This window comes from Urocitellus parryii, chromosome 8 (genome assembly GCF_045843805.1).
Source record: "Urocitellus parryii isolate mUroPar1 chromosome 8, mUroPar1.hap1, whole genome shotgun sequence".
NCBI classification, from domain to species: Eukaryota; Metazoa; Chordata; class Mammalia; order Rodentia; family Sciuridae; genus Urocitellus; species Urocitellus parryii.
In genome coordinates, this window is record NC_135538.1 from 107,819,487 (window position 1) to 107,890,038 (window position 70,552).

The window sequence follows — 70,552 nt, forward strand, 5'->3', positions numbered from 1 at the left end:
AGGTGCCATTAGCTGCAAGTGGAAAACCTGGCCGAAGTCCTCCTCCTCCTGGAAGACACTAGCATCTTTATTACCTCACAGGAGCTAAATTTCCTTCTCTTGCTTCTGAACTCATTTCAAAGCCCAGGAGGCCTGTCACTTTGGCATATTCTTGGAGAGTGAATCCCATTATTAGGACCCCACTTTGTTTTGGAGTGAATCCCATTATTAGGACCCCACTTTGTGATCTTATCTAACTCTAATCACTTCCCAAAGGTCCCATCTCCAACTATCACATTGAGAATTAGGGTTTTTTAATACAACATACACTAGTATGGCAGTAAGTAAAAAAGTGGATGTGTAACCGATGTGAACCTGCATTATGTATATAGGGTAAAAATGGGAGTTCATAATCCGCTTGAATCAAATGTATGAAATATGATATGTCAAGAACTTTGTAATGTTTTGAACAACTAATAAAAAAATAATAAAAGATAAAAAAATAAGATAATTAGGGTTTTAACATATGAACTTGGAAGCGAGGCACACAACTCAGTCCTTAGCATAGAGCATAGGTTTCTATTTTCACATCTTATCTGTCATTGTTATATGGCTACTATGGTGTGTGTGTGTGTATGTGTGTGTGTGTGAGAGAGAGAGAGAGAGAGAGAGAGAGAGAACCAGTAAGCATGAGAGCGCCTTAACTTGTTTCATCATTAAATCTATATAAAGAAAATGGGAATTGTGTTGGAGAATTACCTGTGAGTTCTCTCCCATCATATAGGGCAGAGATATATTTCCTTTCCCATCATATTGGGCAGGGATATTTCCTCTTTGCTTAAAGTCAAGTGAGGAGAGGTCTTTACTGGAAATTTTCAAGACATTTGGCTCATGTATCCTAGTGTTTGTCTTAACTCCCACCTGGGAAAAGTCCAAAAGCAAGATGCTGGCTTCTTAGCTGTACTGGGATGGCAAGTAAGGGGGACAGTATGGAAGCCAACTGCACTCCTAGAGAGTGAACCCAGGGGTGCTGTACCACTGAGATACAACCCTAACCCTTTTTATTTATAAAAAAAATTTTGGGGGGGTTGATAGACATTTATTTTATTCATTTATTTTTATGTGGTGCTGAGGATCAAATCCAGTGCCTCACACATGCTAGGCAAGCACTCTACCACTGAGCCACACTCCCAGCCCTTTATTTTTATTTTTAAAATTTTGGGACAGGGTCTTGCTAAATTGCCCAGACTGGCCTTGAACTTGCTGACTTCCTGCCTCAGCCTCCCAAGTTGCTACTAAAGTTTTAAATGTTACCCTGGGGTAAACATTTTCACTATTGCAATAAGACTACCACTGTTGCTGAAAAATATCTGACAAATAAGGAGACCTACAAGAAATTTCATGTAGTATACAAAGAATGATACATTAGACAGGTATGACAGGGTAGCAGGAGAGTTTTCTGATTATGTTCCATAGAGGCCAGCTTCTCTGATTGAGCAAGAAAAGTGATGAGTATAACAAATCCTGAATCTAGTATCAACTCCAAGTATCTATACACAGAGATTCATATTTTCTTCATATTACTTATATCACATCAAAACGTAGGTAACAAAAAAAAAGTAGGTTACAAAAATCCACAGAAAGGCTAATAAAGACAGGGCATATACTCCAGGCAGTCTTTTTATTTTTTTTTTCAGTAAAATAAATTATTTTACTTTATATAAATTTATATAGAGTGAAGAGCTGAGGATAAGAAAAACCAACCAGTAAAAATTTTTACTTTGCTGGGCGCAGTAACACAGGTTTGTAATCCCAGTAGCTTGGGAGGCTGAGGCAGGAGGATAGCAAGTTCAAAGTCAGCCTCAGCAACGTGGAGGCACTAAGTAGCTCAGTGAGACCCTGTCTCTAAATACAATACAAAATAGGGCTGGGGATGTGGTTCAGTGGTTGAGTGCTACTCAGTTTGATCTCCAATACCAAAAAATACATACATTATATATATTTTATATTTCTATAATATTATATATTTTACTTCATTTTTGCTTAGCTATGAATGTAAGCATATGCCATTATACAAACACGTGGAATTGGATGTATTTTAAATTTAATATAAAAACAAACTAGCAGGGGCTGGGGATGCAGCTCAGTAGTAACTAAGAGCTCGCTTAGCACGAGCAAGGCCCTGAGTTTGATCTCCAGTGCTGCAAAAAAAACAAACAAAAATACCTAGCAAATCTTAAGTTTGACTAAACTTTTCTTCGTAATCAGAAACCTGATTTTTATATCAATTTCAGGGTTTGTATGTCCAATCGATAGATAAGAAGCATTAAAATATTAAAAATACTAAGCCATTTGTATTTGATGGGAAAGAACTCATCAAACATTTTGACCATTGTACTGCTGGTTTATTTTTTTTCGACTTTTGTATTTGGGATACAGAGCCCTGGAACTGGCAACTAGAAAAATTCTGGTTAAGACTGAGAGTGGTGTGAGCAGGTGTTGTCTGAACCTCACAGGCTTCCTCCTGTCAGTCAGGACATGGACTGCCGGTGGTAAGTGACCTCTGCCAGACCACCGTGTGTGGTCAGTACTTCTCGAAAATACACTCTGGGCTGTGGATGTGGCTCAAGCGGTAACGCATTCGCATGGCAAGCGCGGGGCACTAGTTTCGATCCTCAGCACCACCTAAAAATAAAATAAATAAAGATGTTGTGTCCACCGAAAACTGAAAAATAAAATAATTTTCTCTCTTAAGAGAAAAAGAAAATACACTCTGATGTCTGTTTTGTGTTTGATTCTCTGGCCACCCACTCCGCTCTTTCCTATCCTCAATTCAAACCTCTAGAAGTTGGGCAGACAGGAAAGTAAACTGATGGTAGGGACGCCGCCTCTGTAGGGGCGCGGGCTCTGGTGGGTTCTCCTGTTGAGGCGCGTAACCTCCTACAGAATTAAAGTTTCGGGGGTGTTTATATTCTCACTATTTATAGTAACTTATTGTCTCCAGATACATTAACAGGGCTGGAGAGCAGGGAAAGCACGAATAAAGGATAGCACCTAGGAGTCCCGACGCATCGGGGATCCCCGGGAGATCTAGTCCAGCTCCCGCTAATCCCACTCTTTCGCCCCGCCCCTCGCGCGCCTTGGCCCTCTGCGTCACGTGACCCAGGGGGTGGGGGAGGGAAGTGGGTGGCTCGGCGGCCGCCATCTTTCGGGCTGGGAGGCGGAGCGTGCGGATCTCTGGGCGCGCGCTGCAGCTCCCCTCCCCTCGCCCAGCTTCCGCGCTCCTCCCCACATCTCAGAGCTTCAGTGGACACTCCCTGAGTAGAGAAGCGGGGAGCCCGGCAGGGCTCGGGGGTGTGTCGGGCGTGTGCTCGCGCCCTCCAACCGCCAGCTGCGGCCGCGGGAGCGCGCTCGGCCGGGTCCCAGGGGCGGCGCGGCGCGGCGCCGAGGGGAGGGGGCTTCTCCGGCGACGGGGGCCGCGCGCGGAGGCCGTGGTGGCGGCGGCGGCTGCAGCTGTGGCGACGCGCTCGGGGCCCGCGTCCAGGGCGCCCCCGGGTCGGAGCTGCCGCCGTGGCCGCTGCTGCCAGAGCCATGTACCGCAGCAGTGCCCGTTCCTCTGTCTCCTCTCACCGACCTAAAGACGGCGGCGGAGGCGGCCCTCGTATCGGCCGCAGCTCCGGCTCTTCCTCAGGCCCGGTTCGCCGCACATCGCCGCCGCCGCCTTCCTGCTCCTCCTCGTTGCGGACCCCGGCTCGCCGGCCCCGCTCGCCTACTGGGCACCGTGGCCGCCGGGCCTCACCGTCTCCGCCACGGGGTCGCCGCGGCTCCCCGTCCCCTCCCCGCGGCCGCCGGGCCTCTCCTTCCCCTCCGCGGGGTCGTCGCGTCTCCCCGTCCCCGCCGCGGGCCCGTCGCGGCTCCCCGTCGCCACCGCGGGGCCGACGACTCTTCCCGCCCGGCCCTGCCAGCTTCCGAGGCAGCAGCCGCGGGGAGTCCCGCGCCGACTTCGCCCGGGACGGCCGCGGAGACCATCCAGGCGACAGCGGCAGCCGGGTAATCCCACCCCTTACCCGGGATTTCCCCATACCCTGATCCACTTGCCCAGAGTTCCCGCTTCCAGAAAAGCCCTCAGCCCGGGCGCTGCAAGGCCTCTAGACCGGGAGTCCTCGGCGACGCCAGAGCCCGAGGTCCCTGTCAGCCCCGGGAGCTTCGTTTATATAATAACGGACTAGGGACCCGCACGGGCGTCTGGTCGGGAGGGAGTGCTCCGTTTCTTGGCGACAGGCTGTTTCTCTCACTCAGCGGCGAAGAGGTGGAAAAGTTTGCCAGGGCGAGGGGATTTTTATCCAGCACTGTGTCTGGTACTTTTTGGAGAGTTGACACTTCTTCGGGGCTCCTTGGGGTTTTACTCCCTTTCACTCGAGCTGGCCCCTGGATCTTAGCAAAGCAGTTGGCATGTCCATCTTTGTGGCAAGTCTAGCGGGATAACCTGTTAGGGGATCTAGATTGGAACTGCTTTCCGAAAGGAGCCTAACCACAGTCCTGATAGCTACTACCACTCGGTGAGTTGTAGGATGGGAACTGTGCTTAGTTCTTCACAGGTTCTTTTTAACGCTCACAACCCTTTGAGGTGAAGCAAATATTGTTCCTTATTGTACAGCTGAGGAACCAACCCAGAGGCTTAAGTAAATTGATCTAGGTGACACAGATGAGCCTGTGAAACTGTGGTGGAGCTGTGATTCAACTCACATGTAGTTTGCACAGCCCATGATTGTAACCGTTGTGTTTTACTGCTAGAGGAACAGAACATGAGATTAAGAAATTTAATTTAGGAGACTGGGGGTATAGGTCAATGGTAGAGGGCTTGCCTAATCTATGAGGTCCTGGGTTCTATCCCCAGCACCCAAAGGGGGGGAAAAACGTTTTTAGTTTAGACATGATATTGACCTCTGTCAGAACCACCACTCTAGTAGAGTTTCTGCTCAGGGTCTGGTATTGGAATTTGTTTCAGTTTTCATCAATCTATTTTATAACCCGGTGACAAAGTTTCTGTTTTCTTGAGTACCTTTCTAACATGTATCCAGGTACTCTGGCTACTGTCATCATAGGTGAATTGACTTGTCATTTTGTTAAGATTTTCAAAACCCAGCTGTGTCAGTCTGAATGTCAGTCACTACAGAGGAAGCAAGGACAGAAAACTTGATTCCACAGCCTCCCCCTTTTTCCTATGATAGTTTATTTGCTTCAGTCTTTTCTGCCACAAAATGGTATCACCTTTTGTTCAAGTCAGAAATTGTCATTGTCTCCCTTCTCCCTATATCTAATCTGTCATATTAACCATATCTGCCTAACCTATCATTTGTATCTCCAAATTACACCTTCAAAACTATTCTTTGCCATACCAACAATTCCCTGGATTGTTGGGTTTGGCTCCTTTACATTTCACTCTTACTATCCTCCAATTTATTCTGGATACAGAAATGAAAATGATTTTTTAAAACCTTCTTTTCATACATCTGATAAGTATTTATTAAGCATCTACCATGTATTAGGCAGGACAGTGAACAAACCAACAAAAACTTCTGCTCTCAGTTTAAATTTTAGCAAGATGAATTGGAAATTAAGAGAAGTTAGAAATGGAGTAGCACATTTAGTGTGATTAAGTACAAGGAAAAATAAAGCAGAGAAGGGAATTAAAATTTTTGATAGGGAAAGCCTCCCAAGAAGGTGATTTGAGTGAAGACTGGTGAGGGTGTAAGCAATACATTGGAAGGCAAAATGTTAGATCATAGTATTTTCTTGCTTAAAACCCATCTGTAGCTCATCCCAGTAAGAATAAAAATCAGAATTTACTAATCATAGTTTCTGTTTATCTGTCACTTTTCTGTGGCCATACAGGCCTCTTCCTATTACCCCCAAAATTGTCACGTAATTCTTTCCCTTCACCTAAAACATCTTTTTTTGCAAAACTGACGTCTCCTCAGGCATGGTCCAGATTAAATGATACTATCTCAGAAAATCCATCTCTTACCTATCTATAGTAACTTCTCCTTTTCCTGTCTTTCATGGTATCGTGTTTTAATAATGTTATAGCACTTACCGCTATCAGAAGAACTTAAAAAACAAAACAAAAACACCTGTTTTTGGCTTGCATCCTTCACTAAAATGTGTAGGTTCTGAGAGCACCTCTCTGTTTTAATGTCCATTAAGAATCAGAGGTCAGGGCTGAGGTTGTGGCTCAGCGGTAGAGTGCTTGCCTAGCATGTGCAAGGCCCTGGGTTTGATCCTTAGCACCATATAAAAATAAATAAAACAAAGGTATTGTGTCCACCTACAACTAAAAAAAAGAATCAGAGGTCATTGTTTGGGAGGATTGGAGGTGTGGGCTTTTCTAAGAAAATGAAAATTTAAAAGATGCTTTTTAAAGTAGTTTTTATCAATATTTCTCATCTTGTTGAACCACAGCTTTGTGAGTAGGGAGAACATTTTTAGGCATAGTGACATCTTGACCGTATTACTACCATATAATTTTTTTTACTTTTGTAGAGACGCTCTCCTAGTCTGCGTTCTGACTCTTCTTTAGAACAGAGCTTAAGGATCACTGTTGGCAATGACCACTTCTGTGTTAGCACACCAGAACGTCGTCGGCTTAGTGATCGGCTGGGGTCACCAGTGGATAATCTGGAGGACATGGACAGGTAGGCTTCACTAAGGCAGGTGCACTATACTAGTACTGGAAGGCCGAAAGTTTGCTGTTTTCCACATAATGTATTTGAAAGGATGGTGCCAGCACTTATTCCCTATGTCTATGTGTCCAGAACAAAGTACCACATTGGAAAAGGCTTTGTGAATGGAGAAAGCATACTGAGGATATGGAGACTGTTTCTGAATGAACTGTATGGTGGACATGATTTTTAAAAACTCATCTTGGTATGGATAAAAAGAGTATGCTGAAGGGTCATAATCAGAATCCCTGAAATGAAAAATAGTTGAAATAGCATGGATTGTAAACTATTGTAAAGGTGTGAAGAATGTCCCTTATACAAAGGAAAATTCTGAACACAAAAGGAAAAAAATTTTTAACAGTGTTTAAAAAAACAAACTTCAAAAGTTTATCCAAACCAAAATATAGATTCAAAAAGGGTTTAGATAAATTCATGTCTAATATATGTGTGAATGTTTACTGTATAAAGTGATAATAGAGGTTTTTAAAAATGTTCATTTACTACTTTACAACTCTTGAGTGCTAAGGAAGAGCAAATGCATTTCACAGTTATCTATATAGCAAGTAAATAATTACATTAGGCGTTATTCACCTCAAAAGCCAAACTAGTTTGGATGGGAGTTCAGGAAAGCCCTTTTTCTCAGAGCTGAGACCATGTCTGTTATGGTCTTTGTCCAGCACATTGGGAGTTTTCATAAATGATTGGCAGTAGCAGTGAATCAAGGAAGTATTCTTTCTGAAACTGTTCAGTAGTGAACAGAGCATAGACAGTGAAGACTGCTAGGCAGGAAGTCTGAGGACAGTGCTGCTATTGCTAATATTTACTTCAAAGTTCCAGTGGCTATATTTGCAATGAAGCAAGGGAGGAGAGTCTTATGTCATATAATACTGAAGCTTCTGAAGATAGGTCTTCAAGGTATGTGACTACATCTCTTAATTGAGGCAATAGCTCTCGACCTTCCAGCTGCTTCTATTTTGGGAGATGATTGAATAGTTAGTGTGGGTAGTTGGTGCTTGGTGTGATTCTCTTTTTCCTTGCTAAGGTTTTGAGGTATCTTCACCTCCCCTTTTCATAACTTTGTTATCTATGTGTGCTTCAGATAACCAATTGTCTTTTAAAAGTTATAAAATTTTCCTTTTACAGAGTTTAGAACTGTGATCTTTTTTTATAGAATTATGTGTTTTAGAGAGACTAGTCTACTTTAAAGAAATTGGATTAAGGTTCTGAATGGAGGTTATAGGACCTTTCTTTACACCTTACCACCTATACAGTTCCTTTTCTCTTGCTCAGTATGATTTGTATGGATAATTACTATCCTTTTAAAACCGGCCCATAGTACCATTGACATGCTCAATCTCCTGACAGTGAGACTATAGTCTTTAGCTAATAAAATAGACCATTTCCATTCTTTGTACATACATGTTTAGTTTTTTTTTTTTCTTTTTTTTGGTACCGGGGTTAAACTCAAAAACACTCGACCACTAAGCCACATATGTAGCCCTATTTTGTATTTTCCTTAGAGAGAGGGTCTCACTAAGTTGCTTAGTGCCTTGCCATTGCTGAGACTGGGGCTTTGAACTTGCAATTCTGTCTCTAGCCTTCTGAGCACTGGGATTACAGATGTGTGCCACCACGCCCCGGCCATGTTTAGATTTTTATTTGCTTTATTCTCTTTCTTCCTTGTTTGAATCTGTTTTAAGTTTTGTATAGTTTGGGTGACAATCAAGTTACCCAAGTCAAGGGTTGTTATATCCTTTCCTTAGTGGGCTGGGGTTGTGGTTCAGTGGTAGAGTGCTTGCCTAGCGCATGTGAGGCACTGGGTTCAATCTTCAGCACCATATAAAAATAGATAAAATAAAGACATAAAAAAATCCTTACCTTAACATCCTTATAACTGAGTATAAGTTGTTCTGAAAATGGAGCATGAATAGATTGAATGAAAAATTCTAAGCCTTTTGGCTTCTAAAGACTAGCAAATAGGGCTGGGGTTGTGGCTCAGAGATAGAGTGCTCACCTAGCATACATAAGGCTCAGCACACATAAAAATAAAATAAAGATACTGTGTCCACCTAAAGCTAAAAAATAAATATTAAAAAAATTAGCAATTACACGATTTATTTCTCGTGTTTAAAGTTGTTTTGGGGGCTGGGGATGTGGCTCAAGTGGTAGCGCGCTTGCCTGATATGCGTGCGGCCCGGGTTCGATCCTCAGCACCACATACCAACAAAGATGTTGTGTCCGCCGAGAACTAAAAAATAAATATTAAAAATTCTCTCTCTCTCTCTCTCTCTCTCTCTCTCTCTCTCCTCTCTCACTCTTTCTTTAAAAAAAAAAATAAAGTTGTTTTGGGATTAAATATTCCATTCTTGGAGTTCTCATATCCTGACAACTTGTCCTGATAAAGGTTGATGAGGTAGGAATTTTTTTCCCTTTAATTTACTTAGGGAAAAGACAGAAGTAGACATCTTTCTTGAGGACTCTGCAAAGCAAAAGAATAGAGAGTTTAGGCTTTAAAGGACTTGTGTGTGTGTGGTACTGGGGATTGAACCCAGAGCCTCATGTATGCTGTGTAAGCACTGTACTACTGAGCTGAGCTATACTCTCAGCCCTGAGCAACCTTTTTTTAAATTCAGATATATTTTTTAAATCACTTTTATTCAGATATAATTAATATGTCATATAAATTGACTCATTTAAAGTGTATAAGTTTATAGGTTTTTAGTATAATCACAAAGTTACACATCTATCAGGACAATTTTATGACATTTTTGTTATGCCAGAAAGAAACTTGGCACCCTTAGCCATTATTCCCCTCACCCTACTCTCAGCCCTTGGCAGTCACTAATCTATTTTCTATCTATAGATTTGCCCATTCCAGACATTACATATAAATAGAAGAATATAATACATAGTTTTTTGTGTATTTCTTTCACTTAGAATAATGTTTTTAAGATTCATGTTTATATTTTTCTTTTTTATTGCTGATAATATTTCCTTATATGCGTATACCACTCTTATTTATTCAACAATGGTGAATGGATGGGTAACATTGGGTTGTTTTCACTTTTTTGACAATTATGAATAATGCTACTATGCACTTTAAAGTACAAGCTTCTTTTTGGTGCTGGGGATTGAATCCAGGGCCTCATGTATGTATGCTAGGTAGTTGCTGTACCACTGAGCTATGCCTCCAGCCCTACATGTTTTAACCTGTTTAATGGAAATTTAAAAACAAAAAAGTGGAGCAGTTACTGTCAACACCCATGTACTACATGCATCCAACAATCAGCTTTTTAATAGATAGACCTTATTTTATTTTATTTATTTATTTTAAATGCATGTATTAGTGGGCTAATTAACAGTGCACAGGACAGTTTTCTTTATATATATATATATTTTTTTTTTTTAAGAGAGAGAGATATTTTTAATATTTATTTTTTAGTTTTCGGCGGACACAACATCTTTGTCTGTATGTGGTGTTGAGGATCGAACCCGGGCCGCACGCATGCCAGGCAAGTGCGCTACCGCTTGAGCCACATCCCCAGCCCCGAGACCTTATTTTAGAAAACAGATTTAGCTAAGGCTTTCAGAGTGTTCTTTACTGGATTATTTCAGCCTACAGAACGTGTGATCCTTTTTAGGACTTACTTTTTTGCAACCAGTTTCCTTTTTGATGCCTTGGGATCCCCGAGGAAGGAGAACATGAGCTTCTAGTAAGCATCCTGATTTCTGACTATATTGACATGATAGCTTTTTTTTTTTTTTAACTATTCATATGAGTTCTTTCATTGTATGTTTCCTTTTACTGGAGATTCCAAGTCTGGACTGAGGCTTTCTGAGAGCCATCTTATTCTTCTAGCTTCTTGATAATTAGTGTTCCATTAGATGATGAACTAGTATTCCATTTGGTGGTTATATGTAATAGTTCTAGTGGAGAGCTGAACATGAGAGCTTGGATGAATTTGCCACTAACCATGTAGCTTGAGTTTTTTCCCCCACACCAATATGTATGGTAGATAGTGTTTTAGTGATGTGGTAATTCCTCTCCAAACATAGGTGTTCATGGTTGATAGATACAGGGTAAAATTATTTACTCTAGTTATGTTTGATTTCAGAGATCATCCTTGATCCATTCACATACCTTTGTGTTCCAGGGTAAGTTGATACCTCAAAATCCCCCAGATTCCTTGGGAAGGAAGTGGGAAACAGAAATCTGTATTCCCAAAGGTGGAATTCTTTGTAGAGAGGTGATGAAGTTTAACCTTGGTAACCTTTCATAAATTTATTTATAGATATTGTCCTATTCTAGAACTTTGAACAGAGGCAGGGCTGGTGAAGAAGAAAATGCAACTTTTTGATGTTCTGCTAAGGTGGTTTCAGGGATGAGAAAACAACTGTTTTTTAAAAAATAGTTTTTAGTCATTGATGGACCTTTATTTAATTTATTTATTTGAATATGGTGCTGAGAATTGAACCCAGGGCCTCACACGTACCAGGCAAGCACTCTACCTCTGAGCCACCACCCCAGTCCCAAGAAAACAACTATTAAAAAAAAAGGAAAGTCATTTTTAGAAACAACAACAAAAAAAAGAGGCTATTATAAACTGTGGAAGATACCAATATTTGCCATCTCTAGATGATAATTTATGACGGAATATGAGTGTCGTGGAAGTACTTTTATTTTTTTATTCAGATTACTTAAAATTTACATGCTTAAAGTGCTAGAGGATCTTTTTTCTTTTTTTTTTTAGTTGTAGATGGACACAATATCTTTATTTTATTTTTATGTGGTGCTAAGGATTGAACCCAAGGCCTCGCATGTGCTAGGCGAGCGATCTACCGCTAAGCTACAACCCCAGCCCGAGGATCTTTATTTCCATGATTTAAATAAAAAACTTTCTTTTTTAGATCATAGAAAGTCTGTGACCATAATACCCAAAAAAGATTAGGTCTGTTGTGTGTGGTGTAGAGCTCTTAAGCTGAAAGGACAACTGTTTCTTCCTGGATTTAACCTTCATTCTACCAAGAGCTAAGTCCTTTGTATTTCTAAAATAGAAACATACAGTGAGCCAAATCATCATTCACTTTTTTCTGGGCCCAGGATTAGCACAGTGCTTGTGGATATCCAGGTAAGACAGGGAAATGGGTGACAAAACAGTTTTGTGATCTTTAATTTTCTCCACAATGACAAGTCTTTTTTCCAAATGAAATATATATAGGGCGGCCGGGGTGTGACTCCGTGGTAGAGCACTTGCCTAGCATGAGTAAGGCAGTGGGTTCAATCCCTGGCACCACATTAAAAAATAATAATAAAAAGATATAAAAATATCTATCTATATATAAAATATAGAGGGCTGGGATTGTGGCTCAGCTGTAGAGTGCTTGCTTAGCATGTGCAAAGCCCTGGGTTTAATCTCAGCACTACATAAAAATAAATAAATAAAATAAGGTATTGTGTCCAATTACAGCTAAAAAAAATATCTCGTGGGGGCCAGGGTTGTGGCTCAGCGGTAGAGTGCTTGCCTAGCATGTGTGAGGCACTGGGTTTGATCCCTGGCACCACATAAAAATAAATAAAAGTTAAAAAAAATCAGATAAACCTAATATGTAGACATAAAATTGGGGCTAATAGAATTTAACTAGGGTAGAAAGTCTACAGCTCTTCTGGTTCTGCCTTCCTAGGACCTTTTAAGACAGCTCCTAAGTACTCTTTAGATCTCTGTGGAACACAGCTTTTAAAAAACATTGTTCTGGACTGGTGTTTCTCAAACTTTAAAGTAAATACAAATTACCTTGAGATCTCACTAAAATGCAGATTCTAGTTCAGTAGGCATGGGGCTGAGCTTAAGAATCTTTATTTCTACTAAGTTCTCAGGTAATGCTGCTGCTGCTGATCTAGACCACACCTTCAATAGCAAAGAGCTAGAATTTAACTAGTATGGATTGTGTAATCAGGGACTCTTTGTAGTCTGTTGGTGTTTTCACATCTCCCTGACCATTGTACGATACTCTGAATCCATAGTCTAATCAAAGAGGTTAGCCTAAGAGTTCTATCTAGATGTATTGGTAATATTAGCCCTTGGTTAGTAGCTGAAGCTACCTATGCCCCCAGAGGAAAGGGAGAAGAAATGTTTTATTATCACATATAGATATGTTCTTGGACTCTATGATCATTGTCTTTTTCCCTAAGCATTCTATAGTCAAATATCAATTGTCAAATATCAATTTCTTAGACTTCACTGGTCTTATTCTTTCCAAGTCCATTATATCCAATGATGCTTGTCTCTTTTCTCAGGGATGACTTGACTGATGATTCTGTCTTCACTCGAAGCTCCCAATGTTCTCGGGGTCTCGAGCGATATATTTCCCGGGAAGAGGGGCCTCTTAGTCCCTTCTTGGGACAACTTGATGAGGACTACCGAACAAGAGAAACTTTCCTTCACCGATCTGAGTATAGTCCCCATGTCAGTTGTCATGATGAACTGTTGCGGGGAACAGAACGAAATAGAGACAAACTCAAAGGCTCCTACTCTATGCGAGCTGAGGAAAGGAACCGAGTGGCCAAAAGGCCCCGTTATGATGACACAGAGAAGATACACAGCATGGGAGGGGATCACCCAAGTTTTACATCAGGGACACGCAACTATCGACAGCGTAGAAGAAGCCCAAGTCCTAGGTTTCTAGACCCTGAGTTTCGAGAGCTGGACCTTGCCAGGAGAAAGCGAGAGGAAGAGGAGGAACGAAGCAGAAGCTTGAGTCAGGAGCTGGTGGGAGTTGATGGTGATGGCACTAGCTGTTCCATTCCTGGACTCTCAGGTGTCCTAACAGCATCAGAGCCAGGATATTCTTTGCATCGGCCTGAGGAAGTGTCTCTGATGCCTAAGAAGTCCATTCTGAAGAAGCGGATTGAGGTGGACATGGAGCCTTCTGTGCAGGTCTCTGTTGCATTTCTTCTAGGGACTCTTGCTGGATCCTTTAATATCTTAAAGCCTGGGTACTTTCCTGGGGGCTGTGTCCCTAATGGTACCTTTGTAATATATGCTGGACCAACATTGTTAAATGTCTGTTAGCTGTATCTTCCAGGATTCTTTAAATGAAATTGTAGGCCTCATAATCCATCTGTAAAGGGCTTCTGTTCTCTCAAGATTTTTAAACAGACTTTTTGGGGAGTATCTACTGTAAGTTTTTCCTTAAATTGGAAAACCCTGTAAGAATCTTTGAATATGGGTTTCTTGGAAATGAAACTTGAAGGGCAATGCGAAGAGATGATCTGAATTTCCTCATCTCTCTTATAATATGTACATATAATATATATTTTTGCAATGTATATTTAGTTTATATATATATATATATAGTTATATATATATATATATATATATATATATATATATATATATTTAGTTGAAAGATGGACACAATACTTTTATTTTACTTATTTTTATGTGGTGCTGAGGATTGAACCCAGTGCCTTATGGGTGCTAAGTAAGCACTCTACCACTAAGCCACGACCCCCAGTCCCCTCGTCTCTGTTTAGAGGGAAGGCAAATGTATGAGTTGTAGGTTACAGAAATCAAGTGATTCTGATTTTGGACCCACCTCTACCACCAGTTTTTTGTGTGATTTTTAGACAAGTTACTTCATCATTCTGAGATTTGATATTTTTTGTTAAAGTATGAAAAGATGGCCAGGCAAGACCACAAGTTTAGCTAAAGGCTTCTGAAAAAGTGCAAAAGAGCTCTAAAGAAGCAAGGGGAGGCTGACCAGTTTCCAGAGTTTTCAGTCTCCGCTTCAAAGCAGTGCTACTTATATATAATTTTTCTTTGGGGATCCATGGAAATGAAAACAACTTAGGGGATCTCTAGAATCTTTTTGAATTCAAATTCCTTGGTAAAGACCAAAACAAATGAGCAAAGGTGAAGATGCCATCCAATATGCCTCATTTCCTGTTTCTTCTAATTACAGCAGAGACATCTGAAGATACAGGGACCCAAATCTTGAACTAGGCTAAGAATACTCATTTTATTGGTTTGGTTTGGTACTGGGGATTGAACCTAGGTACTTAACCACTGAGCCACATCCCCAGCCCTTAATTTTTATTTTGAGATGAGGTCTCACTAAGTTGCTTAGAACCTTGCTAAGTTGCTGAGGTTGGCTTTGAATTTGTAATCCTCCATAGTCTCTGGGATTATAGACATGTGCCAACACGCCTGGCTTATACTCTCCCTTTTATCTATACTCATATCTCCCTTTTAATTCAGAAAGAACAAAGTTTTTAAGTACTTATGTCAATTACTGGTGTTCTGAGATTCTGCATAGGGGCTAAATAAAACTGTGTTTGTCTTTGCAGCTTGAGAGTTTTTCCAGTAGTACCAGCTCCAACCAGGATCACACTCTTTACTCTGGACACTCATCTCTTCCACTAAGTGGTGCTATTGCTGCTTTTGCCTCAGAGATTGAAAACAAGGGAACTACAGTGGAGACTGCCCTGAAGGAACCTCCAGGCAATCTCTACCAATGGGGTACCCTCCCTGGGCTGCCTAAAGACAGCAGTCCTCTAAGAGAAAAGTTCGGAAGTTTTCTGTGTCGCAAGGAGAAATTGGATTTGAAATCTGAGGGACCTGAGCGACACACAGATTTGTTACTCCCCCATGAGAGAGCTAGCCAGGATGGCAGTGGTTTCTCCCGCATTCTGAGCATGTTGGCTGATTCTACCAGTACACAGGAAAAAAGGCGACGAAGCTTTCCTGACATTGAGGATGAGGAGAAATTTCTCTATGGGGATGAGGAAGAGGATTTAAAGGTGGAATCCCCACCAAAGACCCTTGGGAGTTCTGAGAGTGAAGTTGTGAGGCAGGAGGCAAGCTCCCTATCCTCTTCACCTCCAGCTATAAAACTAGAATCACTGGAAGATACCAATCCAGAATATGCCAAGATTCATGACTTGCTGAAGACCATAGGGCTGGATATTGGAGTAGCAGAGATTAGTAAATTGGCTGCACGCACCCAGGAACGGCTTCATGGCAAAAAGCCATCATCACGCTCCTCAGCTGACCGCCGTTCCTCTGTTGACCGACATTTTTCAACTGACCGCTCCTCAGTGGATCATCGTTTCTCAGCTGATCGGCGCTCCTCAGATCCCCACAGACTAGAGAGCAGGGAGGCACACCATAGCAATACTCACTCCCCAGAAGTGTCCCATCCACACCCAGCCTCCCCTGTGGATCCTTACCTACTCACAAAAAATAGCCCTCCGTTCCTAAAATCTGACCATCCAGTGGGTCGTATTTCAGGACCAGAAGTGGTTGGCAGTGGGTTTCAGTCATCTGTTGCAGTCAGGTGCATGCTACCATCAGCCCCATCTACCCCAATTAGACTTTCACACTCTGCTTCTTTATCTCAGTTTCATATGCCAAGGACTTCCCAGTTTGCTGCTGCTCGAATACCTCCAAACTACCAGGGACCTGCCATTCCCCCTGCCTCCTTTGATGCCTATAGGCACTACATGGCATATGCAGCTTCAAGATGGCCCATGTACCCTGCCTCTCAACCATCAAACCACCCTGTACCTGAACCCCATAGAATAATGCCAGTAACTAAACAAGCTACTCGGAGCCGTCCCAATCTCCGTGTGATCCCCACCGTGACTCCTGATGAACCCAAACAGGAGGAGTCAGTGCTAGGCCCAGTTCCTACTGCCCAAGTGCCTGTCCAGGTGTCTATCCCATCACTCATAAGATACAATCCAGAGAAGATCTCTGATGAAAAGAACCGTGCCTCCCAGAAGCAGAAGGTAAATATTAGCTTTGGTTGTTCCATGTCTTGAGTTTTTGTTTTAACATAAAATTTGTCATTTAGAGGGGGCTGAAAATGTATACGGCCTTCCAACTCCTTTGGATGTTGCTGTCATCACCCTAAGTAATATATAGCCCCTTTGATCTTCTCTCACACGTTTTGTCATTCATTATAAACAAACAAAAGTTTGGCCATTGGTGACCATGATTGCTAGATTTGTTTTCTTTCTTTCTTTTTTGATTCTGGGGATTGAACCTAGAGGTGCTTTACCACTGAGCCACATCCCCAGCTTTTTTGTTTTATTTTGAGACAGGGTCTTGCTAGTTGCTTAGGGGCTCCCTAAATTGCTGAGGATGGCCTTGAACTTGCAGTCCTGTCTCAGCCTCTTGAGTTGCTGGGATCACAGGCATGTGCCACTGCACCCAGCTGACTTTTTAAAATGTTTTATTTCTTGGTACATAGTAATGGTCTTAGAACACTTAGGGTAGGAGCTGGGATCCTTGAAGTCTCCCATTTTCTCATTTTTTCCCAGTTTTAAAAAAAAAATTAGCTAATCCTTAGAAGAAAAAAACAAAAAACTTTCCCTTAATTTCTGTTGTAGTTACATATCCTGAACTTCAGCCTTTAGTTTATTGAATTATTTTGGGAAAGGGGAATAGGTTCAGTAAATATAAAACTTAAGACTTCAGAGATAGTGTTTGGAGGCTCAACACTTTCTCTTTGTTTTTCCTTCAAGAGCTAGCTCTTAAGTCAGGGCTGATAATTCATAGGTTTTTCTCACTGGTCTATTAAAGACTAAGCCATATTTGTTTTTTTCCATTAGGTGGTAGTAATGTGGTTGAAACATCATGAGCTTTAGGGCAGGTATACTAAAATCTCCTTACTCTTGTGACTTTTGGTAAGTTATTTAGTTTTGCACAACCTCAGTTTTCTTAACTGTAATATAGAGAAAATGTTGTGAGGATTAAATAACATGAAATATGTAATGCACCTAATACAGTGCCTCATGCATAACACATTAGTTCCCTTCTCCCTGGTTCCTTTTGGGTTCAGAACCACTGTCCAGTAGTTGCTGTCAGTGGCTTTAGGTGTGTCTTACATAAAAATAATACATTCTGAGTGTATAGTTCTTAAAAGAAGGATAATGCTATTCTGGGATTGACTACATAATCAGAACCTCTGTGTACAGGTATGTGATCCTTAGCTTAAGATACATAGCACAGGACTGGGGATGTGGCTCAAGCGGTAGCGCGCTCGCCTGGCATGCGTGGGGCGCTGGGTTCGATCCTCAGCACCACATAAAAATAAAATAAAGATGTTGTGTCCACCGAAAATATTTTTTAAAAAATTCTCTCTCTCTCTCTCTCTCTCTCTCTCTCTCTCAAAAAAAAAAAAAAAAAAAAAGATGCGTAGCAGTAGCACAAGGCTTTCTGGAAGAGAGCAATAGAAAAGGGAGGATGTTGGAAGATGAGGGACTATCTTACCATTTTGTACTTTGCAGGTTATTGAAGAGAGGGAAAAACTAAAGAGTGACCGGGAGGCCCGCCAGAAAAAAATGTATTATCTCAGGACTGAGTTGGAGCGGCTTCATAAACAACAAGGTATCAGGCAGCTCCTTTGCATGGCCGACTTTTAACTTTAGTAGGAGACCCAAGTGGAGAGGTTTTGTTACTTTCAGGTTCAGTGACTCAAAGTTTGACTTTTAAAAATTATTTTTTAAAAAGGGCTGGGGGATGTGGCTCATTGGCAAAACACTTTGCCTATCACGCACAAGGCCTTGGATTCTGTCCCTAGCACCACACACACATACACACAAATAATTATCATTATTAACATAGACCTTAAGTTTCTATAACAGTACAAAGAATTCTTAGGTACCCTTTCCAGATTATTAACATCTTACTACACTTGCTCTGTTATTTCTGTGTGTGTGTGTGTGTGTATGTGTGTGTGTATAATTTTAACCTAAACTCTTACAGTAAGTTGTAGATGTGACTCTTTGTGACCTCTGAATATTTAAGTGTGTTTTCTAACAACAAAGAATTTACATACATAACCAGTAACCACAGCGCAGCAATCAAAATGAGAAAATTAATCAAAATGAGGCTACAGTTCACAATTTTCCCAGTTATGTCCTTTATAGCAAAAGAAATTGCAAGATTTTTCATCACATTCAGTTGTCATGTTTTTTTAATCTTCTTTTATCTTTTAATAATAGTTCCTGAGTCTTTGTGTTTCATAACATTGACAGTTTAGAAGAGTCTTGTATTTTGTAGAATGTCTCAATTTTGGTTTTTCTGATGTTTCCTTATGATTAAATTTGGATTATTCATTTTTTGGGACAAACATTACAAAAGTGATGCCACATTCTTATCAGGTGTTGATTTACTGGTGGTGTTAACTTTGATCATTTGGTTAAGATGATGTCTTCGAGGTTTCTCCACAATAACATTATTATTTTTATCCTTATAGGGGATATCTTATTATAAGACATTAATAAATATAGGGAAGTACTTTGAGATTATATAAATTCAGTTATTCTTCAAACTTCCACTCACTAATTTTATCATTTAATGATGATTCTTGCCTGAAATATTGATTTATTGCCTTTTTTTTTTTTTTTTTTGGTGGCATTGGGGTTTGAACCCAGCACCATTTGCCTCTGAACTCTATCCCCTGCCCTTTTTAAAATTTTATTTTGAGATAGGGTCTTGCTAAATTGTCCAGGCTGGCCTTGAACTTGCAATCCTCCTACCTCAGTCTCTCAAGTAGTTGGGTTTACAGTTATGTGCCACCACATCAGGCTAAATAGTGACTTTCTAATTTTATCGCTTCTACTTTTATTAATTGGCTTTCTACTATAAGGAGGAACTTCTTTACCTCTATACTCATTTGTTTACTCATTTATATCAGTGTAAATTCATAGATTTTTCATTCAGTAGTAGTAGTTATACTTTCATTATTGTTATTTTCATGCTCAAATTGTCTCAAATTTAGCTAGTGGAGCTCCTTTAAATTGGCTTCAGTGTCCTTTTAATATGTTATCATAATTTTTTGAGCATTTCCTTACTTTTTGGCCCAAAGTATTCCGTGATGCTTTACTTTTCATTTCTTCTATGCTTTTAGGAATTCACATGTGTAATAAGGAAAGAATATAACAAGGCTTCTAAATAATGCAGCCTAATGGTATGAAAGAATAGAGAACAGGAAGAAAATATAATTACTTCTGTTTGGGTTTGTGTTGCTTAGGCATGAGAAAGTTAATTATCCTATGAGATCTAATCCATGAGGACCTGCAGATGGAATAGGAGATAATATTAGGTGAACCTGAGGTGAAACCTAAAACTCAGTGTAGAGGTTGGTATGGTATCCTTAAATAATATGTGTCTTTGAATGGTTTTTACCCTCTGAATAATTTTCTGGCTCTATGAATAGAAAATAGCTGCTATATTCATAGTTATAACATTTATTGATTTTTCTTAGGGAACACAAGCTCATAAACTCATATATTTTTGTTTAGGGAGCCCCTGAAGTGTATCCATAGATCTTAGCTAATTACACCTACAGAAAAAATAATAATCTATCCTTCACCTTCATAGAAGCTTCACCTAAGCCAGCTTTTGTGGAAGGAAAATCTCATTTACCTTTAGAAGCTTTTGTGAAAAGTGATTTTTGTAACCATAATGCACTGATAGATTACTACTTATAAATGAAAAATGGCTCATTGTAATTTATTTCCCGTTTCTTCCTGTTGACATTTGACTACTCAGGGGAAATGCTGCGCAAGAAACGAAGGGAGAAGGATGGTCACAAAGACCCACTTCTGGTGGAGGTGAGTCGGCTTCAGGACAACATCATGAAGGACATTGCAGAGCTACGACAAGAGGCAGAAGAGGCAGAAAAGAAGCAATCTGAACTGGACAAAGTGGCTCAGATCTTGGGAATTAACATTTTTGATAAATCCCAGAAATCTTATAACGATAGTAAAGAGTCTACAGAAAAGGCTGGGAAAGCAGAAAAATCTAAGAGCCCAGAAAAATTGTTGTCATCCTCAAGCTCTTCCTCCAACAATAAGGTAATCACTGTTCCATTTCTATTATATCTTTTTTTTCTCATAGACTCCTACAGAAGCTTTCTAACATTTTCTTAACTTTACCTTCCAACCTGTTCTTTCCTCTTGTTAGAATCATTTTCTTAAAGTCTAGATCAGATCATGGAATTTCAGCAGTTAACTGTTACCCACAAAGTAGAATCCAGAATCCTTAGTATTCAAGGCCTTCCATGTTCTTGTTGTGGCATTTACTCCTTAATTCACTCCAGTCTATTCACAACTTAAGTAATTACTATGTTGCTAAAGCCAATGGATACGTTTTCAAATCAGCAGCATTTGACATAGGGAACCACTATCTCCTATAAATACTTTCTTCCCTTGGCTTCTGTCACACTTCTTTTTCTCCAAGTACATTGGGTGCTGTTGTTTGGTCTCTTTAGCTGCCTGTTGTCCCATAGATGATCTTTAAATATTTGAGTTTTTCAGGGCTCAGTCCTAGCCCAGTTCTCCAGAATTCTACTCTCTCCCCAAGCCATTTATCCGGTTTTATGCTGAAATACCATGTACTTCTTCCAGTTTTATATTTGAGTTCAAATGATTATTCTAAGTGTTTTAACAGCTCACTTACCATTTCTACTTCATTGTTTCATCGGCACTTCAAATTCAGCATGTCCTAAACCTAAAATTAGTGACTGCACTCAATCTCCCTCCAATCTTTTCTTCCTCTAGTATTATCCATTTTCAGTGAATTGCACCACTATTCAACAGTTTTCATGCTAATACCTGAAAAGCATTCTTAGTATTTTCCTCTCCTTCAATTACAAATTCTGTGTACTCTTCTTCCAAAGTAAATTCTAATCCCATTCATCTTACCATCTCTGTTGCCATCCAGGTAACTTCAATTCTTGCTTGTACTGCTACATTCTTGTTTTCTCCACATATAGCCAATGATTGTGATGCTTACTCCTTTGCTTACATCTTCAGCTTCATTGCATGCTTCTTTTCCTTCTTGCTCACTATACTTTATATACTAGTTTTTTTAAATTCCTCAGATATATAATCCACTCTAATGCCTTTGTATGTCCTTTATTTATCATACAAGCACACCTCTTTCACTTTTTTTTAATCAATGAATACCTTTTTTTTATGTTGTTAACAGAACTTTATTTTATTCATATGTGGTGCTGAGAATCGAACCCAGTACCTCACACCTGTGAGGCAAGTGCTGTACCACTGAGCCACAACCCCAGCCCCTCAATTCTTTTTTTATTCTCTCTTCTAACTCATATACATCCTTCAGATCATGACTTAAATTACTTCTGACTCCCTTCCCTGATTCCCCAGATTGTTAAATTTGCCCAATATATATTCTCATAATAACTTATAAGTTTTCTTCATAGCATTTATGATGGTTGTTATCATATAATTATATGTGTTCCCCCCAGTTAGATTTTAAAGTTCAGAGAATCCAGAGCTGTATATGTTTCATTCTCCAGCATAGTCCCCAGCATATAGCTCAGTGCCAGGCACGTAGAAATGAGTAGTATTCAGGAAGTACTACACTACATCTTATACCACCTCAGATTGCTTACTTTTCCAGTTGTGCATTATGCTATGACACCTCCCTGATTTTGTATTAGTAATCCTTTTAGCCAGGATTGTTTTTGGTACCAGGGATTTAACCCAGGGACACTTTACTACTGAGCCACATTCCCAGCCCTTTTTATTTTTTTATTTTGTGACGGAGTCTCAATAAGTTGCTTAGGATTTAACTAAGTTGTTGAGGGTGGCCTTGAACTTGCAATCCTCCTGCCTCAGCCTCCCAAGTTGCTGGGATTACAGGTGTGTCCCACCGTTCTCCTAAAGATTGTTCTTATGCCTGGCTCCTTCACTAAATAAGAACTTCTTGAGGATAAAAGAGTATAACTTGTTAATTTTTGTGTTCCCCATGGCATCCAATATGTCTAGCACATAGTAGGTGCTGAGTTAATGTTGAGGTATAGGAAAGAGGATATTCTGTGTTATTTATCAACCAAATTCTAATTTTTCTCTGTCTTCCTGGAAGAGTGCTCTTTCTCAACTAGGTAGGACTACAGTCTCTTTATACCTGCATCTTGAGTCCAGGACTTCAGTGTTAGGCTTCTACTTATGAAGAACCCAATGGTAATCTATTATCTTTTTTTTTTTAAGTTGTAGAGAAACACAATACCTTTATTTTATTTATTTGTTTTTATATGGTGCTGAGGATTGAACCCAATGCTTCTCACATTCTAGGCAAGTGCTCTACCACTGAGCTACGACCCCAGCCCATCTGTTATTTTAATTTGGGTAAATATGTTCTCTGAAGCTAACCAAGGATATGTTAGAATTAAGCTTTCATGTCTTCAGTAAGGAATGTTGCACTTAGAAACTTTCCTATTTGCCCTTTTTCTTCTTTATATGTCTGTCTCTCTTGTTCTTTCTCTTTGAGATGCCAGTGATCTGATTAGACCCAGGGCCTTCTGAATACTAAGCAGGCACTCTCCCACTGAGCTACATCCCCAGCCTTTTTTTTTTTTTCTTTAATATTTTTGGTAGTTGTAGGTGGTAACAATACCTTTATTTATTTATTTATCTTTATGTGATGCTGAAGATTAAACCCAGTCTCACGCGTGTTAGGCAAGTACTCTACCACTGAGCTATAGCCTCAGCCCTCCTTTTGCTACTCTTTAAAATGTTGGAGCCAGCATGGTGGCACACACCTGTAATCTCAATGGCTCAGGAGGCTGAGGCAGGAGGATAATGAGTTTAAAGCCATGTTCAGCAACTTAGTGATGCCCTAAGCAACTTAGTAAGACCTTGTCTCTAAATAATATACAAAAAAGGGGTGGGGATATGCCTCAGTGGTTGAGTGCCCCTGGGATTAATCCCTAGTACCAAAAAAATTTATAGGTGGTTTGAGATTTTCTCACTCTTCAGTTTATTTCAGAAAAATATATACACACATAAGCCTATAATTCCATTCATACCTCAGTGTATATTATTCCAAATATTCTTATTTTGTTCATTAGTTTATTTAACAAATATTTATCAATCACCATGAAAGTGTTAGGCATTAATCTAAATATGGGATGGATAGCAGGAAACAATATGGATCCATATTCTCATGAAATTGAAAAAGATAGATGATAAGTAAACAAGTGCATGTAATGACAGTTAAGAATGTAAAGTGTATATAATAGTTAGAGAAGGTCTTTTGAATAAAATGACATGTAACATTCTACATGTATTTACATACCTTTTTTGGGGGGGTATCAGGGATTGAACTCAGTGGGTACTCACCACTGAGCCACATCCCCAGCCTTATTTTGTATTTTATTTAGAGACAGGGTCTCATTGAGTTGCTTAGCATCTCGCTTTTGCTGAGGCTGGCTTTGAATTCAAGATACTTCTGTCTCAGCCTCCTGAGTCACTGGGATAACAGCTGTGTGCCACCACATCCAGCTTTACATATTTTTTAAATATTTTTTAGTTGTAGATGGACACAATACCTTTATTTATCTTTATGTGGTGCTGAGGATCAAACCCAGTGCCTCACACTTGCTAGGTAAGCATTCTACCACTGAGCCATAATCCCAGCCCATCTTTAAAGATTTTTTTTTCTAGTTGCAGATAGACATAACACCTTTATTTAATTTATTTATTTGTATGTGGTACTGAAGATTGAACATAGTCCCTCACATGTGCTAGGCAAGTGCTTTACCACTGAGCTACAACCCCATACTATATATATATTTAGTTTTAGTTGTGGATAAACTTTTAATATTTTTATGTGGTGCTGAGAATCAAACTCAGTGACTCACACAAGTTCTCTTATCACTGAGCCACAACCTCAGCCCTATCTTTTTTGATTATTCACTTATATTTTGTTACTTTTCTCAGTATGTCATAAACGTCTTTCCATGTTAGTAAATTTACTTCTGTAATATATTTTTAATAACTTTATTTTTTTTATTGTTTTTGTTTTATGGAGAGCAAAATTTATTTGACCAATCAAATCACTGTTTTTTTTTTTTTTCTTTTTTTTTTTTTTTATTGGTCGTTCATAACATTACATAGTTCTTAATACATCATATTACACGGTTTGATTCAAGTGGATTATGAACTCCCGCTTTTACCCCGTATACAAATTGCTGTATCACATCAGTTACCCTTCCATTGATTGACATATTGCCTTTCTAGTGTCTGATGTATTCTGCTGTCTGTCCTATTGTCTACTATCCCCCCTCCCCTCCCCTCCCCTCCCCTCCCCTTTTCTCTCTCTACCCCTTCTACTGTAAATCATGTCTTCCATTTGTATTCTCTTGACTTACCCCTCCTTACCTCTTATCAAATCACTGTTTTTTGACATAATAATTTTCTTTTTTTTTTTATTGGTCGTTCATAACATTACATAGTTCTTAATACATCATATTACACGGTTTGATTCAAGTGGATTATGAACTCCCGCTTTTACCCCGTATACAAATTGCTGTATCACATCAGTTACCCTTCCATTGATTGACATATTGCCTTTCTAGTGTCTGATGTATTCTGCTGTCTGTCCTATTGTCTACTATCCCTCCTCCCCTCCCCTCCCCTCCCCTCCCCTCCCCTTTTCTCTCTCTACCCCTTCTACTGTAAATCATTTCTTCCATTTGTATTCTCTTGACTTACCCCTCCTTTCCTCTTATATGACATTTTGTATAACCCTGAGGATCGCCTTCCATTTCCATGCAATTTCCCTTCTCACTCCCTTTCCCTCCCACCTCTCATCCCTGTTTACTGTAAATATTCTTCTCAAGCTCTTCGTCCCTACCCTGTCCTTGTTTACACCCCTTATATCAAAGGAGTCATTTGGTATTTGTTTTTTAAAGATTGACTAGCTTCACTTAGCATAATCTGCTCTAATGCCATCCATTTCCCTCCAAATTCTATGATTTTGTCATTTTTTAATGCAGAGTAATACTCCATAGTGTATAACTGCCACATTTTTTTTATCCATTCATCAATTGAAGGGCATCTAGGCTGGTTCCACAGTCTTGCTATCGTGAATTGAGCTGCTATGAACATCGATGTAGCAGTGTCCCTGTAGCATGCTCTTGTTAGGGCTTTAGGGAATAGACCGAGAAGGGGAATAGGACATAATAATTTTCTTAGGATAAATGTCAAGGAGTGGAATTGCTGTGTCAAAGGATGTACAGAATTTTTTATTTTTTTAATTGAACTGGGTATGGAACCCAGGGGCTCATGCATGCTAGGCAGGTGTTGTACCATTGAGGTGCCACTCCAGCCCCATCATTTTGAGGTATGTAATATGTATTCCCAGATTGTCTTCCAGAAATGTTACCAATTAATACTCCTACAAGCAGTGTAAGAACTCTCCAATTCCCTGAGTGTAATCTCTTTAGGGACTTTTGAATAGGACTCTGATAGGGAAAGAGTATCTTTGACATTCTTATTTTTTCCCCTTTCTCTGTCCCCTATCTTCTCTCTACCAACCAGAATTACAGGTACCCAGTTCCCTTATCCTGTCTACTATAGAACCCCATCCATATTTACCTTCTCTCTATTGCAAAATTATCTTTTTTTCTATTCCTTATGTCCCAACATTAACTAAAATTCTCATTTCCTGAATGCCATCATCCCAGCTTGGTGACTAATTCATATTATAATATTTATTGTTGAGAATTTAACATTGGGAAATGTTTTTGTTTTTGTGGTACTGAGGATTGAACCCAGGGGCACTTTACCATTGAGGTACATCCTCAGCCCTTCTTAAATTTTATTTTGAGGCAGGGTCTTGCTAAATTGCCAGGGCTGACCTTGAACTTGTGATCCTGCTGCCTCAGCCCACTAAATTGCTGGAATTACAGGTGTGCATCACCATGCCTGGCTGCAGTTATATTTTAAAAGAGAATTCATGTTAACTCAAAGGTGTTAAATCTAATGATGACCTTTATGTAGTTAGGAATATTTTACCCAGATTCCTTTAAGTCATTTCACATAAATGACAGTCTGCTTTTTTAAAAAAGAATAGTTTTGTTATATATGGACATAATCCTTTTATTTTTATTCATTTATTTTTATGTGGTGCTAAGGATTTAACCCAGTACCTCACATGTGCTAGGCAAGCACGCTACCACTGACCTACAACAGTTCTGATCAATGCACAACCCTAACAGTCTGCTCTATGCACAACACAGCCCCAACAGTCTGCTCTATGCACAACACCATAGCCCTTCTCTAGTTTTCTAAACCAGGATGTGTGTGATAAGTGAGTTAGCTGTCACCTATTTTCTTTGTTTAATTTACTTTACCTGTCAGTTACCTTTTCCATTTTGTTTTTTCTTACCGCTTTGGTTATCACTCTGATTTTAAAATTGAACAAGTGTATTTGGTTGTAAGGTAACAGGTTAATTATCTCCCAAAGGGTATACAGTGAAGAGACTCCTCCTACACTTGTTCTCCAGTTCTCCTCCCCAGAGGGGCCTAATGTTTCCACAATTTTGGGTATTTTAGAAATATTTAAGGATATGTAAGCTACTGTATTGCCATTATGCTTTATTTTTTATGATGTGATAGAATTGTGGGTTCTAATTATTTCTCTTTGAGCCTCGGACATAGGTTTCCCTTGGGGTTCTCCCCAGCTTGTCTAGCCTTTTAGGCATTGAAAATATGGTCATATATCCTTATTTCTATTATTACAACTACTTGATTTTTTCTGAGAGAAGACAAATCCAGACTACCTTGAATTCTTTTAAAGTTCAGGTTTTTCCCTTCTAGGAATCAAAAGTAAGCAATGAGAAGTCCCGCATTAAGAGCCCTAAGCCTGCTGAAAGCCCCCAGCCAGCTGCTAAGCAGTCTGATCAGCCCATTGCTGCTTATGAGTATTATGATGCTGGCAATCACTGGTGCAAAGACTGCAATACCATCTGTGGGACCATGTTTGACTTCTTCACTCATATGCACAATAAGAAGCACACACAGGTAGGTATCCTGTCTTCTGTTTCCACTATACCATCTTCCCCTCCAACTTCTATCCCCCCATCTGTATTACAAAGCTGGAAAATGAAACATGCTCATGGGCAGGAGCCCCAATCTGAAGAGCCAAGAGGTACCAACAAAGGAGACACCACCCCCAGGGCTCAGTCCAGGGGACCTGCCTATAACTAAACACCATGACAAGTGTAAGTGAGGCTTCTGCCTCTTTTGATTCCTTGAGTACCTGATTTTTGTTTCATTTTATCTGTTTTTATTACTTGCTCTAACATGTGTTTACCTTTTCCACAGGTGAATTCCGATTAAACAGTTGGCAGAGGGGATGGGTGGAGGTGGGGAGCTCTAGGGGCTTCTGGTTCCCTGGTCTTATGTGTGGGGGAAAAAAGAAAGAAAAGTGGGTCATTGAGTTTTTAGTGCTGTTGTGTGAGCACCTCTGCCTCTTGCAAATAGACACTGGATCCCTACAACAGACCTTGGGCTTCAAAGACCCAGAGTGAGGCCAAGCAAGATGCTGTAAAACGCACTGACAAGATAACTGTTCCTGCAAAAGGTGGGTTTACTCCTTACCTCCTTTTTGGTTTCCTCACATTCCTCATATCTCCAATGAAGAGGTGTCCCTGAACTAAAGTTCTAGGAAGCAGCATAGCATGCATGAGTCATGAACATTCCTTTTAACAAATATGTAAGAATGCCTTCTGTGTGCAAAACATTATACTAGGTCTTGAAGATATAAAGACATCTGTAAGACAATGATCTCTACCTAATGACCAGAATGAAATGAACGGATGTTAATTACATACTTAGTACTTAAAGTATAGCAGAACAACTGTATTTGTCATTGGCTTATTCACTAACATATTTGAAATCCAGTTATGAAGGACAGTAAGAGGTGATTTAACTGCCTTTTCAACTAAGAACTATAAAATATGATGAAGTGTTGCTATTAAGGGGTAAATCAAGAAGTAAAGTTTCTTGATATTTAAGTTTTCAATTTCTTAAAACTTCACAAGTAGTAGTACTACTACATTCTTTAGATCTATGGAAAATAGTTTCTTGAACAGTTAATCCTAATAGGAGAGTTTCTTATACACATGTTAGTGGACTGTTTGGGAGTACAGTTTTTAAATCTCATGAGATACTTAGTGCTACTTACAGTTTGAGGAGAATCAGCAGAGGGAAACACAGGAGAATCCTGAATTAACTAGTGTCCCCAAGAGATAGAAGGAATAGCAGTCAAGAGCTCAAGCCTTAGGTTGGGAAGACTATGCCCTTGGGATCCATCTAAATGCTTCTTCTGACTCCAAAGTGGGTAAGGTCCTCTTACCATAATTATTTTACTGCAAAGGGATGGTGGGATTTCTTTTGGTTGCTGTCATTTTTGGTGGAAAAGACTTACTTCCTTAACTTTCTTCTATTTCTTTCAGGCTCTGAGTTTCTGATTCCTATCACTGGGTTTTATTGCCAGCTTTGTGAGGAATTTTTGGGGGACCCAATTTCTGGAGAGCAACATGTGAAGGGTCACCAACACAATGAGAAATACAAGGTTTGTAGTACTTGATGGAGTTTCCTACTTTCTGCAGTAATTCTTTTGACTTTGTCAAACTGTTGAGCTAGAGATAGTTATTGACACTTTAAATTCCATATAACCAATAGGATATTTGCTTTAATCTTAGTGAGAATCATTAATATCCTTGAAAAGTTTAATATAGGGATTTCTTCTAAGTGAATTGTAATAGTGGCAGGGCCAAAATTATCTCTTTCATTATTTTGATCAGTTGTTGAGCCTTTTTCATTTATTTTTGCAGAAATATGTGGATGAAAACCCATTGTATGAAGAGCGGCGGAATCTGGACCGCCAAGCTGGATTGGCTGTGGTTCTAGAGACAGAACGGCGACGGCAAAATGAGCTAAAGCGCAAACTTAGTGAGAAACCAAAGGAAGAAAGGAAAGAAAAAAAGGCAAAAGTTGTGAAAGAAGCAAAGGAAGACGATAAGGTCTCTGTGGAATTAGAAGACCAGCTCCCTGAGGGTGGGAACTCCCCTGAAAAAGCTGAAAATAAAAAAAGTTCTAGCATCAAACTCCAGTTAAAGGAAGAAGTAAAGAAGGAATCACCAACATCATCATCTTTTGGGAAATTCAGTTGGAAGAAGCCAGAAAAAGAAGAGGAAAAAAGTTCAGTAGTAGCCTCAAGTATCCTTAAGGAAGAGATTATGGAAAGCAGTAAGGACAAAGAAGATGGCAAAGCTGAAGCTGGGAAGGCAAAACCCATCAAAATTAAGCTCTCTGGGAAAACTGTTGTTGCACATACCAGCCCCTGGATGCCTGTTGTGACAACTTCAACACAGACTAAGATCCGACCCAACCTGCCTATTCCATCCACGGTACTCCGCAAATCAGGTTCAGCTACAGTGAGCAAGCCTGCTCCACTTAATACCTTTCTGTCTATCAAGTCCTCTGGAACCACTGCTAAACCTCTGCCAGTAGTTAAAGAATCTTCAGCTGATCTCCTTTTGCCTCCAGACATTATCTCTAAAGCTTTTGGAGGAGAAGAGGTGATTCTAAAAGGATCTCCAGAGGAAAAAATGGTGCTGACTGAAAAGATTGAGCCATCTCATATACCTGAGCAAATGTTGCCACCTCCTCCACCTCCACCACCACCACCACCACCACCTCCACCTCCACCTCCCCCAGTTATACCTCATCCAGCTGCTTCATCTCCTGTCCAAGCAAATGCTGTCTTGGCTCCCTTAAAATCAAACTCATTTATATCTCAGACTCTAAGTCCTGGCTTTCTGGGTCCTAACATTTTGAACCCAGTGTTGCCTGTAGCCATTATAGCCTCAGCACAGCCAGCTGCCATTCCTTCTGATGAGACAGCTCCTGGGGTGAGTGAGAGTGACCAAGACCAAGCCCTATTCTCTGTGTTGGTACGTCCTCCACCCCCCCTCTCAAGTGTGTTCAGTGAACAAGCCAAAAAATTGGAGAAACGAAATTCATGCTTAGCTACAGCCAATGCTAAGGACCTGTATGACATATTCTACAGTAGTGGTGGAAAGGGGACCCCTGAGACCAAGCTGAGTGGTGGTTCATTGACCAATGGGGAAAATAGCAACCTTTCTAAAACTGAAAGTTCAGATTCTACTTCTACTTCTGCTTTGAACAGCAGTGCCTCCCAAGAAGGTTTGGTCACTGCTTCTATTGTCAGCAACACTGAAAATCCCATTGCAAAAACTCTGGTGTCGGTAGGGAAGTGGTCAGTTGTAGAACAAGCAGACCCCCAAAACAGAGGTAATAGCTATGGCTTCTTACAGCCTCTGACAAGATTGTGCCAAAACAGGCCTTATGAAACTATTACCCCAAAGACAGATACTTTGGCCATGTGGACTTCTAGCTCCTTCCAGAGTGACACTGATAGGGATGTATATCCAGAGTGGAAAATCAATCTTGACCTAGAAGAGCCAGGGCCACCTGAAATAGACCCAGCTCCTCAACTGTCAGATACACACTGCCATACCAAGACATCTCGGAAGTTGATAAAAATTCACCTCAGAGATTCTGGTAACAAAGATAAGGAAAGCCAGGAGTTTTACCAAACTGAAGATTGTGGAGAAGGTATGATAGAGTCAAACAGTGAACTAAAAGGAAGGGTAGCAGTTGAAGAGGGAACAAGTGCCAACATTGAGTCCCACAGCATAGAAGACTCTAATTTGAACCATGGGAGTAGCTATATCCAAGAGGGAGAAGTAGAGCAGCCCAATTTGCTACTGATTGACAAAGAGGCTGAACAGTCTAAGAAATTGATGACAGGACATGAAACTCTAAGTAAAGTAGTAATTGAAGTAAGTGCACAGACTCTGTCTTCCACAAAGTCAAAAATAGATTCTTTTCCATCAGAAACTAGATCTTTACTCCAGAATCCACAAGATACACCTGGAAAAATTTCTGCCCCAGAATTGCTGCTTCAGTCCCCTGTCAGGTCAAATATATATTTATCAGATAGTCACCAAGAGCAAGGAGTTTCAGCTGGTAGTGAAGAGTGGTTAGAAAATTCAGCTCCAGGTGTAGTTTCCAGAGCTTCTAGGTGCAGAAGCCTCAAACTCAAGAGAGAAAGATCAAAAGATTTTCAAGGTAAAATAATCTGTGATCTGCCTGTTTGGGATGAGAACAAGAAAAGACCAGAGATGTGGGAGAGCCCAGAGAAACCAGAAGTGGAAGCTGTGGAGCTGCAGGATGTCCATCCAGAATTAACAGTAACAATAGAAAGCAACACCTTAGAAGACTTTGAAGCTAAGAATTTAAAGGTAGAGAAGCTTGCTGTCCTGGGAAATCTGGGGAATATGCATGTTGATTTCTGCAATTCTCGGGTAGACCCAGCACATAGATCCCCAACTGCCCTATCTCAGAAAATATGTGAAGAAAATTCTGTATCACTTACAGGGTGTAATCCCTCTATCCCCAGTGACTTTGAACCAATCCCATCTTTTTCTGGGTTTCCATTAGATTCTCACAAAACCCTGGTGCTTAACTTTGAAACAGAAACTGAATATAATTCATCTAATCCCAGAAGTGGGAAGATCACTTCTAACATTTTGAAAACTGGTTTTCCTATAGAAAATGTTGACCATGGCTTGAGCCTAGAGGGAACACATCAGGCCCTTGATCTCTTGGCAGGAGGAATGTTGCCTGAGGAGGCAGAAGAAACTTCCCAATTACAGAAGCAAGAGTCACTCAGATTGGAATCAAAAACAATTAGTCCTGCAGGCCTTGGACCATCTCCTTGCCTTCCAGACCTTGTTGACTTTGTCACACGGACATCTGGAGTTGGAAAAGAGAAGATATGTTCTCCCCTCTCTGATCCCAATGACCCTCCTAAGCATAGATCCCTGGAGATGGGACCACTACAGCTAGAAATTCCGAAAGTATCCATCACAGAGGTAGCAGCTTCTCAAATAAATGAGGACAATGAGAGCCCTTTGAATTTGGCAAAAACTCCAACTTCAGCATCCCCTTCAAGGGAGCAGGTAGTTGGAGGTACTCAGGAAATGTCTGAACAAGAAACTGTAGTTGATGCCATCCAGGACCACACAGAATCCAGTGTTCATGACTAAGAATGAACCACCCAAGGCTGCTTGTGGATGAATCAAATTGGCTTCTAGAAATCAGATGCCCACATGATCCAGGACTAACTGGCAATCTCATCTGGAACCTACACCAAGAGTCGGCAACTTACAGTAAATGTTTATGGGAATTAAAAAATTTACCTCCTTTCCTTCCCCACCCCTTAAAATACTGGACAAATCAAGCATTAACATCTATACATACCTGTAAAAAAGTATTTTCTGTTAATTTTTGTTCTTTTTGGTCAAATTGTTTCTCCTACTTTGTCATTAAAGTCAAATGTCTATCCTGGCTCACCACATAGTGTGCTTTGATTGTATTTTGGCTTTGACACTGCCATTTCTGGAATGTGGGGGAGGAGGGAAACAAAGCTGACTTCTCCAAATGTTGTGTTGTATTCCCACCCAATATCTGGGCAGCTGATGAATCTCTGGGAGAAACACCAGAGTTTGCTGAAATGGAAAACTTCTACTGATGAAGGAAGAATTGTTCATCTCTTAGGCTTCCATTTCGATGGGCCTGCCTTATCATTGTTTGAAATGCAGCGTGAGTAGCCCTTTTGTTTACTGTCTACTTCCCTAATTGGCATGTCAATTCCCATGTTTCCCTTACTCTGTTGCCTTTGCTTGAGATGGTCCTGCTAACCCACAAACTTGTTTGGAAATGGCCACAGTAAACAGAAGAAAATCTGGCAGACTCACTTTGAAGATGACAAATCAACAATTGGGTAAGGCTTATTCATGGTTCAGTGCCAGGAGCAGATGTTATTGGGGTTTGCTTGAAATGGCCTTTGCTTATTGTATTGTGATCCAATAAATCTGTATTAAATTGTTTAGCAGTCATTTCTGTTCTGAAGAGGTAGAAGATCTGAAACTTGTCTTGGGATTGGACTCATTCTCTGTTCTACAAAACTATATGTATCCCTTTCTCTATCTCTCCCTTTCCCAAGTTATTTCCACCATAGTGTGATGTTTTGGGTTGTACATTTTGTTAAAAAGATTAAAGGATTTATGAGTTGGCTTGGACAAGTTTAATTTTATTTTTAATGTGTTAATTTCTTGGAATAAATATGCATTAATCTCATGTTTCTTTCTGGATTTTTGTTTTGAAATTGCACACATTTTAACTTCAAAGGAAAACCAGAATAGTAAACCCCGGCTGCCTTATTATCTGATTCCCACCCCCAACCATTCTTTCCCCCTACTTGTCAGAGCTACTTCATGCCAGAATGTTAGGTTATATAGTATGTGATATTATGCTGCCCAAATTGGTAACGAGAGACAACCGTGATCTGGTATTGGCATCTTCCTATTGTAAAGCTCGTTATGTACCCTGTGTTGCTTTCCCTGGGCTTTTCTGGGAAACTGAGCTCTCCTATGACAGGTACTTGTTTAGAATGTTCTTGGGAATCAGGTAGTTCAGTTCTCAGGTTTTTTTTTTTTTTTTTTTTTAATTTCTGTCCCAGTTTCCGTCTCATATTCCTATGTTTATCAGTTTGTAATCTGGCTCAACAGTAGCTTAAGAGACTTCTCGCATCTATTTCTCTAATGAAATGTAGTATTAGTAATCTTTTTCTATCTTCAGAATTCTTTTTTCCCTATTTCCTTATGTATAGGGCTGCATAAGGATTGAGTTTTCAGGAGCAATTTAATTTTTCTAGAACCTAAATATTATCAAGTTAGAAGTTATCCTGGCCTCTGTTCTTCATGTTGTGAAAAGGGCACATTTGGATAGCTAGATCCTCAAATATGCCTCAGGTATTTGCCTTGCTGTGATTTTGGACAAGCTGCTTTACCTCACTGTGTCACAGGGTTAGTATGTGTGTATGTATGGTTTTCCTTTAAAATGATCATTATCCCAATCTCAACACCAAATGTTTTCAGGGTCTGGCCATCCTGAGTAATATTTCTGAGCCCATTTTTTTTAGGCTGAAACCTAAGTTCAGTGTATTTTTCTGGCCTGGAAGCCACAGATTGACTCAAAAAGATGTCCTTCAGAAGAGCTTGAATTAAGGAAGCTTCAGAGAGATTTATAGAGGTTCCCTCTCCCTATTCTAGAAGGTTTTCTACAGGAATTTAGGGAATGTAAACATTTTAAATGCCAGTTTGTGTTGATTTTAGGCCTGTTCCTTTAGTAAGTTCCACCTCTTTCAGGGGTGAGACAGTGGGGTTAGGGAAAGAGTTGGGAGGCGTTAATCATACCCAGATCTTAACCTTACTCCTTCTCAGAAGGATTCAGAATCTTGTTCTCTGTTAGGGGGGGAGACTTGTAGGAAGGGAAGAGAAGCGGAACTAGTTCTAATAACACTTGTCATCTCTGTGTAACTTTGGGATTTATGCAAGTTATCAGTTTGGGCTTTTTCTAGAATGCTCACTTGAAAATTTCTGGAAAAGGAATTAATTTTTGAGTTGAAGGAATGGCATTCTTTGTATCTGCCCTGAACCAGGTGAGGGAGAGCTTTCAGAAATCTATAGACTGGGCAGGAAGAGTTGCTGACTTCTTCCTCTTTGATCAGTAGAATCTTAGTTTTGAAGCTTATCTAGAGAAGACTTTAAAGTAGAGATCTAACCCTGGAACTGGCATCTAGAGGTAGGGTGTATTTCTTTTCACTCACTACTATCATAGTACTAAAGAAAGCTTCAACTTAAGAGAGAAGACACCTGCAAGGAATGGGCCCTGATCTTTACGTGTGGCTTATGGTATCATATACCTGTTTTAAATTTCTACAAACATTAGGAATAATTCTTTTTAAAGATAGAGAGAATTTTAATATTTTTTTTTTTTTAGTTTTCGGTGGACACAACATCTTTGTTTGTATGTGGTGCTGAGGATCGAACCTGGGCCGCAGGCATGCCAGGCGAGCGCGCTACCTCTTGAGCCACATCCCCAGCCCAGGAATAATTCTTATCTGATTCCCTCAACTGACAACAAATGATTAGCAATTATGTTTAAATGTGGGCAAACTCCTAATTTTACCTGAGTTAACTCATTAAAAATTCCCCTTGACTTTGTGAATGGAGACTTCCTGCTTTATAAACCATCTTTCTCTTATTCATGGCTGTTCTAGTAGGGCATATAATACTCTTTAGTTATCTTTCTGCTAATAATACTGCTGAGTAATATATCAAAAGTATTCCCACCTTACCCCATACGGCTTCATCTCTAAGATAATAAATTAAAAATTGGTTACAACTTTGGTAACTCAGCATACCAGAACATATATGTCTAACGGATTGCCAGGTTCTCAGAATGAGTAAGTATGTGGAGGAGGGGTTAGGGAGCTGGACATAAAGCACATAGGCCTCCAACAGGCATAGGAAGTGTGTGTGTGTCTGTTTTTTAAAGTAGGGGAGGATTCAGAGAACAAATAGCCTATAACACAATTGAGGTGGTTTGTTTTTGTTTTGTTTTTAAAATATATTTCTAAATCTTGGTTGTCCTCACTTTAACAAAGCTTACCTACCAGGTCTAGAATGAGAATGTAAGCAGACTCTATACTTATTAATAATTTCTGTGAGAATATAGACACGCAGAAATAGTTCGAGATTGTGAGCACATTTCTTCTTTATTTAGAGTTTAATTTTGCAATAATGTTTATGTAATTTTTTAAGATTGTATATACAACAACAGTATCCATCAATAATCTAAAATAATCTAAGCATTAAACTTACAATAAAATTCTTTTAAATAATCACCAATATTCCTAATTTTCCCTCAGCCCATATACAGTTTTGGAGAAAAAAAAAATCATAAACCTGTATGTTTATGTTGTAGCCCTTAACATGGTTGTAATTTTACAATATGTATTCCTTTGATTAATATATGGCCCCCAACTGCAATATAAACTCTCCAAAGCACAGGAAGTCATCTTTGCTTAGTAGTTTTTCATCATTGTATTCACAGTGCACAGTTGCCTGGCACATTGAGTGTGCTCAATAAAAATTCATTCAAAGAATCAATGTAATAGTAGCTGTTTTTATTAACTGATTGTTAATATTCAGTATTTTACAAGTGGGTTAAACTATTCATTGCTGATTGTATTTGCTGGGTTCCTAGCCCTTCAGAAGCCAATTGTCTTGCTTCTAAATGGAAGTTTAATAGTTTATTCAATGCTAAATGGAAGTTTAATAATTTATTCAATGCTAAATGGGTGCATAATAGCAAGTCTAAAATACATACCCTCTATATCCATTCTCTGCCCTGAGTCTTTGCATACAAAACACCATCAATATCAATGAGTTCATGTCAATGATACCAGTGGTCCCTTTATTTTACCAGCATTCTAGAATAGTAGTGCTACCAGGCTAGGAAGGGGGACACACTACTCCAGCTTCTCTTGGGAGATAAAATAAGGATGGGGAGGAGGGTAAACTGACCTGAAAGTAAACAAACAAAAAAGTTTGAGGGTTCTAATTTTCATATGGCCCCCTTTATCCTTCCAACTAAGTATGTTGAAGTTAGTCAAACCCCAAATCCCTCTGATTTAGCCAAAGGAATTATTTAGTATTTTGTGGTCCAACAGCCTCTTGATAGCTCATCAAAATTAAAACTGTCAATTTCATTTCTGAATGGAAACAACTAAAAAAGAATGTCTCAGGAGCAATGCTTTTACTTTTTATTTCATATTTTCTGTTGTCTGTCAATCTTCTGATCATAAAAATACATTTTATATAAAATATGCACATAAAATGTACACATGCATGTACACACGTACATAAAAGATGTCATGTTTATGTCAGTAAGGGTTATCTGGTGCTATAGAATTTTAGGCCAGGTTTTTGGATTCCCACCCTGATTTTTAAATTTTTGTTTCTATGTATTTAAATTAAAAACCTTTTAAAGCTGTCTCTCTTTGTCTTCACTCCTCTCATCTGCTTTCCATCGTAACAAATTGATCCTACTGTTTTTCCCTCAAGACTTCCTAAAATTCTACTCCTGTCAATGCTGGGCAGCATATCTTCAAGAAACTCCTACATTCTTTTCCCTGTCTTCCTCCTCCCCTTCCCTTCCCTCTACCTTTGTTGAGCTGATTGTGCATACCTGCTAATGGACAAGCACTGGGACCTTAAGTTACATAAATCAAGACACTTGTCTTCACAAAGCTTGCTTTAATGCCAGGTACACATATCATAGTCTCAATGCAAAAGAATGGAAGATAATGCACAGATAATGATTTAAAGCTTTACAGGTTTTTGTTACTTCCATTCTTGGGAGATCAGGCAAGAAAGGAGTTTTGTAGAAAATAAGGGAAATGAGTATTTTTAAGGAAAGTGAATGAGCAGGTTGACAATACAGTTATATAATGGGAGAACAAAAGGTAGAGGATGTAGAGAAAGGTAACAAAGAAATGACCATATTGAGGTATTTTCTTTCATCATCTCTCTGATACTCTGCCCTGCTGAGTTTCCTTCCTATAGCCTACTTGTATAAGAATGATTATGATCACATTGTTACTGACTCTAACCTACCTATCTTCCTTTCTTTTCAGAAACAATTCCAGAACTCTTCACATTTCCAGATATTTCTGCTCCAGAGAATCAGGAATAAAAACCACAAAGACCATGGAAATGTCGAGCGTCCTTGTGGCCAGTAAGCAATCACCTCCAGGGTCTGACTTCCAGAAGGTGGGTATGGTATGGCTGCTTGGGGCAGGAATGGGTTATGGAGAAAGCTCTGTCATTTTAGCTATTGGGAAATAGTGAGTTGGGTGAACAAATATGTATATATCTGTGTCTTTCAGTAAAGGAGGAACAGGGAAAGAATGGATATAGAGGGTATGTATTTTAGACTTGCTATTATGCACCCATTTAGCATTGAATAAATTATTAAACTTCCATTTAGCATTGAATAAACTATTAAACTTCCATTTAGCATTGAATAAACTATTAAACTTCCATCTCATTTAGTGCTATAATATTTGTTAAAACTATGAATTTTATGCCTTCCCATTCTTTCTAGGCCCTATGCCTCAATGTCTCTGGAAAGTAGAACATCTCTTATTTTGGTTCTACCCTCCCTTAATGGACAATTCAAGAATTAAGGTAAAATTGGATAGGACCTTAGAGGAATAGGGTATAAGTAAGCAAAGGAGATTCAAGGAAGGGGAACAATTACAGAGGAGATGTTTGAAAAAAGTCCCTGGGATATCAGACAGTTGTCTACCAGATTTCATACAGTCTTTTTTAAAAATATTTTTTAGATGTATAGACCTTTATTTTATTCGTTTACTTAAATGTGATGCTGAGAATCGAACCCAGTGCCTCACACACGCTAGGTAAGTGCTCTACCACTGAGCCACAGCCTCAGCCCCTCCATACAGTCTTATTACTTTTCCTACACACATTGAAATATCTGGGCCAGTCACATGGTGCACGTGTGAAATCCCAGCAATTTGGGAGGCTAAGGCAGGAGGATTGCAAATTCGAGGCCAGCCTTGGCAGGTGAGACCCTGTCTCAAAAATAAGTAAATAAACAAATGAATAAATAAAGTGCTAGAGATATAGCTCAGTGGTAGACCACCCCTGTTTTCGTCCCCAGTACTGAAAAAACAAACATCTGGTATACAGGAGCAGGCAAGTATCATTCCAAAATACCAGGGATACTTCTTATTCTCTGTCTAAAATGATGGACATTTTTTTTACTCCCTTTTGTGTTTGGAACTGTGGGCTCAACGACACAGTGGAAAAGAGAACCAGAATTCAGTATGACTTAATTGAATTTTAACTCCTTTAAACTCAGATTCATTTCATTTAAACCTAAGCTGCCCCAATTACAGATTTACCCAGAAAATTCTTATCTTAGTTTTGTTCCTGATTTGCAAATCCAATCACTTTTAGGGCCCTAGAGATCTAGTTTACTGCCTAAATCTATGTTCTTGGTAACTTGACACTACAGCTATTTAAAACAAACAAACATACATATAATGTATAACCAAAATCATCAGTAGAATAAAAAGGAAAGGGTAAAAAGTATCTCAGGAGCTCTTGGTACTGAGATTTTTATTAGTTAAGGACTACTCATTCCTAAGGCATGACCCTGTAGATAAAGCAATGGAAAGCAGCCTGGTGCCAGGGCTTCCAATGCTTTGTCACTACCACTTTCTCTCCTTTATTCCAGCCCAAGATCTGTTTCTCATCGTCTATCACATACCTCTTCCCAGAGACAATCAAGAGTGTTGGGCACAAGCTTTCATTCCACGTTCTACTCCAGCCCCTATTTTTCTACTTATATCTCAATTTTCTAGTAGTATCTAAAGTCTATATCTAAAGTATACTGATCTGGGGAGTGCGTAGGGGGGAAGAAAACATTTTTTTAGTAGTGTTTTCCTCTTTGGACTTCCTTGATATGCAGGAGTTCACGTGTATTATGAATGATGAAGTATTTTAAGGTTTTTATTGAAATATGATTCATATAACATTAAATTTTACATAACATAAAATCCACCATCTTAAAGTGTGTGATTCTTTGATTTGTACAATGGTTGTACAGCCATCAACACTAATTCAGGAACATTTCCATCACACACGCCCCCCCCACCAAAAAAAACATGTATCCATCAGCAGTGTGCTCTGTACTCTAAAGCTATTCCCAAGACAGGTAATCAACAATCTGCTTCTGCTCTGTGGATTTACCTATTCTGAACATTTATATAAATGGAGTCATACTATATGTGGCCTCTTGGGTTTAGCTTTCACTTAGCATAAGGTTCTCAAAGTTTACCCTTGTGAACTCCATTATATTTTGTGCCTGAAAATATATTCCATTGTAAGGATATGTCATGTTTTGTTTGTACATTAGTTGATAGATAAACTTGAGTTATTCCCACTTTGGGAATATTGTGAAAAATGCTGCTTATGTCCATATACAAATTTTTATGTGGACATGTCTTGTGGGTATATACCTGGGAATAGAATTGTTGGGAAGTGTAACTTAAAAAAATAAACATTTATATTAAAGTATAATGTTTATATTTTAAAAAGCACACATGACAGTTGTCAAGTTCAATAATTTTCATAAGTAAACATATCTGGGTAACCAACATCAATCAAAAAATAGAAAATAAGCCAGGCATGGTAGCACATGCATGTAATCCCAGTGGCTCAGGAGGCTGAGGCAGGAGGATTTCAAGTTCAAAGCAAGCCTCAGCAATTTAGCAAAGCTTTAAGTAATTTAGCACAATACTGTCTCAGAATAAAAAATTTTAAAAAGGGCTAGGGATGTGGCTCCAGTGGTTAAACACTCCCGGGTTCAATCCCTGGTACCCCCCCCCCCCGCCAAAAAAAAAAAAGTATGTGGACTGGGGTTGTAACTCAGTGGTAGAGCACTTGCCTAGCATGTGTAAGGCACTGGGTTTGATCCTTGACACCACATAAAAATAAAAGTATTATGTCTATCTATAACTATAAAAAGTATGAGCTGGGTGTGAGCAGGCATAACTGCAATCCCATCGACTCCAGAGGCTGAGGCAGGGGGATCACAAATTCAAGGAGGCCAACCTGGGCAATTTAGCAAAATCCTGTCTCAAAAAATAAAACTGGTTGGGGAATATATCAGTGGTAGAGCACACCTGGTTTAATCCTTAGTAGCACAAGTGCACATACATACACATTAACACATATACAAAGAATATGAGTGAGGAATGGTGGTGCATGCCTATAATCCCAGCAATGCAGGAGGCTGGGATGAGAGGATTGCAAGTTTGAGGTCAGCCTGGGCAATTAAAAAGACTCTGTCCCCCAAAATAGAAAGGACTGGGGATGTAACTCATTGAAGAAAATCCCAGGTTCAATTCCCAAACCAACACACACACACACACACACACACACGAAAAAAAAAAAAAAGAGAAAAAGAGGAAGAAAATGATCAAAACTCCTGAATCCCATCTCAACTATTTCCAATCACTTCTTGTCCAATTGTAATCACTATTCTTACTGCTATCACAGGTGTATTTTTTTTTTTGCCTTCGCTAAAAAAGTTATCTTATTATAAGGAAAAGACACAGCAAAACAAAGCTAGAAGGTGGTAGGGGTGAAAGATATGGAAAAATGTAATCATCAAATAATCTACTCAAACTTGGATACCTGCCTGTTGATTTGGCTCTTAACCTCATCTGCCTTTCCTGATTCAAAGAATCTTGCACCTAGCAGGGCTGGGCCAGGAGCCCCATTTCCCAATATCTCCCCTTCCTGGGAGTTTTGGAGAGGTTGTATACTTCTCAGATTTCAAGACACACAAAGTAGTATGGAGAAGGGGAAGGTATTATAGCCCTTTGTTTCAGTGCCTTCTCCGCACCTGTGGAGCTGTTCTTAGCCCCATCCCTTGGTATTTGTTGATGACAAAGGCACAAACCCCATGGAATTGGGTTTACTTAGGCAGCAGTACACTGAGCAGTGAGGTAATGTTGATGAGGAAGTGAGCAACATCATATTTGGTGTAGAAACTGGCTAGGAGATAGAGTATAATAGGAGAGATGCTAAGGAATTTGTGGGAAGACTGGAGCCCTAGTCCATCTGCTCCCAATGTCAGTAGTCAAGCCTTTCCTTGGTCCGGGGTCTCAAAGGGTATCCCTTTAACTGTAAGAAGACATACATTGCCTGCCAGCTTCGGGAGCACATCCATCTAGGGGCGCAGCGCTGATTCCTCCACCTGTGGTCTCTAGGAAGTAGCTGCCTCCCAGGTGTGTGTTTTTAATCAAAGTACAATTCATATCATAAAATTTGTGACATTTTCATCATTACAAAATAAAATCCTGTATACTTTAGGCAGATAGTCCATGTTCCCACTTCCCTGCAGCCCCTAGCAGTCATCAATCTATCTCTGTGGATTTATCTATACTGGGTATTTCCTACAAGTGAAATCATAATGATATGTGGCCTTGTGTCAGTGTTTTTTTTTCACTTTAGCATTAATGTTTGTAGCATGTAGAAGTGTTTCATTATTTTTATGGCTGACTCAGTGCCTTACATGTGCTAGGCAAGCGCTCTACCACTGAGTCACAACTCCAGCCCTGTTAGTGGACATTTGAATGTATCCACATTTTGGTTGTTGTGAATTGTGCTGCTGTGAACATTTATGCATAAATATCTATTCAATTCTTTTCAGCATATACCTAAAAGTGGAATTTCTAGATATATGGTTATTCTGTTATTTTTTTGTGTCTAAGGGATGGAACCCAGGGCTTCATACATGCTAAGTAAGAGTTCTACCACTGAGCTACACCCCCAGACCTATTATTTAACTATTTGAGGAACTGAAAAGTAATTTTTCACAACACCAGAATCATTTTACATTCCTGCCAGCTGTGTTCAATGGTTTCAGTTTTTCCACAACACTTGCTATTTTTCTTCCTAAAATATAGCTGTTCTAGTATCTCATTTGTGGTTTTGATTTGCATTTCCCTAATGTCTAATGATATTGAGCATTGTTTAATGTGCCTTTGGCCCATTTGTATACCTTCTTTGGAGAAATGTGTTTGGCTTTTTTAAAAAATATTTTTTACTTGTAGATGCACACAATATATTTATTTATTTTTTTAAAGGAAGGAATTTTTAAAAAATATCTTTATTCTATTTATTCATTTGTATGTGGTGCTGAGAATCGAACCCAGGGCTTCACATGTGCTAGGCAAGCACTCTACTGCTGAGCTATCGCCCCAGCCCCATATTTTTATTTATTTTTATGTGGTGCTGAGAATTGAACCCAGTGCCTCACACATGCAAGTTGGGCACTCTACCACTGAGCTACAGCCCCAGCCCTGTTTTTGGCTTTTGCCCATTTTTTAAATTGGGTTGTTTTTTTTGTTGCAGAATTGTAAAAATTATTTACATATTCTAGGTACTAGATCTTTATCAGATGATTTATAGCTGTCTTTAGGTTGTCTTTTTACTTTCTTAATAATATCTATTGATACAGTTTTAAATTTTGATGTAGTCTTATTTATTTATTTATAGCTCATGGTTTTGGTGTCATAATCTAAGAATCCATTGCCAAATCCAAGCTTATGAAGATTTACATTCCTGTTTTTTTTTTTTTTTTCTTTTGAGATGGTCTCCTAAATTCTCCAGGCCAGCCTCAAACTCAAGATCCTCTTACCTCAACCTTCTAAGTAACTGGGATTACAGATGTGCAGTACCACACCCTTCTTCCTATGTTTTCTTCCAAGAGTTTTATGGCTTTAGCTTTTTTTTAGATTGTTGATTTAGTCTGAGTTAATATATGTGAGAGGTAGAACTCTAGCTGCTGCTGCTGTTTTTTTTTTTTTTTTTTTGGTATCAGGGATTGAACTCAAAGGCACTTAACCACTTAGGCACATACCCAGCCTTTCTTATTTTTTATTTGAAATAGGGTCTCACTAAACTGTTGAGTTTGTCCTCAAACTTGGATTCTTCCTGTTTCAGCCTCCCGAGTTGTTGGGATTACAGGATGTACCACAGAACCAGGATAGCTTCATTCTTTTGCATGTGAATATCTCAACACCATTTACTGAAGAAACTTCTTCTTTGAATGGTCATAGCACCCTTGTTGAAAATCAATTGGCTACAGATACATGGAGTTTTTCCTGGACTTCCCATTTTGTTCCATTAGTTTATATCTGTCCTAATGCCAGTACCAACTGTTTTGATCACTGTAGCTTTGTAGTAAGTTTTGACATTGAGAAGTTTGAGTCACCAACTTTCTTCTTTAAGATTATTTTGTCTATTTGGGTCAACTGCAATTTAATGCAAATTTAACAATTGGCTTTTCCATTTCTGCAAAAAAGGCTTGGAATTTGGTAGGGACTGCATTGAATCTGTAATTTGCTTTGGATAATACTGCCATCTTAATAATATTAAGTCTTCTAATCCATGAATATTAATGCCTTTCTATTTATTTAGGTCTTATTGAATTACTTTTAGTAGTGTTTGGGGGCTGGGGATGTTATTTAGTGGTAGAGTACTTACCTAACATATATGAGGCCCTGGGTTCAACCTCCAGCACTGCAAAAAAAAAAAAAAAAAAAAAAATCAGCATTTTATAGTTTTTGTGTATATCTTTTTTTGTTTTTTGAATTTTTTAATATTTATTTTTTAGTTTTCGGCAGACACAAAAATCTCTGTTTGTATGTGGTGCTGAGGATCGAACCCGGGCCACACGCATGCCAGGTGAGCGCGCTACCGCTTGAGCCACATCCCCAGCCCTTTTGTGTATATCTTTCACCTCCATGATTAAATTTAGTCCTAGGTATTTTATTATTTTGTATGCTATTTTAGTGTAATTGTTTTCTTGATTTTCTCTCAAATTATTCATTGAAGGTGTATAGAAACACAACTAATTTTCATGTTTTAATCTTTGCTGAATTCATTTATTTGTTCTAATAGGGGTTTTTTGGTTTTGTTTTGCTTTGGTACTAGGGATTGAACCTACTGGTGCTTTATCACTGAGCTACATTCCCAGACCTTTTTATTTATGTATTATTTTGAGACAGGGTCTTACTATATTGCATAGGACTTCACTAAATTACTGAGGCTGGTCTTGAACTTGTGATCTTTCTGCCTTATCTTTTGAGTTACTGGGGTTATAGGCCAGTAACTGGATCGGGCTTTGTTCTAGTAGTTTTTTTTAATGGTTTATTTGGGAAATTTTAATGATTGATTGATTGGCACTAGGGATTTAACTCAGTGGTGCCTTTACCACTGAGTCATTTCCCCCTTTCCTATTTTATTTTATTTTATTATTTATTTATTTACTTACTTACTTACTTATTTTTGAGACAGGGTCTCACTAAGTTGCTGAGGTTGGCCTCGAACTTGTGATTCTCCTATCTCAGCCTCTCAAGTCACTAGGATTATAGGCATGCACCACCATGCCCAATTCCTTAGGAAATTTTAAACACACAGGATCATGTCATCAGAGAATAGGTATAGTTTCACTTCTTCCTTTCCAGTTTTGATATATTTCTTTTTCTTGCTTAATTGCTGTTCTTAGAACTTTCAGTACAATATTGAATAGGATTGGTGAAGGTAACATGCTTGTCTTGTTTCTATTCTGAGAAAGAAAATCCTTTTTTTGTTTGTTTGGTTTTATTTGTACTAGGGATCGAATCTAGGGTCTTGCTGCATGCAAAGCAAGCCTGAGCTACCACTGAGCTATACCCCCAGTCCTTTTCTGATTTTGAGATAGGGTCTTGATAAGTTGTGATCAAGTGCCCTTGAGTTCAATCTCCAGTACCAAAAAAAAAAAAAAAAAAAAACTAGATTTCCACAATTTTGTTTGTTTTCTATATGTTGCCATTTTTTTTCCTCATTTCCTTCCATACTGCTTTTTTTGTTTGTTTCTATAAGATTATCTTGAAAATTGTACGTAGAAGGAAATATTTGGACGGGGGTTGTGGCTCAATGGTAGAGTGCTCTCCTAGCATGCATGAGGCACTGGGTTTGATCCTCAGAACCACATAAAAATGAAACACTGATATTGTGTGTCCACCTACAACTAAAAAATAAATATTTTTTTAAAAAAGAAAATATATATGTAAATCTATCTATAGTATCAGAACTTTACACAACACTACAATTTTTGTATACAAGAAGAAATATCTATGTGTATAAGTGTGCATCTTATATTAATCAGAACCCTTTTGGTTGTGAATGTCAGAAACCCGACCTCAACAAGCTTAAGAAAACAAAGGATAAGGGCTAGGATGATGGCTCAATGGTAGAGCACTTGCCTAGCATGTGTAAAGCACTGGGTTAGCTTCTCAGTACCTCATAAGTAAAATAAAGGTCCATTGACAACTAAAAAAAGAAAGAAAACAAAGGATGAGGGATAGTTTATGGCTTAATAACTAGGAAACCAAATCTGAGCTAGATCCAGGAGGTGAAAGATGTCATCAGGAATCTCTCTTCCCTAGTCCCTCAGTTCTGCTTGGCTAAGGAGGTCTCTCCACTTAGAAGTGAAGTAATCCCTGCAGTTTCAAGATGCCATAGTCCGGCTGGGCACAGTGCTACACATCTGTAATCCCAGTGGCTCAAGGGGATGAGACAGGAGGATTGGGAGTTCAAAGCCAGCCTCAGCAACTTGGACTCTAAGCAACTTGGCAAGACCCTGTCTCTAAATGAAATTAAAAAAACAAAAACAAAAACAAAAAAACAGGGCTGAGGATGTGACTCAGTGGTTAAGTGCCCCTGGGTTCAATCCCTAGTACAAAAAAAAAAAAAAGCCATAATTCTTAAAGGTTTTTATCTAGAAAATAAAAGTGTATCTTTCCTTATAATACAAGAAAGTCTGGTATTATAAGTACCTGTTGTCAGGTGAATAGAGTACTTAGACCATGCCATGCCATGCCATGAGGTCACCAAAAGAAGGAAGGGTCTTCCCTAATGAATCAACTGGACTAAGTTGAATTAATGTGGAGTGGGGGGAGAGATGAAGTTTTCTGATGGAAATGCTTCTAAGTAGAAAATTTAAATGTGAAAATTTAAATTGTGAAGATTCAGTGTAGACTTTTTGTTTGTAGACTTTTTTGGTGTGTGTATGTGTGGGGAGGTTACTGGGGATTGAACCCAGGGGTCCTTTACTACTAAGCTACATCCCCAGCCCTTTTTTATTTTGAGATAAGGCCTCACTCTCACTAAGTTGCCCAAGCAGGCCTCAAACTTGTGATCCCCCTGCTGTAGCTTCCTAAGTTGCTGGGATTACAGGCATACAAACCACTCTCAGCTGTTTATATTCTTTCTTTTAAAATATATATATATATATATATATATATATATATATATATATATATATATATATTTATTTTAGTTGTAGGTGGACACAATACTTTTATTTTTATGTGGTGCTGAGGATCAAACCTAGTGCCTCACACATGCTAGGTAAGCACTCTACCTCTAAACCACAACCCCAGCCCCTGTATTTTTTCTTTTTGAGGCTTTTTTTTTTTTAATCAAGAGTTGAGTTTTATGTTCTTGTCTCTACTGAGATGCTGCCTTTTGTAGGGTGCTTGGCAGGAGAATGGGGATTACAAGTAAGGATCTCACAGTCCTTCATGTTCCAAAAACTAGGAGAAGAGAAAAAGTCCAATCATTTGCATTTGGGAAGAGGCTAGAATTCTTGATTCTGTGACCTTTAGCTTCATAGAGGAAATGAAAGACTTCTCTATAAAAGATAAGACATTTAGGTGTGGGGCTGGGGCTTAGCGGTAGTGCACTTGCCTGGCATGTATGAGGCACAGGGTTCAGTTCTCAGCACTGCATATAAATAAATAAAATAAAGGTCTAGCAACAACTAAAAAAATAATAAAAAAAAGATAAGACATTTTCCAGACATTTGTGGTGGTATATCTCTGTATTCCCAGCTACTCAGGAGACAGAGACAGGAAGATTCCATTTTCAGGACCAGGCTGGGCAACTTAACGAGACCCTGTCTCAATATTTAAAAAAATAGGAAGGCAGGCACGTAGGCTAGGATGTAGCTTAGTGGTAGAGTGAGAGAGGGAGCGAAGGAATGTAGCTTAGTGATAGGTTGCTTGCCTTGCATGTGCAAAGCCCTGGGTTCAATCTCCAGTACCTTAAAAAAAAGGTAAACATTTGCATTAGTCTGAATTCTTTTTTTTTTTTTTTTTTTTTTTTGAGAGAGAGAGAGAATTTTTAATATTTATTTTTTAGTTCTCGGCAGACACAACATCTTTGTTGGTATGTGGTGCTGAGGATCGAACCCGGGCCGCACGCATGCCAGGCGAGCGCGCTACCGCTTGAGCCACATCCCCAGCCCTGAATTCTTAAGATTAAGTTGTTTTAGTCTCATTGACATACACTTATGAACTGGAAGAGCTGTTCATATGTGTGTGTATCTTATATATGATATATAATATTTATATATACTAATACATATAAATACATATAAAATATAATGTTTATATATTCTATTATATATACATATATATAGCTATAAATTACCTTCTAAATCTTAGTATGAAAATGAGGAAGTTTCTAGTACCTTGCATCAACTTCAAGGAGAACTGACATCATCTATCAGATTTATAAGCAAGATGACAAATGAATTTCACTTCTCTCTTTCCAGGATATGAATATATTTTTATTAGAATATGCATACATTTTTATGCTGCAAATTATTTGGACATAGTTTACTTTTATATACTCTCAGATTAAGTACACATTCCAAGTAATACTTGAGAAATCAAATCTATCTTTGTTTGGAAAACCAACATTTAAAAGTGTTTGATTTCTTCACAAGCATAGGTTGAAAGCCTCATGGCAAAGCGTTTAGAAGGTCTTTTCCTAAAGGATTAATTCATAATTATTCCAGTCAGTGCCACTAATCACAAAATATATCCCACTCAATAATCCCAAGCAGCTAACTCTGTAACTATATACAGAGTTCTCTCAGAGGTTCATGTAATGGCAAGATGATGCTGGAAAACAAGGAAAAAATCCAACAGATTCTTGCAAGAGCCATAGATGATGTGTGATTATACAACAATAGTTCTCTACAGATGGAGGGATGTGTTTTTCTTAATATTTATTTTTAGTTGTAGGTGAACACAATATCTTTATTTTATTTTACTTTTATGTGGTGCTGAGGATCGAACTCAGTGCCTCACACATGATAGGTGAGCACTCTACCTCTGAGCCACTACCCCAGCCCGAGGGATTTTTAAGAAAGCAAATTCAGTGTCTTTCTGTTTTGTGTATACGTGTCTTTTTGTGGTGGTTTTGCTACTGGGGATTGAATCCAGTACTCTATCACTGATCCACACACTCCTACCCTCTTTTTATTTTAATATTTATTTTTAGTTTTAGGTGAACACAATATCTTTATTTTTTTTTTAATGTGGTGCTGAGGATCAAACCTAGTGCCTCACGTGTGCTAGGCAATCACTCTACCACTGAGACACAACCCCAGCCCTTTTTAAAATTTAAGTAATATGGGGCTGGGGATGTGGCTCAAGCAGTAGGGCGTTCACCTGGCATGCGTGCGGCCCGGGTTCGATCCTCAGCACCACATACCAACAAAGATGTTGTGTCCGCCGAGAACTAAGAAAGAAATATTAAAAATTCTCTCTCTCTCCTCTCTTACTCTCTCAAAAGTTGTATCTTAGCTTTAAAAAAAATTTAAAAAATAAAATTTAAGTAATATGAACTACAGAATGCAAAGTTTTCTAGTTGGAGGGGGGCACACAGTGAGAAAGCACAAGGGGTATGAGTAACAAAGGTTTTTAAAAACCTAAAAGTATAAATAATTAATACTGATTTTTTTCATAAACTTACCAGAACTTAGTGATTTTTCTTTCAAAATTCATTTAGGAACAAAGTTCTTGATAGTGCCTTAAAAGTCACAAGTATGCCACTATGAACTGTAGCAAGTCTACAAAGACATAAAATTGGGGGGGGTTTGTAATTGTAAAACAAACTCACTGCAAAGTTAACCTGACACAAAAAAAGGTTTATAGTTTACATAACACTTTCTCACATTTTCTCATTTGTCACATATTTAATGATAGGCATAAATTGTGCTACATGCTAATTAAGCTTAATTAATAAGGTCTTGTGAATGACTATAAATAGAGGGACTGGTTAGCTGCGAAAGAAAATTTTCAGTTCTTTTTTTTAAAGAAAAAACCTTATTAGTTACCTAGTATATATAACCAGGGTGAATTTAAATCATATTCCTCATTTTCCATCATACATGTTGATCTTCATGTATGTTAAGAAAGAAGCATAACAACTGTGGTTGGGTGTGGTGACACACGCCTGTAATCCCAGCGACTCCAGAGGCTGAGGCAGGAAGATTGCAAGTTCAAGGTCAGCCTGGGAAAAAGGAAAAAAAATAAAAAGGGCTGGGGAAATAGCTTAGTGGCAAAACACCCCTAGGTTCAATCTCCAGTACCAAAAAAAAAGAAGAAAGAGGGTCCTCTAAGACCTTACTCATAGGCAGCTAAGAGTCCCTCATTCCAGGACTTTTGTTGTTCCAACTTTCAAATCCTACCAATGCCCTCTTATTCTCACATCTCTCTTACTAGCACTCATCTACTAACACCTGAAGGGGACTTACATATAACATTCATTCGCCAGCAAATGCTTATTGAGCATTATGTGCTAGAAACTGAGGAAGACTCTGGAAACATACACAGTGGTTGGCCAGGCAATCCTGGTCCTTACTTTCATGGAGCTCAAAGATCATATGGAGGCAGACACATCCTAGAGGTGAGCAGGAAGTTGGCAGACCCATTTGACCCTCCATTAAACTATAACATAGCTATTATCAAATCTAAAGATATACATGAGTTTCCCTTTGCCTTTTTTTTCCTCATTTGGTTCAGCACTCAGGCAGGAAAACAGCTGTCATGGACTGGTTCCCTCTAACCTCCAGTAAAGGATGATGCTGTAGGATAAAGTGCTTGAGGCTTATAGCCTGATATTTAATAGATGAGGGGGAGCTGTGTTTAGGCAGGAATTGGTAAAGTGACATATAAATGAAATCATACAGTATATGTTATTTTGCATCTAGCTTCTTTCACTTAATGATTTTATGTAGCATGTACTTCATTCCTTTTTTTGTGGCTGAATAATGTTCTGTCATACAGATATACCACATTTTGTTTATCCATTTATCAATTGATGGGTTTTGGGTTGTTTCTACCTTTTTGTCACTGAATAGTGCTGCAATGGACACTCATATAGGAGTTATTGTGTAGACATGTTTTCATTTCTCTTGGGTATAAACCTAAGAATAGAAGTACAAAGTGATATGGCAAACCCTATGTTTGACTTTTTGAGTAGCTGCCAGACTGTTTTCTAAAGTGGTTGAACCATTTTACATTGTCACCAGCAATGTATGAGGGATCCAATTTTTCCATGTCCTTGTTTATATATATCTGTATAACACAAATGTTATATATATATATATATATATATATATATATATATATATACACACACACATATGTACATACATATATGTGTATATGTATATATGTGTGTATATATATGTATGTGTATAAATATGAATTTTTTTTGTACTGAGGATTGAATCCAGGGACACTACCACTGAACTACAGTTTTTTAAGCTGATTGAACCCAGTGCCTCACACATGCTAGGCAAGTGCTCTACCACTGAGTCACAACTCCCTCCTTATACTTTTAAATTTAATAAGCATTATAATTTTATGAACAAGCCATTGATTATATACAAACTGTGTTTTGAGGCTTCCAGACTAAAAGTCTTGAGTTCATTAAGGAATTCATCATAGTAATAGCTATTGCTTTCATAATATTTAAGTGCCAGAAGCTGTTTGGGCATTCCACAAATATTAACTCATCTAATTCTCATAACAGTCCTATGAGGTAGAAACTGTTATCATGATACTCATTGTACAGATAAGAAAATGGAGGCAGAGGGAGGGTAAATAATTTGCCTGAAGCCGTAGGTTAAGTAGCACAGATAGTCTTCAGATTCTGTTACTCTTAACTACTTGCTAGGGCTGGGGATGTAGATCAGTGGTAGAGAGCCTGCCTAGCACGTGCCAAACCCTGGGTTCATCCCCAGTACCACAAAAAGTGAAGCAAAATAAATAAACCACTTGCTAGACTACCAAAGGGTAATTACATCACTTCAAAGAATGCCTACCTTTCACTTTGAGATGTTTTCATGCCATCTGCACTGTAGACATTTGTCCTCTCCTTACTGACCTGGGAAACTAGAGCCATTCATCTAGGCATCTTCATTGCCCCCCTGCCCTCCCAGTCTGGTGCCCACTAAGGTTCATAGGTTGGAGGTTTTAATGCTCTTTGAAGTGACTGAGAAATTGCCTACATCCCCCAGGTGGAATGGTTCTAAATTTCTGGTGTCAAATGAACACCCAGACAGCTCAGTGGGTTCAAAGCTGAGCAGTGGGTGGAGCCAGTAGAACAGAGCCCTGCAGTGGTGTCTAGTGTGAGAAGTCTGCTTCCCCAAGCAAGCTGAGCCATGAGCTGGACCTGCCCACGTTGCCAGCAACCTGTTTACTTTGGTGAGGCTGGTGAGGCTTGGGCTGAGGAGGGGAAAGGATGGGGTGAATGTGAGCCACTGGGTTCCCTGGGGATGTGAGGGCTGGCCATGGTATGGTTCCAGATACCCTTAAACCTGTTGTGTGTGAGATCCCCTTCCCTCTCCTCCCCTCTGAGAGCTGTGTGGGATGCATGATGCTGGGGCAGGGTGGAGCTGGACTCCCAGAGACACTCCATAGTCTCTAAGGAGCAGGTCAGGCTGGGGTTGGGGGTTTGGTGGCATCTGGTGCTTGGCCTGGCTCTTTGCAGTTAGTTCCACCTTGTCCCCCACAGCTGAAAAAGTGAGCTCCCTGGGCAAGAATTGGCACCGCTTCTGCCTGAAATGTGAGCGCTGCCACACTGTTCTGTCTCCTGGTGGCCATGCAGAGGTGAGGCCAGGGCCAGGGCACACAGTTCTTTCACCCACCAACCCACTTAATCCCACCCCAGCCCCCACTTTCAGTCTGTTACCCTGCCAAAGTCTACTTCAACAGGCAATCTCAGGGCTACTCATCCGAGACATCTCATACCAGCCAGGATTTGGGGAGCCTCAGTTGTGCCATGACTCCGTGGCTTTAAGGGGATGGGTTATTGCCTGCTTTTGCCTCCCTCTGGACCACAATGGCAATTCTGGCCTGCCAGCCCAGCACCTACCCCTCCAAGACCCACCAGATCCAGCCAGTGGACAAACACACCTGGCAGCTTATCTTGCAGCAGGCCTGTGGGGCACGACCCCCTTGACCCTGAGTGACTCCTTCCCTCTGTGCCCAGCACAACGGGAGACCATACTGCCATAAACCATGCTATGGGGCTCTCTTTGGACCCAGAGGTAAGAAAGAGCCTAAAAGGGGCTAGGGAAACAGAACATTCCTTGTGGCTGGGAACCAAGCCCTGATCTTCCCTATTCCTCCTCTCTGCAGGGGTGAACATTGGTGGTGTGGGCTCCTATCTCTACAATCCTCCCACTCCCTCCCCTGCCAACATCACTTCCCTCAGCCCCAGCAGCTTCAGCCCCCCCAGGCCAAGGACTGGCCTCCTCCATGGCAAAAAAAGTAAGTGAGGCTGGGCTTCAGCTATTCCTGCTCTTCCTCCTGACCCTCAGGATGCAGTAAAAGTTGAGTTTCAGGGGCAGTCTTCTACCCAGCCCTCTGCTTTATATTCCTACAACTCTGTCCTTGGAAAAATCTCTACCCATGCCCCTTTTTAGATATTCCCTCATGTCAGCTTCTGAGCTTAAGAAGTAAATCGGGCAGATAGTATTAGCACTTTACATGTGAAGCAACTAAGGGATAGAGAGGACAAAGGACCTTGTGTAAACACATAGCTATTGAGAGAGCCAAAGATGGCCTGGAACTCAGGCCTCTTTCCTAGGCCAGGACCATGGAAGAAAAGACAAGTTGAGGGGTCATGAGGATAGAGTCATTTCCTCAGATACTTCAACTTCTCTCCTCTGGCCCCTGTTCCTTCCTCCCACTCCATTGCATGGAGCAATGACACCATGCTCCCCAACACCTGACACTCCTGCCCCAGCCAATTCCTGTATCAGCTCAGGTTTCCTGAGGATTGAGTTGCTGACAGGTTGGGCTGGTGGGCACCTGAGCCCTTGCACGAATGACAAGGAATAATGAACACAGTGACATAGTAGTAGTCCCAGCAACTTGGGAAGCTGAGGCAGAAGGATTGAAAGTTCAAGGCCACTTAGTGAGACCCTGTCTCAAAAATTTAAAAAAGCCTAGGAATATACTAAAGTACCTCTGGATTCAATTCCCAGTGCAAAAAAAAAAAAAAAAAAAAAAGGAAGCAGCAGGTGTTCCCTAATGCAATTAGAGATGGGGCAGAATATGGGTCAGTTCAAGGAAGGAAGACTCACAGTGCCTGGGTGGGGGCTCTGGGGTGAGTATGGGTTTTAGAAAATGACAATGGCATGTGCAGGCAGGTTCTGGTGGGCCCTGCTTAGGGTCTGGCCCAAACTACAGCCCTAGCTAGGGCCTCTTCCCATTAAAGGCCCACCCCACATGAAGACATTCACTGGGGAGACCTCACAGTGCCCCGGCTGTGGGGAGCCAGTCTATTTTGGTAAGTGACAATGGAAAGTTGGGGGAGGAAAACACTAGGTTGGGAAGCAAGTGGGCAGGGAGGTGGTCGAAGGCAGGTGGGTCTCCCTGCCCTTCCCCTAGAATGGAAGAACTACCTCTTCTCTCCACTACCAGCTGAGAAGGTGATGTCTTTGGGCAGAAACTGGCACCGACCCTGTTTAAGGTGCCAGCGTTGCCGGAAGACCCTGACTGCTGGGAGTCATGCTGAGGTGAGTAGGACAGGAATGGGTGGTTTTGGGAGGATGGAGGCTGGAGCTTGAAGACAGCCAGGCTGAGAGGGTAATCCTTCTCTCTGTGTTCTAGCATGATGGCGTCCCATACTGCCACATCCCCTGCTACGGCTACCTGTTTGGTCCCAAAGGTGGGCAGCCCCACCCCAGACAGCAAGCCTAAAGTATGGCATGTACATGGTCTGTGGGGATGTGTGGACAATGTCCCCTATGGTCAAATACTCCAGACCCCTCCCAATTCCCTAAAGCCCTGAACCCAACACCCCCCATTCCCAAGGCCGTTGGTGATAGGGCTCTCTCCCTCAGGTGTGAACATTGGCGATGTGGGCTGCTACATCTATGACCCAGTGGAGATAAAATCCAAATGAGGCACTCACAGGAGAGGTCACCCTAACTCAGGCTTCCCACCATCCCCTCCATGGTCCAATGGGAGCTACAGATTTCTCCAGTCCTATGTGGTTGGGGGAAGGCAAGATCCTGAGGGCCTGGGCCTAGGCTCCATGGTAGGCCAGATAATCTATACCTTCTCTGCAAATTTTTCTCTTTTCCTTTCTTATCTGGTTAGGGAACACAGGCCACCCCACTTTGAATGGTGGTCTCCTGGCCTTCCTATCCCTTTCCCCAATAAATTCTGGAACTTCAAGGTCGTCTTCAAACTTTTGTTTATTGAGTCTATGCCTCTATGGCTTCTCCAATAAAATGTTGGCTCCTATGCCTTCAACACTTCTTTGGGCATGAAGCCTAGACAATAGGTTTAGTGGAGAGTGCCTGGGATTGGGTAACATGCCCACCAGCCCCACTGCATCAAAAGGTATCACAGGGCCGTCTCTTCTTTAGTACCATCTCTAGAAAAAGCACCTCATTTCAATTTGAACATGACAGCAGATCTTGTAAAGTCTGTTAAGAGGTTTCATTATCCATTTGGGAAATGATAAGACTGAGGCCCCGAGAAGGAAAGCTACATGCCCCTGGTCATACAGAAAATCAGTGGTAAACCTGATCACAGCCCAGGACCAACTTAGTGGCTTTCCATCAGGGGTCTTCCCAAAGCTCCTCACTGCTGCCCCAACTCAAGAGGTACCTTTATTTACAGAATTCCCCCAGCCATTAGATGGGTGCCTAGAATCTTCAGCAATCCATTGCATTCTGGAAAGTTGTCCTGTTGCTAGAGGCTGAATAGTCAAGACTGGATGAGCACAGGCAGAGGGGATCAATGGCAACTTCATCCCTAGTGTTTGATGCCCCCAGCTCTGGTCACAAGAGCCTGCCCTTCTGTTTTCTCAGCCCCTGACTGTAGACCTTCTCTGGAGGGCTTGCCCCAATTCCACTCAGTTCTGGACCTGCATCTCTTCCTCCTGAAGACCGGGTTGGGCACTGGGGAGGAAGGAGTCAGGAATAGTGATAGGGCTTAGTTCTGGAGCCTATCACTCCAGCCTGTCCCATCAGACTGGCCCAGGGCTCTCTCCATCTCCTGGAATACAAACACATGTACTCCCACAAGAGACTCTCACACATGCTTGTAGTGTGCACACATGTATAGACTCAACACTTTTATGCACATAAAGTGCATAGGGCATGCACCCTAAAACACATGTGCACACACTTATACATGCACCAAATGTATTCCCCTCTGTGCAAATGTATTCCCCTCTGAATCCTGAGCACCTGCATCCATTTGCATATACACACCTCTTTCTCTCCACATCCTGGATGGTCTCTGGCAGCTGTGCTTGCCTCGTCTCTGGCAGCAGGAAGGTAGTGCAGGTAGCCAGCAGGGCAATGCCCCCATAAGCAAGCTTGGGCAATGACAGCCATACTCCATCCAGCAAGGCTGCCAGTGGGGCCAAAGAGCCCCCCAGTCGGCCCACCAGTGAAGTCAGCCCTATACCTGTTGGTCTGATCAGAGAGAGGATGAGGGAGGCAGGTTGTTTTCACACCTGCTGGGAAGCTGTGCCTCACAAGGCTCCCCTCCTGAGTTAGCAAGCCCTGCTACCTTTCTAGACAGCTAAGAAAGCTAGGAGCTCCCACACACGCGGGGGCCAGGAGCCCAGACCAGCACCCACCAGAGGATGGGGCCCCCATTTATACACGGTACCAAACAGGTACCACTAAAAGAAAAGTTATCAGAATGGGATAGACTAGTGTGGAAGAAAGAGGAAGGTCAGGTCAGCACCTTGCACAGTCGCTGTGGTGATGTTAGAGCCGACTCAAGTCTAAGCCGGATACTTGTAAGGCTCATTTTCCCATCTGCCAATAGCTAGCTGAAAGGGGCCCTATAATTCTGTAAAGAGAATCCCCAAGGACAGTTCTGCCTCACCAGCCATGAATGAGATGGGATGGGTAGATGGGACTTCTTTGTGATAGATTTCTTCTGAGGCACCAAGAAGTTGACTTGGCTCACAGTCACAGTTAGAAAATCCCCCACCTCTTCCTAGATTTGGGTAAACAAAGCCCTGACCAGCCCTACATTCTAGGTGTGGTGTAAAGAATCCAGAGGCGGATGGACAGTGTGCAGAAGAGTGCAAGTTAAGGAGCGTGACTAACAAGTCCCGCCCCAGATCGGCTGCCTGGGAACCCTGTTTCCGAGCTCCCCTCACCTGAGCACTGTAGGGTACAATTCTGAAGTGAACAGGTAGGCAGTTGTGAAGGCGGCTTCACTGAAACCTTTCCCTATCACTGCCAGGGCCGTGCTCCAGGAACTCGTCTCTGAAGGAAAGCGGGGTTTCGGGCAGTGAGAGGTTGGAATACCCAAAACTCCCCGGGAATGGGAAGCCCACGGGGCAGAGCCTGACTGGGGAAGAGTCGGAGCTCCGGGGGAGGGCGGGGCTTCGTGTCCAGGAGGCGGGGTCTTAGGCAGGCGGCGTCTGCCGGATAGGCTTACCCGAGGACACCAGCAATCTGATGCCGAAGGTCAAGGCGGTGCCCAGCAGTGCTCCGGCCTGCGTGAGCCGGCGCCCCGCACGGCGCACCAGCAGATAGACCACCAGCTTGGAGGGCAGCTCCACTGCCCCGAACAGCAGCTGCGTCTGGTACACGTTCAGCCTCAGCCCCGACAAGTCCAGGCTCAAGCCGTAATAGGAGAAGTTTACTGAAAACCTGAAAGGAGTTACAGTGCTACCAAGGGCCCTTGTTCCACCTTTGTCCTCATCTCAGGAAGACTTGATCTTTTAGAAGGTTGAATCGCCGGTGCCTGGGACCTTCCCCACCACCCATAATACCCCAACACCGGAGGGTGCAGCATGTGCCAGTGGCCGAAAAGCCTTCACCCTAATCTTCACAGCAACCCTGTGGCATGGCAACTAACCGCAGCCGGTTTTACAAAAGGGAGCTGTCCAAGGTCACACAGGAGCTAGAACCTGAATTCAGATCCACGTGACCGCTGCCAACTTCATCTCTTGACCTACCCCAGCCTGACTGCCCCCGGGCCCTCCACAGTTACACTCATACACTCATCTGTCACTCATACTCAGCACAGGCCTGGAGTCTACCCCTCCCTCCACTAGCCCCGCCTCCACCAACCCTAAGTTAGCCCCCTTACCACATCACCATGCAGCACAATGAGATGTGCCGGATCTGTGGTGTTCGGAATAGGTCTAGGTAGGAGGGTCTTGGGAACACCTGTTCCCCCGTGGACACTTTGTTCAGGGCCTGATGAGGGAAGACGTGAGGTTGTGATATCAGAGTTGGTCTCAACTGGGCATGGTGGGTATGTGCTACTTTGTGCTCTTGTGCTCTCTCTCTCTCGCTCTCTCTCTCTCTCTCTCTCTCTCTCTCTCTCTCTCTCTGTCTTTGTTTCTCCCCTCTCAGTGGTGGGAGTGGAGGTGCACATGGGAGCTGAGAAGGGGGGACCCTAAGTGAAAGATGTGACCCATCTGAGTCAGGTAGGACAGCCTAAAGAGTTTGGAAAGGGCTTTTCCTATCACATATGGTGGGCCCCCAGGGAGGGACACTTCACACAGCCCCTCTCATAAGTGTGCATGCTCTCACTAACTTCACTCTCACCTCCTGGCTCAGGCTGTCCTCACCCACAGGCCGCCCATTGAGCCTGGCACAGTGGAGCAAATACCTTTGGGCCTCCTCCACTCGGCCCTGAGTCAGAAGCCAGCGTGCAGATTCAGGCACCCACCTAGGGGACAGGCAGGAGGCTCTTTAGCCAGAAAGTTGGTACTGTGAGCCACATCTCCCTTTTGGGAATTTTAGAGCTGTCAACCTCTAGGATGTTCACACAGTCCCCTCTGTCTGGAATGTCATTTGCTTTTCAAGCCCTCCACAATTGATGAGGCCCAGTATAAAAGTCACCTCATGCTATTTACCCAGGCCTGGAGCTCCCCCAGCCTGGCTCTCTTCCTTACTCAACTGAAATGGTCTCACTTTCAAGACCTTAGCTCTCAGCACTAGCCACCCACTTGTCCCACAGGTGGCAGGAAAGCATAGGATAAAGGAGAAAAAAACATACTGACATGAATGAAATACCCACCCTCCCCTCTAGTCTGAGCTCTCCCATGATGCCCAGCCCCATTCCTACTCCTTTAAGGGTCAGCCTCAACTTCTGCTTGACTCTGTCTTTGTCACTGTCTCTCCTTGCTCTTGTTTTCTCTCACTGTGTCTACCCTCTGTTGCTTTGAATCTATCTTTCAGTTCTGGGTTCTGTCAATCACTGGTTGGTTCTCTTGTCTCTAAATCTATGTTTCTCTCTGCCCTGTTCTGTTTTTCACTGTCCTGTGCCATCTTCTTTCTCTTGGTCTCTTTTTCTGTCTTTCTTTCAGTGTCTCTTATTGTCTCTTGGTCACTTACTGGTTTTCTTTTCCCTTCATCCTTCTGTCTCTCTGTCTTCAAATCTTAGTGTCTGATTAATTTCTGACTTTGGCTTCCTCTATCTTCCACTCCCCAACTGCCTCTATTCCTCACCGGATGCTGAGGATGCCTATGACACAAGGCAAAGTAACAGTCATCAGGAGCCATCGCCAGTCCCTTATCAGGTACCCAGCCAAAGCCAGCAGCAGCACGCCTCCTGTCCAGAAGGTGGAGCTCAGGATGCCGGCCACTTCACGGTGTTCCACATCCAGCCACTCCAGCTCTAGGCCCAAGGCCAGATCGGAGACAGGAAGACAATAAGCAAGGGGCCGCCTGGTCTGACTCACTGACAACTTCCCTCCAGCCCTCTAGGCCCTGCCTTTCCCTTGACTGCTTTACCAAGTGGCAACACAATAATGGTGAAACCAGCCAGGGTTGAGCCAGTGAGGGTGCGGGTGATGGCAAACATGACATAGTTGACTGAGGCTGCAGATGTCAGGCCCAGCACTAGGGTACTCACATAGGCCACCAGCAGTAGACGGCGCCGTCCAAACCTGCAAAGGGGTTGTACAGGGTCAGCCACCTGTGAAGATTCCAAGACATAGGTAGACTAGGCCCATCCCCCCCAGCTAGTAGAAGAGGGTTCCCCCCAGCCTTTTCCTTCATTCACCCCACACCGCACTCCACCTGTCAGACAGGTATCCAAAGACCACAGCCCCCATCAGCACACCAATGAAGAACAAGGTGGATGCAACTCTGTTGAGGCCTTTCCGTTCACATACCAGATCCCACTGCAAAACAGGCAGACAAGGGTCTCACATGGGTCTAAGACCTTCTCCAGACTCTGGGGACTTCTGATAGATACCTCTATGCCAGAAAATACCCCCCCTCCAACAATTCACTCCTCCTGTAGCCTCAGGGTCTTCTCACGGAGGGCCCTGACTATAACACTGAGTCCCCAGTTCCCCTAGGGAAATTCTGCTTCCATTCACCCTCCTCCTCCAGATGGATTATGTAAACCTCAGACCTAGCCAGAAAATAGGGAGGGAGGGAAGCAGAAGCAAGGCCTCTGCAGTTTCTTCACCTCAATGCATCCCTTCTCAGGTCTCTGCCCCAACTTTTTGTGTTAATTAACATGAAAGATAACGGCAGCTCCTGAGGATGGGCCCCTTACTGCAGTCCATGGAACCTATCTACAGATGGGTAAACTGAGATTCTAAGAGATAAAGGAATGTAATTTATGCCCACACAGCTACTACCCAAGGAAATGGCAGTTCATCACACTCATGTCCCTTGCCCTCTGGGTTTGGATACCTCAGTTGCAATGGTGGAGGAGAATTCTGAGTGGTCGTATTCCCAGCCCTGAGAGCAGGGCACAGTTGAGGGTTCTCCTTCCAGCTCCCCAGGACTCGGTGCCTCTCTCCCCAGTGTGGTGTTGGGGAGAGTCTGGGGGTGAGCAAAGCGGAGGCAGGAGCTAAACCTGCCATCGGGCTCCCGGGGCAGGTGGGTCTCCAGCCATGCCTCTTGGTGACTGAAGTTGTCAGGGGTGCCAGGCAGGGCACAGTGGTGGGCAGGCACAGCAGCCAGGAAGATAGGCAGGAGAAAATTCAGGGGTAGTATCACTCGGGGCAGGGCCATTAGTGCCACATTCCGCAGTTGGAAGGATCCAAAGCCACCCACCTCATCCAGCAGTTCCTCAAAGCCCATGCTGCCCACCCACCAGAGGTCCCGACACAGGCTCCCTTTTGTAGTGCCTAGCACAGCTCAACCTGCTCACCACATGGACCTTTGGACTATGGAGGTGGGGGTGGGTGGACTGATGTGTGGAGAGTTGACAGCCAGAATTCAGTCCTCAGAGGCTGACCCAGACCCAGGCCCTCCCATCTACCCAGGACACTTCCTCTCTGGCCTAATTCCTGAGGGGAGGGGCTGCTGTTCATTTGCTCAGAGGTCACTGACTCTGTAGCTCTGGCACTTATACAGCAGAGCTCAAGAAAGGTAGCCTTGGGCCACTCCAGCAGGGTAGATGGGTGTGGTAGATGGGTGTACAGGGGTGAGCCTCAATCTCTTAGTCAGCTGAGCTCTTAAGATTTCCTATGAAGAGGAGGACCCTGGGGCCTGGTTCCAGCTCTCCTGGGTGCCCTTTGTCCTACAAAGCTTTAGGTCAGCTTTATCTCTTTGCAGCTGCAGCCACAGTCTGACCCACAGCCCAGGATTCAGGATTGAAGGCTAGGTCCTCACCAGGTGAAGTGTTCTTTCTGTTGGGCCACTAGGCTTTCTCATGTCCTGGCCTAAGCTGCACCTGGAACTGCACTGGGCAATGAGGCCTCTCTGTGGGTCCCAGACTCTTCACACTCCTAATCTACTCAGGAGCTCTCCCCATGCATAGGATCCCTCCTGCCTGCCCCATCCTCTTATTTCCAGGAATTTCCCAGATGACTTCTTGGAGGGGTGGGGAGCGAAGAGTTTTGCCAAGATCCTTCTAGAGGAGCCTGCAATCCTGAGACCCAGGACTTGCTCAATCTGATATCTCATGCTTCCACTCAGTTCTCACTCATGGCCCCTGTAGCAAAAGGAGAAGAAGCCAGCAATGTCAGATTATTCTGATCTGATTCTCCAAACACCAATTTGGCAGGTGTGGAATGTTGTTAAATTGTGTTCCAGGACTTCTAAGCTCCAGACTTCTAAGCAAATGAAATTCCAAAGGTGTTCTTTGAGAAAAGACACACACACACACACACACACACACACACACACACACAGTTTGAAAAACATTCATTTAATCTAGCTCCCACTTTGAACAGATGAAGAAAACACGACAGGATGGGGATCCGCTGGTGGAGGACCAGGAACTCTGACTCCAGTCTAGGGCTCTTGCCTTTGACCTGAGATGCCAACTGCAGATGTTCTGGTCAGCTTCAAGTTGGCTCCTAGAAAAAGCTCTAGGTGTTAGACCAGGACGCAAGAAAAGACCACTGACTCCAATTAAAATCAAATTAAAGCAAGCTTATTATTTCGACCGGCCGGGCTGCCTCTCCCTCCCAAAACGGCGGGAACAAGACAGCCCTGAGGCTTCTTTGTGGCCCAGTTTTATAGCCCAAAAGTTACACAAAGGGGGGGTTACAGATAACAACACTCTGAGGAGCATAACACAAGTTTACATTTTTGCTGGCCCCGGCATCAGAATTTATGGAGATCTTAGAGACTCAGAGAGGGTCATTGTCCAGCCAGGGAAGGCCAGAATTTATGAGGCGTCACTAAGGTTTAGGAAAGGGTTGTTATCTGGTCAGGGAAAACCGGACCTGGGTGAGTTCAGGGCACGGGCAGGCATTCCAAGTAGGTTCAGAATTTGCAGTAATTTATAGTAAAGCCGAAATTATCTTTTCATGGTTTTATGGCGAGATGCCCAATTTTAAGAAAGGTTGGGTCTATCATAGGAAAGGAGCTAAATCAGTGATGCTGACAGGCATGGGGAGGGCAGTGATGGGGGGCAAGAGAAAAATGGTGGTGGTAGTGACAGAAGGTGATAATAGTAAGAGACTCTGGAGCAGACTAGGTGTTCTGAAGAGTTCAGAGGTATCTTGGGCATGTCCCTGCCTTTAGAGAATTTATAGAAGAGTTAAGTTACACAAACCATACACACACATATACACCCCAAAATGTGCATTGTAAAATGGAAATCTGATCCCTGTTTAAAACATTCCACCAGCCACTACTGCTAGAAGGTAAAAGTCAGCCCTCAGCTTGGCCCATATTACTCCCCAAACCACCTACTCACCAGTCCATCTCTGACCCCTCCCCAGGATCCCCATTCCCTCCAGTTCTCCAAACACTAGCCAGTTGGTATCTCACACCTCAGCCCTGATCCTTGGGTAGCACTAGTTTCCTTATTATTCACCTGGTGGGTGCCTAGATTCCCTGAAGACTAGCTCAAAAGGAAATACCTTCTGTCTCTCTCACTCACACCCACTTGTGACCCTTCACACTCTTGGTTCCTCACTTATTTAATTCTATATGATCATATTATTTATACTAATTTTATAGTATAGTATAAAATACTATAACCATTTGCAACTCCTGAGAAGTTAAGGTTTTTGGCCACCTCATCTCCATGGCCCATCCAGCGGCTCCACAGTGGAATAATCTAAGGTTCTTACACAGAGCAGTTAATGAGGCTAATCTTGGGCATTGGCTGTGTGCCTTAATGTACACAGTGGGACTTTATCTCCTCCTTTAATATCAGAAATAGCTGACAATCATACAGTGGTCACCTCTCTCTCTTTATATTGGCTTCTAGGATACACATATAAATGTGTAGCCCCTTTCTACAGAAAACAATTTAGCAATAATTGCACCACTGGCTTTATCCCATTCCCTGACTCCACCTCATGTGGCTGGCCACTCTCTGATGTCATAGACTGAGTATGAGAGGACAGATCAACTCTGAAAAACCAGTCAAGAAGCTGGGAAAGGTGACGTGTGCCTGTAATCCCAGCAGCTCAGGAGGCTGAGACAGGAGGATTGTGAGTTCAAAGCCAGCCTCAGCAAAAACAACTAAGTTGCTAAGCAACTCAGTGAGACCCTGTCTAAAATACAAAAAATAGGGCTGGGGATATGGATCAGTGGTCAAATATCCCTGCGTTCAATCACTGGCACCAAAAACCAAAAACCAAAACAAACAAAAAACAGTTTAGAGCTGGTTGATTGGATTTTTGACTGTTCCTCCACTCCCTCAAACTGGGAATCCAACTCTGAATTCAGATGCCAAGTTAGAGACTTTCACATATACCTAACTGAATGAAAAGAAGCCTTGGAAAAATAATTCTTTAGTTGAAATTACCTCTAGACTTGTAATAAGTAGTAGGCTTTGGGGAAGAATAAGTTCCTGCGAGAAACAATGAAATCTGTTTGCGTTTGCTTCCTACACTTAAAGCCTTTATACTTTTGCTCCTTTCTCTCCACATTCCCACGATTGTGTCTCTTCTCCAGGGACCCCTCTCTACTAACAAAAACTTTTCCCAATGTCCCTGGTCTTGTGGCCCCCATGAAGACCCTGAGTGTGTGAACTTGCCCATGCTGTTAACTTCTCTGGGTGCCTGCCTTCAGACTATCTTTGATGACAGGACAGAGCAGAAATGTCTTTCTGGGGGAGAGTGGGGAGAAGGTGTGCCCAGGGCTGGGCAGGTCTTCACTGTGGAGCATTGGGCAGTCCCTGACAGCCAAGCTGGGCCTTAAAAGTGAACAGTGGCTGGGAGGTCTCAGGTTTCTTGGGGAGGGGGATGGATGGACAGTTCCTATCCCCTTGAATGCTGTTTTGCTTGGCATGGCCTGTTCCTCCTTCACTTCCTGCTTCCCACCTGTGACCCACCACACTTAGCTACACACAGACTCACTTTGTCCATGCTGCTCCCTCTGCTAGGCATTGTTTTCTCCTCTTCAAGTGCCCAACTCCTGTGTGGCCTTCAAAATTCAGTCCTAGAACATACATTGGGGTTCTTCTTTGATGCTCCAAGTTTAGGCTGGGAGTTCCTCCCTGACCTTCGGTATCAAAGCACTTACCACGTGTAAAGTGGTCATATCTACCCACTTGCTGGAGAACATGCTGAGCTTTGTCTCAGTGCTCAGTGTCTGGCATAGCTTCTGGTGTACGTGGGTGTCAGCCAGAGTCTACAAGATTAGTTGACTAAGTGGGTGAATGAATGAATAACTGACTAATAAATAATAAAGAGTCCATGGCATTCATTGATTAATCCAATCTCAGTAATAATCAAAGAAATTTTAAAATAGAATAAAATTGCCTGGCCAAGCATGGGCACATGCCTGTAAATCCAGTAGCTTAGGAGGCTGAAGCAGGAGGATCTCAAGTTCAAAACCAGCCTCAGCACTTATCGAGGCCCTAAGCAACTCAGCAAGACCCTCTCTCTAAATGAAATATTAAAAGGACTGGGGATATGGTTTAGTTGTTGAATGCCCCTGGGTTCAATCCCTAGTACCAAGAAAAAAAAAGAACAAAATACAATTTTTTTTTTTTAGTTTTAGAAGACACAATACTTTTGTTTATTTATTTTTATATAGTGCTGAGGATCAAACCCAGTGCCTCATACATGTGAAGCAAGTGCACTTAAAAGAAGGCAGTTGCAAAAGGATCATGCATTAAAAAAATTTCATTTATATGAAATATCTAAAATAGGCAAATCAATTGATAAAAAGTAGGTTAGTGGGACTATGATGTGATTCAGTGTTACAGTGTGTGCCTGACATGCATGATGTCCTGGGTTTGATTCCCAGTACTTCAAGAAAATAAACTGTAGATTAGTGATTGCTTAGCATTATAGGGGTTTCTGGGAAAAGGAGATGACTACTAATGGGTAGAGTTTCTATTTGGGGTGATGGGAATGTTATTGGTCACCTGTGCTCCTTTGCTTAAGTTCTTTTCCCAGTCTTTTTGAAATACCGGGGATTGACCCCAGGACCTTAGGCATGCAAGGCAAATGCTATACCACTGAACCACATCCCCTAGCCCTGGAAATGCTCTAAAATTGGTTGCATAACTCTATGAATATACTAAAAAAAACATTAAATAGTAATCTTAACTGGTGAATCGAATGGTATGTAAGTTATATTTCAATAAGTTCACTTTAAAAAGTTGGGATAACTAGACACTGTGGCCCATGCCTACAATCCCAGCAATTTGGGAGGCTGAGGCAGGAAAATTGCCAGTTTGAGGCCAGCCGCAGCAACTTGTGAGGACCTAAGTAACTTAGCAAGACCTTATCTCAAAGTAAAAAAATAAATAAAAAGGGATGGGGATGTGATTCAGTGGTAAAACACCCACTGGATTCAATCACCAGTACCAAAAAAAAAAAAAAAAAAAGATAAAAGGGGAGGGGCGCCCTGTATTTCAAGACTTTGTTAGGCATAAAATCACATTTCAGAATAGTAGGTATAATATGCTTCCTTTTTATTTATAAGAAATGTTTACATATATGGATAGACAGAGAGAAGAGTTATTATAAACATAAAAAAAGATCTATAATGATATACACCAAGCTGTTCACAAGAGTCACATTCATGGATGGGGTCTTGATATTTTATTTTATATGCTTCTGGCCTTTACTACAAGTATTCCTGATTTTGACATTTTAAACAAGGAAAGTGAAAGCACGGGGGGCCCACTGAAGACCCTAGACCCCACTAGTGACTGTGTTGGAAAAAGGCGGTCCCAGAACACCATGGTGGCCTCCTCAGAGACAGTAGGGCTTTGGAGCCTGAGCCTCCCCCCTCACTGCCATCCCAGTGCTACACAGAGCCTGGGCTTGGGACAGAAATCGTTTATGCATTCACTAGGTGAAAGTTCCACTCCTAAGTGAACTTAGCATTCAAAATGCAAAAGGTAGCACACCCAACAGTACAGCTTCCTCCCTACCTGGGTCCTCTCTTCCTGAGGTGACCAGAGACTGCTGATTCATCTCAAGCTCTATTCCACCCAAAGAATTGTACCATATCCTGTTGTCATGGAAACTGGCCCATAAGTGTATATAAAGAGCTGCCTCTTCCATTTTAGAGTCTCATAGTACCCCATGATTGGGGTCCCCATCACATGCATGGGCCATGCTCTGTTGTCCAGTTCCAATTAATGGACATTTAGGTTGCTGCGGAAAGGTTACTTTATAGGTCCACAGTCTCTTATCCAAATCAGAGACAGAAAGGTAATTTTTTAAAAAGAAAGAAAAGGTAATTCAGTGCATATTCCCTATATTAATGAAATACCCTAATAGAATCTAGAGCAGTGCCCCATAATCAAAAACATTCATATTTCCACTGAAAACATGTATGATAAGTGGAATTAATAAAGATTATAAACCATCCTGTCCTGTTTTGATATCAAGTGAGTTTGTACCAATCTAATGAAAAAATTCCCAGTTTTCAGAACTTTGGAGGTTTTGGAATTACAGGTGAGGCTCTGTGGTGCAATACAAAGAGCTTCAGTGAATAACTTTGGACACACATAATTAGTGTGTGTACAAGTACATCCCTAGGGTAAATTTCTAGAAGTGGAGACACTGTGTCAAAGGCTATGTTCATTTGTGATTTTGACAAGTTTTGCTATAATAACCTTGCTTGTGAGCTGCTGTACTTTGTGGTTTTCCCAACACTCTCCTTTTTGTTTGTTACATTTAGGGCAATGAAAATTCTTTCTTCCTCCCTCCCTCTTGCACAAAGCCGAGATTTAGTCTCTGACCCTCAGCAGAGGTAACCAAGGGGCTGAGAAAGTCCAAGCTTTGCTCTCAGGAGGCTAACAGGACAGTCTCCTTCCACCTGTATGACCTGTATCCACCCTGAGCTTTCATCCTCCTCTGTAGAGACAGTGTCAGCTTCCAGGACAGTCCCTGCCCATTTACCCACCAACCTGTCCTCTTTTTTCCTGCCCATCCCCACTCCCAGGGGTTGGGTTTTGATCTCCCTCTACCCAAAGGGAAGAAGAGTCCAAGCCAACAGAAAGGTCCACAGGCTTTTTAATGGTGTAATGGCTACTTCCCTTCCGAGACCCCATCTAATCATGACAGCGGCTTCCAGGGTGTTGGGGTGGGGGTAGATGGGTTGGGATAGGCAGAGGCCATGCAGTGACTGGGGAGGGGTGGGGGAGAGGTGTTACATTCTGTTTGGCATGTAAACATTCTTCGGTGGCTTCCCACAGTAGAGGGTGGGCAACTCCCTGTCCCTCCCCACAACCCTCACAGGGCTGTTTCCTGGAGTAAGCCAGGCCCCTCAAGGAGTTGGGGAGGAGGAAGCCCATGTACTTGGGCAAGGCCCTTCTCCTGTGCCCCCTTTGCACATAGATTGACTGGGGAGGGGAGGTGTGTTCTGAGGTGAGTACACCCCACATCAGAGCCAGTGACATAGGCGGTTGTGATGGGGAGGTGCCGGGGAAGTGGGGTATGGTGGCGGTGGTAGTGTAACACTCTTATAGAGGAGGAACTCAAGACCTGGAGGGCCTGATGCAGGGGATGGATGTTCAGGGAGAAAGAGGCAGCAGCTGAGGGTGGGGGCACTGGGAGGTGTGGATCTCCCTGGATCTTTCATAGGGAGAGAAGCAGATTCAGTCCCCTAGCCACACACCCACCCCCCACACTGGCTCTTTCCCTCCTCCTACCTTACCTGGTAACATTCAGTGACTCAGAGGCCAGGCCTGAGGTCTGTTGGGTGCCCTAGGGAGGTCTAGGGCAGACTGGGTTTTGTGTCAGCCAGCTCTGGTGCTGGGAGAAGCTGGGGGTGGGATGGACCTGGGGCTCTCTCAACACCCTCTTTCTCCCAACTCCAATCCAGGGTGTTGTTGATCCTAGGGCAGAGGTGAGGCTGGGGGCCCTACATTCACAGTTCGGTTGGTAGCAAGGAGCAGATCCAGGGCCTGGGCACCAGGGGTCATGCCCTGGTTCCCATCTGGCAGGAGCTGATTGTCATTCAGAGAAGCTCTAGGTGGGAAGGAGTGGCCCCTCTTCCACCCCCTCTGCAGGACCCAGAGGGTGGTAGAGGGCCTTGGGAGGGCCTCAGGTTGACAAGAAGGGCTGTGTCTGAAGAGGTTTTCCTGAGTGTTCTGGAAGCTTCTGCATCAGCATGGGACCTCAAAAACTGTCCACTGTGGTGTCCTCCCCTGAGCTGGTCTGCAGAGAAAGTGCCCCCTTGGCATGGAAGCAGCTGCCTGAGCCTGCTGACTCTCCTTGAGGGAGTTCAACTGGCACCGCCAGTCTGCTCCTGGGCCAGCTTCTTCTTAGGTGTCCTTCTGGGTGATGGTGACTGGATGTGGCCAGACCTCTGGGGCAGGCTGAAGCCTCTTTTCCTCTTCCCCCTAATGTCTTGGCTTGTTCTCTATGGCTCAGGGAAGGACAGAGGGGCCAGGCCAGGGGACAGAGTCTATAGGTGCTGAGGATGGAGGATCTCTGCCGGGGCCCTGTCCCAGATGGGCAGGGTTGACTGTCTCTTCAGCAGCCAGTGGGCTGCTTGCCCCACAGGTAGGCAGTTGAGGCTCATGATGAGGTGGGATGAGCTATGCTGGAGCCAGAACCCAGGAGGAGGCCCCACATCCATGCTCCATGGAGCAGTGGCACTGCATGGACTGGGTTTAGGACAAGATGGGACAGGATGAAGGGTGAGCTGGGAGGAGTGGGCATGAGCTAGAGACCCAACACACAAGTACACAATTGGAAAGTTAGAAGGGACGTTCTGCCTCCAGGGACCAACTGTCAGTCGACCAGTTCCTGCTCCCTCTGCTCTTGGGGGAGATGTTGTCTGACCCAGCCTACTCCCCACAGGGAGTGACCCAACCAGAACCCAGACCTTGAATCTCCAGAGGGCCAGAGCAGAGAAGGTAATAAATAGCCATTCTCCACCTGCATGGAACTCAGGAGAGATGGGAGCTGGCTGAAACTGCAATAGGCAGGATTGAAAATAGAGGGCAGGAAGGAATTCCTGATGGGAAGGGGTCCTGAGCAGTACTAGATCAGGGGAACAGGGGGAGAGAGAGTGAAACCTTTTTAAAATCTTTCTCTAAATTTCCACTGGGAAACACTTGCCCAGAAAGCAGCCCACACTCCTCCCACCGTGTCCCCATGGCCCCACCCAAATTTAGGAGGATAGGGGTCTCTGCACTCCAAATGTACAAAGAACCCCCTCCCCTTGCAAGAATCACCTGCCCACTGCCCACTGCCCACTGCCCAGGATGGAGCTGACT

The 70,552-nt window shown here is 41.9% G+C and overlaps 3 protein-coding genes across 5 annotated transcripts; 2 read left to right on the forward strand and 1 right to left on the reverse strand.

The window, feature by feature from the left end:
* The first annotated feature begins 3,487 nt into the window (after positions 1 to 3,487).
* On the forward strand, positions 3,488 to 38,572 carry Znf318 (zinc finger protein 318). 2 transcript variants are annotated; one of them, XM_026383505.2, is made up of 10 exons: positions 3,488 to 4,029; positions 6,523 to 6,674; positions 12,997 to 13,636; positions 15,049 to 16,491; positions 17,995 to 18,094; positions 20,264 to 20,568; positions 27,349 to 27,552; positions 28,015 to 28,114; positions 28,989 to 29,107; positions 29,370 to 33,702. In XM_026383505.2, exons 1-10 carry the CDS (start codon positions 3,571 to 3,573, stop codon positions 32,670 to 32,672), a joined length of 6,825 nt encoding a protein of 2,274 aa, XP_026239290.2. In that variant the 5' UTR covers positions 3,488 to 3,570; the 3' UTR covers positions 32,673 to 33,702. The 2 variants fall into 2 exon arrangements, with proteins under 2 accessions (XP_026239290.2, XP_026239291.2); XM_026383506.2 differs by lacking the exons at positions 28,015 to 28,114; positions 28,989 to 29,107; positions 29,370 to 33,702 and adding an exon at positions 38,171 to 38,572.
* Positions 38,573 to 52,644: 14,072 nt separating this feature from the next.
* Positions 52,645 to 55,397, forward strand: Crip3 (cysteine rich protein 3). Of its 2 annotated transcripts, XM_026383559.2 has the most exons (8): positions 52,645 to 52,687; positions 52,998 to 53,092; positions 53,475 to 53,532; positions 53,624 to 53,755; positions 54,708 to 54,779; positions 54,914 to 55,008; positions 55,103 to 55,160; positions 55,336 to 55,397. In XM_026383559.2, the coding sequence occupies exons 1-8, from the start codon at positions 52,645 to 52,647 to the stop codon at positions 55,395 to 55,397; spliced, it is 615 nt and encodes a 204-aa protein (XP_026239344.1). The 2 variants fall into 2 exon arrangements, with proteins under 2 accessions (XP_026239344.1, XP_077658178.1); XM_077802052.1 differs by lacking the exon at positions 53,624 to 53,755.
* Positions 55,398 to 56,273: 876 nt separating this feature from the next.
* Slc22a7 (solute carrier family 22 member 7) lies at positions 56,274 to 61,530 on the reverse strand. Its single transcript, XM_026383558.2, has 10 exons — positions 61,138 to 61,530; positions 60,511 to 60,614; positions 60,223 to 60,377; positions 59,938 to 60,106; positions 59,032 to 59,155; positions 58,568 to 58,677; positions 57,911 to 58,125; positions 57,627 to 57,735; positions 56,719 to 56,925; positions 56,274 to 56,403 (listed from the first exon to the last, which is right to left on the reverse strand). The coding sequence occupies exons 1-10, from the start codon at positions 61,528 to 61,530 to the stop codon at positions 56,358 to 56,360; spliced, it is 1,632 nt and encodes a 543-aa protein (XP_026239343.2). The 3' UTR covers positions 56,274 to 56,357.
* Positions 61,531 to 70,552: the final 9,022 nt, after the last annotated feature.

Excerpts from the sequence above, each read along its gene's own strand:
- Znf318 (XM_026383505.2), top strand. The coding sequence starts at position 3,571 with ATGTACCGCAGCAGTGCCCGTTCCTCTGTCTCCTCTCACCGACCTAAA. Across the intron at positions 4,030-6,522 it reads CAGGCGACAGCGGCAGCCGG|AGACGCTCTCCTAGTCTGCG; the intron begins GTAATCCCACCC and ends TTACTTTTGTAG. Across the intron at positions 27,553-28,014 it reads ACAATAAGAAGCACACACAG|ACACTGGATCCCTACAACAG; the intron begins GTAGGTATCCTG and ends TCTTGCAAATAG.
- Crip3 (XM_026383559.2), top strand. The coding sequence starts at position 52,645 with ATGAGCTGGACCTGCCCACGTTGCCAGCAACCTGTTTACTTTG. Across the intron at positions 52,688-52,997 it reads CCAGCAACCTGTTTACTTTG|CTGAAAAAGTGAGCTCCCTG; the intron begins GTGAGGCTGGTG and ends TGTCCCCCACAG. Across the intron at positions 53,533-53,623 it reads GGCTCTCTTTGGACCCAGAG|GGGTGAACATTGGTGGTGTG; the intron begins GTAAGAAAGAGC and ends TCCTCTCTGCAG.
- Slc22a7 (XM_026383558.2), bottom strand. The coding sequence starts at position 61,530 with ATGGGCTTTGAGGAACTGCTGGATGAGGTGGGTGGCTTTGGATCCTTC. Across the intron at positions 60,378-60,510 it reads TTTGGATACCTGTCTGACAG|GTTTGGACGGCGCCGTCTAC; the intron begins GTGGAGTGCGGT and ends ACCCCTTTGCAG. Across the intron at positions 59,156-59,937 it reads ATAGGCATCCTCAGCATCCG|GTGGGTGCCTGAATCTGCAC; the intron begins GTGAGGAATAGA and ends CCTGTCCCCTAG.